The sequence below is a fragment of the Chlamydotis macqueenii genome, chromosome 3 (genome assembly GCF_036417535.1).
Source record: "Chlamydotis macqueenii isolate bChlMac1 chromosome 3, bChlMac1.mat, whole genome shotgun sequence".
Classification (NCBI taxonomy): domain Eukaryota; kingdom Metazoa; phylum Chordata; class Aves; order Otidiformes; family Otididae; genus Chlamydotis; species Chlamydotis macqueenii.
Window position 1 is genome coordinate 85200628 of NC_141558.1, and position 60948 is coordinate 85261575.

At 40.4% G+C, this 60948-nt stretch overlaps 1 protein-coding gene across 3 annotated transcripts; it reads left to right on the top strand.

The window, feature by feature from the left end:
• The first annotated feature begins 28546 nt into the window (after positions 1–28546).
• Positions 28547–60705, top strand: MOCS1 (molybdenum cofactor synthesis 1). Of its 3 annotated transcripts, none has more exons than XM_086743792.1 (11): positions 28547–28669; positions 36380–36512; positions 37212–37379; positions 43668–43832; positions 48827–48888; positions 50217–50328; positions 50662–50774; positions 51451–51561; positions 52387–52507; positions 54007–54054; positions 57340–60705. In XM_086743792.1, exons 1-11 carry the CDS (start codon positions 28547–28549, stop codon positions 58206–58208), a joined length of 2025 nt encoding a protein of 674 aa, XP_086599918.1. In that variant the 3' UTR covers positions 58209–60705. The 3 variants fall into 3 exon arrangements, with proteins under 3 accessions (XP_086599918.1, XP_086599921.1, XP_086599920.1); XM_086743795.1 differs by having other exon boundaries at positions 28551–28669; positions 54007–54069; positions 57340–57479; XM_086743794.1 differs by lacking the exon at positions 28547–28669 and having other exon boundaries at positions 36390–36512; positions 54007–54069; positions 57340–57479.
• Positions 60706–60948: the final 243 nt, after the last annotated feature.

Sequence of the window (60948 nt, forward strand, 5' to 3'; positions counted from 1 at the left end):
TGCATCCAAAGCAACTTCTAAATTAGCTAATCACTCACTGTCAAGTCCAATTTCAATATAACACTTCTCAAAGGGACAGTACATTTAGACTCATGCTGAAAAAAAGAGTCTTCAGGTCACTAAGCTGCCTTCACCCCTCACACTCAGAAAGGTCAGAGTTTGAGAAGACTCCAGGTGGGTAGATGCATAATGTATAAATTCACAAGTGTAGGCCTGATTACAGTGATTATACAACAACATTGTGCCTGGCTGAGTTTTGTTTCTGTGTTAGCAAATTCTGAGAACCACTTGCCTGGTAATTTATTGCTGGAGTTCCCTAGAAAAGTCTTACAAACCCTTGAAGCTGCATTCTAGAGGAAATGCATTCTAATATCAGGAAAAAAAAAAACAGAGAGGAGAAGAGGTGGTGCCTTAAATCTTAGCAGAGGAAAGCCTATATCAACATCCTTTTTTTTTGCAGCAGGAGACAAAGCTACTTTTTACAATATGATGATTGCTTTTGAGAAATGAGGAACAACTGTTCAGTTGAGGGCAGTTTTACCTATTTTATATGAAGAGTTTTCATTTGTAATGGAGACCCCCCCAAGATGTTTCACAGAGCTCTTCAGAGAACCCAGAGGATAAAGCAAGGTGATCTTTTGAAGGCATACTAATGTTGCAGGGTCATGTAGCAGTCAAAGCAAAAACATAGGAGCCCAGATAGCTTTGCTATTTTTCTATCCCTAGTATTAATTTTATGGGTACCTTTGAGCAACAGAATTGATCACTGCAAGCCCCAGTTTTTTAAAACAGGCCTCCCAGTGTTTTCTTACTACGTGAAAATGCTGAAATGCTTGGGCAGAAGCACCTATGTTATGAAAGATGAATGCTCCCTCATTAAGCAGAGTGCCCAGATCATGAAAAAAGCCAAGGGAAGTCAAGTAAGCTCTGTCCGCTTACACTAGTTCAGACAGAACCCTCTAACCTGAGATGAAGGTGCCTGTAACAAATATTTATCTACAGTCTTTAAATGTCTTGAGAAATAGCTGGTGTCTGATCTTTACCTCACTAAAATCTACCCCAAGGTGCTCATTGAGTAGATTGAGGATGAATTCGTGCTTTAAAAAAGCAGATATATGACTCAGTTATGTCTCAGCTGCAGGACAAGCATGCTGCGTGGTAGCTACTGATCATCTAAATTTGGCCATTTGGCAAGGCAGAGCCTGCTCCCTCAATCACAGCCCTTTCACAATTTGTGCTGCTGTGTGCTGAACGGCCTGGTCATGCCAGAGCAAAGCTCACACATGCTTAAGTAGAAGAGTACTCCTGCCGTGGTCAGCAAGGGCCTCCTTGCAAGAAACTAAAGGCTAGTGTGTACTTAAGAGCTTTGTCATATCTGGGTAAAGGTGCCTTATGTCTTGAGGGCTTGAGTACAAGTCTACTACTGGAGGAGTTGTATTCTGTTTCCATTTAACATTGATATAAACTAGAATAACTCCACTGAGATTAGTGGCATTACTTTAGCTTGTACCACTGTGCAATAATTCCAGGGCCTACAAGAAAGATGGGGAGAGGCTGTTCAGTAGGGCCTGTTGTGATAGGACGAGAGGTAATGGTTTTAAAATAGAAGGAGGTAGATTTAGATTAGATATTAGGAAAAAAAAATTTTACACTGAGGGTTGTAGAACACTGGAACAGGTTGTCCAGAGAGGTGGTGGATGCCCCATCCCTGGAGACATTCAAGGCAAGGTTGGATGGGGCTCTGAGCAACCTGATCTGGTTGGAGATGTCCCTGCTCCTTGCAGGGGGGTTGGACTAGATGACCTTTGAAGGTCCTTTCCAACCCAAACCATTCTATGATTCTATGACTTTACTGTATTAACTGTCTCTTATTGTGCTTTGCACTGAGGAGGATACCTTTGCCAGAAATGCTAAATTTCTGCAGAACTGTCTATTATCTGGGGCAATTGAGAGATTTTCATCTCTGTAATATTAATTTCTTGGCTTCTATCAGCATGGCCCTGAGGAACCATCTTTCAACCTCTTTCAACAGAGATATTGATAAAGTCCCTAATACATATATTGCTTTCCTTTTCAGTGCTTGAACTGAATACATTTATAAAGCAGATATTACTTTAATCTGGCAAATATTCTCCACTAGCGAACATACTATTGTTCTCATGTCTTAGCTGAAATGGTGTTCCTTTCTTCTCCCTAGCAACAGTTTTGGTTGTTGACAGAAATGTTGAAACAAAGACATCTCAGGGCATCTAGTGGTTCACAGGGAAAACTGCATCTTCGTGCCAGTGGTTTGGGGATGTACTGTCAGCATTAATAAGTAAGGAGGCAATAAGGATTGCTAGAGGGGAAGAGTGTCACCTATTCAGCAGTGAGCCTTTGGCCTCAGTCACAAAAGTTTAGTCTCTTAAAACCCCTGCATGTGTCACTGCCCAGCCTTCGTTGTCACCATCAAATGACAGTGACAGGTACCAGGTAGTTTGGAGGAGTGCAGGAATGTTATTGTTCGCTCTCTGCATCTGTTGACAGACTGCAATAGAATAGACCCATCCTAACAGGCCAGTAAAAGTGGAGGAATAGCCTTGTGATTAGTGGGATACAAAGCCAAATGTGGATTCTGGCCTCAGTTTTCCTTGCGTAATTAATGGCACATATTAAAAATTGAGTGATTACAACGTGGAAATGTTGCTTACTCCAACAAGAACTATCTCTCTGAGTATGGAAGCATAGGAGATGGCATGTAGCTGCCATAGCCACACGTGTATCATTCAAATCCCTATTCTTGTCCATATAAGTGCAAATAGCTTGGGTAACGGTTATAATTTTGCAGACTATTAAGCACTTTTCTAAAGGTATTGTTTGTATGGCCTAAAGCTGGACTGCAAGGAGCTTCTTTCTAAACTCTGCATCTTGCAGGCAAAAGTTAAAATTTAAGTTTCCAAAAGGCCCAGCTGAGAGCAGAGCTTCACTGTGCCAAGCACTGTGTAAATAAATACGCACAAGAAAGCTTCAGGTCCAAATTAAAATTCTGAAAGAAACTGAGGTGAAAGGCAATTCATGTGTAGAAACAGACATTTTAGTACAAGGAAATAACACAGGACAGAGATGAGCAGGGAGAACAAACAAATAAATGGAAACCAATTTTCCACTTGTATGTTCATCACCTCCCCCAAAGGTCTCTCCAGAGCTCCCCATGCTTGAACTGTTGCCCTGTGTTCAGGCTCTTTGATTTAAACGCCATAGCTGGGAAAGCAACAGGTACACTTCTGTCTTGATTGTAAATTAGATCTACACACTATAAGAAGTGAAAAGCATTTTATTAAGGTTGCAACTTTGTAGTGCAAAGTTAGAAATTGGCAGAATGATGGTAGTACCCAGAATTATAGTTCAGTCCTCTTGTGTCTCTATTGTAGCACACTTCAATTCCCTGACTGTACGCTATTTTTCTCAGCAGCCCCCTGACATGTATTGCAGATCTGGGCTGAACTGATCATCAAAATTATGTGTGGCAACCAGCAGGAAAGCTGTCACCTACTGGAAAGATCTACAATGAATTTAGCAACAACAGCAAAAAATGAGATGCCTGTAATTCACCTGACCAAGGTTAGACTACGATCAGTGTATATGCACAATTTTCCAGAACTGCATTTGTGTGTCAGAAGTCCTCTAAAGCTAACAGGGAAGGCCTATGGCAAATACATGATCAATGTATGCTTATCAGATGGTGGATAGTCTAATATGTAAACATGTTTGGAACCCCTTAGCAAATGTATCATGCAGTGACAGAACATATGTTTTCATGTAAAGGAAGCCATGGCTAGCATACACTGGATTCTAGTTACTGGATGAAATGCTGTTTGTCACTCTTTGCTCAAGAACATACAAATAGTGGAGAAGAAACAGTTGTTTGCATACATCATGGATCTACATTTCCATAAGATTATGAAAACAAATATCAGAGAAAAGGAACCCTACAATAGCTCTATTAGAAAAGGATAACCAAAACCTATTTCTTCATCAAATTTTTGTCTTTTTTTCTAGTTAAAGCATAAAAATAATTACATGTCACTTTCTGATACTTGTTGCCTCCTGTGGAATATCTTAAACTACTGATAATAGCATGTAGAGAGTGGGATTGTAAGAGTGGGATCATAATGTTATTCTACAGCTGCATCAAAAAAAAAAAGATTGCTTAAGAAGATCCCCACAGCAGAATCTAAAGGGATGCCAGTGTTTCTTGATGGCAGGCTTCATGTCAGGTGAATGTCAGGCTCCTAACATACATGCTGCTTGCTTCAGATGAAGAAGTGAGGCCCACTCCTCCACTACCCTTTAGGGAAATCAGGTAGATACTACCTTTTTTCCCCTTCTGTGTTTTGTTTTTTTTTTTTTCTGCAGGCATAATGACATTCAGGGTATCAGTCTGACTATAGATCCATCAGGCAAAGATTGTCCACTTCTCATGCCAAACTCTAGCCAGTTCATCCCCTTACTAAAATTGCTCTCCTTGCCCTCTCCTTTTTTAAAGCACTAAAATTATCAAAGGCACTGAAAGGGAGAGAGCTTTGCAGCAGAGCTGAATGTCTGAACTCTTTGGTTCTCTCCCTGATTGTGCTCTGATTTGCTGTGTTACCTTACAAATAAGATGGTTAGATCTCCTTGTTCTTTGCTTGCTTCTGCTTTGTAAAATGGAGGTAATTAAAAATACCTGCCTCCTGGGAATGCCTTACACCGATGCTTAATGGATTAACATTTGTAAAGCACTTTGAAAGCCTTAGATGCAGGTCTGTATCGAAATCCAAAGCATTGTTACATTGCAGGATAAACAGGCATTTCTCAAGGCCAATCCTGCTTTATTCATGATATGCAAAAGATGATAAAATGTGGGGATAGATGTATCAGTATAATACAGATAAAGCAAAGCCTGCTGGCTTGCTTGTGATTCTAATAATACCGTCGTGTCTTCAACATCTTCTGCTTATAGCTTAGCCTGAAAGCAAAAATCCCAGTGCACGTAAGGGTAAGCTAGGACCTAATGACACAAATGCACAGTTTTTTAAGTTCTATATGATAGATGTTGGAGAAAAGGCATATTCTGGTCAGAATCCAGAACAAATATGTGTTTTTCCTTCATGCAGTGGACAAGCTAAGAGAAAACAACTTTAGCAGACTTTCTCCCCATGGCTGTGGAATGATGTCATCTTTCTAACTACAGGTGGTGTCCCCTTCTAGCCCCCAGCACCAAGAAGAATTTTAACTCTGGCCATCAAAGTTACCTCTTAGTTCCAACAGTAAGGGCTTATACACTTTCGAGATAAGTTCTAATCCTAGTTTTCTGTTTGTATGTAGATTACATAGCAGGTTTATCTACTGTACTGAGAATAGGGAGGCCTTCACACAATCTCTCAAGTATGTAACAGAGACCTTCTAACAGGTCAAATATATAAATAGCACAGCCAAAGTCTTCAACACACATCAGATAACACAACTGCAAAAAGAGGTAGATACTGCATTGTCAGACCGTGCACCAGTTTATGCGTTCCCTGTGCTTTGGTGAGGGAAGTGAAAGATACTCAAATTAAAACCTGATTATCCTACACATGTGCCTTCTAGCTCTTGGCAACAGCACAATTTTGGAATACAGCTTTTAAGCATAGGAAAGTTTTTGGTTTTTTTTTTTATCCCTGTTCTGATTCTTCTGCTGCTTTCTTCCTTACTTACAAAAATCAATACATTCTGTTTCTAATCCTGCCTAACACAGGCAGATGAAGTGAGTCAAGTCCTTTGTTGTTGTTTATGGCAAACATGATATTAATCTAAAATGTTATAAGCAATCACAAAACCACTCATAATCTTAAAACGAGTGAAATAGTTGTGGTGAAGATCCTAAAGGAGGCAAAACAGAGCAATCTCAGGCTGAGAAAATAACAACTATGAGAAAATCTTAAAAGATTTGAATTTGTTTTCATCTTTTAAAAAAAATGTATAGAGAGATATGAGCTTTCTACTGAATAAAAGATTCTTTATATATACCAAGGGAAATTGAGAAAAGTTGACTTTGTTTGAAGCAGATACTTAGGTTGAATATAAGGGGTTGCATACTGTGAGGCAAACTAATGAAGTGCTAGACCAGGCAGTCTAGAAATGTGGAATCCGCTTCATCAGTGGCTTAAAGGAGAAGCTAAGCAATCCAAGGCTGGTTGACAGCTCATTGGTCTTATATGAGAGTTGGAGGTTAGAATGTTTTTGCTTTGGTTCTGCCCTCAAAAAATCCCACGAGTTCTTTTCAACAACAATGAGTACTACAACCTAATGCAGGACGTGTGATATTTGATAAAGCAAATGAATCTGAAGATATGAGTAAAGATGCAAGATATGTCAAGGTATACTTAAATTTCTCTCAACATCATTTCAGTCATTTCAATAACATACAAATAAGGGAAGGTTGTCTTTGCAATTACCTTCAGTCTTACTTTGGAATACATTAATACTCCCAATAGTGGAATTGGGTTGGGTTTTTTTGAATGATGTGCCATGAAACATTTAGCTCTGATCTTGACTTCATTATAGAATGGAAAATGTACATGCATTCAAGTATTTTACTTAATGTGTGGCTTTTGTTAACTTATCATATACAAGCAGATGCAAGAGTACAATGCAAATATATATTGTGGGTAAAATAGATCTAATTAGGGAATATCTAATCAATATGTTTGTAGTTTTAAGTATTATGGCAAGCCCATCAGCTTCAGTGAGGCAACTTAAATCCTTAACATTCATTAAATGTCTTCCTGAATCAGTGCCTGTAATGGGAAGGCCGGGGGGGGGGGGGGGGGGGGGTGCTTTCTTTCCTTTTTGGAAAAGGAGTACTGTGAATTCTCCTGATTCAAATGTATGTGCCCATTGAAGCCTTTGCAAGCTATCTTTTGAACTTTGCGTAATGGTCTCTAACTCAGTTTTGCAAATTGCTGTGTATTATTCAGTAAGTGCGCATTCCTACCATTACAACTTGTGCTAAATCCTACTGACACTACTGGACTTACCCTGAAGAGGAATCTGGACCAAGAGGTCAGCAGATAGAAGTGCAGTGTACTCTGGGAGTTTGATTTGATGAATAATCATCATTAGTACTCTGGGGTCCTGTTCTGGTTGCATGCTGATTTTGCACAGGAGTAATTCCATTGACTTCATCGAATTTGCACCAGAATCAAGCTTGTTCCCTCTCCTATTGCATATTTGGATACATTAGTAAGTGTTTATTTTAGGGGAAGAACGTTGTTGAATTTCAGTCACTTCTAAACTGTGGGATTCTATGACTAACACAAGCCAGATCCTGGTCACACAGAGCATTAAGCAGCACGAGTTTAACAGCACAGTCTTTAAAGTGAGTCACTTAATTAACAAAGGCATAGAGTGATTATTATAGAACAGAATAAATGGTACCCAGCTAAAAATATTTTCTCTGCTGCATTCTTTCATTTTTTTTTTCTACTTCAAATTACATGGATTAGGGACATCAGTTTGATATATTTCATCGTACAATCCCAGCTTGAATACCGTGGTGACAGGTAACAGTATAAGTTAAATATGCAACAAGTGACTCTACAGATACTCATTTAGTGTTTTGTTAGGCAAGAGTGTGCCTTGGCAGGGGAAATTTAAGTCAGCTGGTAATAACTCCTAGAATACTCAAAAGTAAAATATATGCTCTGCTGTTTATCTTTCTGAGTGTCAGCCATTTATCTGGAGACAATACGGAAAATAGAAATAAGGAAATATTCCAAACTTACACATCTTTATAACAAACTAGCACATATTCCTTTTCTGACCATTAAAGCTGAGTATTTTCTCTTCCTTGTAATTATTAACTTACAGATTGCCTTTATATATTCAAACTACTGTGCTCTATATTGTACTTGTTTTCTGTTTAAATCTGGATTACCCCCATCCCATTCTGTCATATCAGCTAGTAATTTCTTGTGCTATTCTTCTATTAAGCCAAAAAGCCTGGCTATTAGTAGGTTTTTCCTTTCCCTTATCTGCAGTTTTCATTTCCACTGCTTCTTTTGCTGATTGTCTCATTACTGACGGCAGCTCACTGAAAATATTTTCTTTTAAATGTCAGCAAATTCTGGGTTTATAGGGACTAACCTCTGCAGTCCACTCTGCCTCAGTTCTCCACCTCTAAAAAATAAACGATAATTGTAATCTGCAAGAGAGAATGGTTAAAACAGCCTATGGATACTTTCAGTCAGATGACAGGAGTTAAGTACCACATATGGAATAGAAAAATACAAATCACAACTGAGATATGGTAGACAACCATAACAGAAATTCCTGGACTTAACAAAGATGGAAGATGCAGTATAGGGTAACTTGCAAATTTCCCCATGCTATACCCAAAGTTCCCCAAAGCTGAAGCCACAATGACCAGTCCTCTTTTATAAAAGTAAAATGCTGCCAGTAGATGAATTATAATAGGAACACAAACAACTGCTTCTGATAAGCTTATTATGGACTCCTATGCACCCACAGGAGAATTACAGCAGAAGAGAATGTGATTAGAGGCAGCTGCTAAAATTGGAGGGTAGATAGAAACAAAACTTCAGAGTTACATAGGAAATGAGGTGAAATTAAAGGAACTAGCCCAGCTGAGATAATATAATGGTATATGCATTTGCCACACTTATAAATAAAACATGTACTTACTGCACTTCCAGGGTGTACAGATCCCAGGGACTTTAACATAAAATGATTCACATGTGGGGGCAGAAGGGAAGATCATACACAAAAATGCAATGCTGGAAATGGCTTTCATGTAGTCTGTAGAGGGGGAAGGAAAGAGGAAAAAAAAAGAAGCAAAGCGTATTCAAACCCTGACTATTGTTTTTCTCCTTAAAACAAAATTATAATCAGGATTTGGGCATAGAAAACATGTTAGACTTCTAGCAGAGTTATTCAAATGATAGGCGATAAAAGTATCACTTCATTTTTTACTGTCTTTGAAAGATTTCTCTATCTCTTTCAATTTTTGTCACCATTTCAATCCATTGGAGCTTGATGTTGTTTTTATTTCCAGTTGACACAAACCTTCTTGATAAACAGGAGAAACCATCCAAATAATGTGAAGTATTTTGTTGAAAACACACAAACATTGGGTTTTAAAGAGCAGGTTCCCTTGCTTTAACTCCTGACATTTTGAAAGGAAGGAGAAACTCAATAGTGTATGTTCCAAATGGAGTGGGCGACTATTTGATGAATAACAGAATACAAACACAATACAGAGGTATCCTGTGGAGTGTCTTTGATGTAAATGTGATCTCAAAGTGCTTGATGAATTTAAATTGAGTAGAAGGATGAAGAAATTAAAAGCCAGACAGCCAAGGAAATTAGGACATTTTTTTCAGGTAATGAGATTGGAAGATGCAGACAAGTTTTCAGCTCTGACTTGATGGCAGAGAAAGGTCTTGCACTGAGGTAGTAGAGAGAGAGTTGAAATTTGTAAAATATATATGGAGGGAACTTCTGAATGCATTTACAAAATGTGTGTATAAAATTCCCTGCAGGTTTTGCACAGTTCATTGGAAACCCAGGGTTCTAGTAGGAGGGAAAATACAAAAGATTTATTTAAGAGAAATAACTTCATAGCCTCTCAAAAAGTTTGCCAGAAAAGCAGAAAAACATTTGCTGCTGCTCCAGAAAGATTTTAGAGAAGGTAGAAAAACTGGCTGTCTGTAAAAACTAAACAGTTATCACTTTTTATGAATCCTATCATGCAAGAAACTTTTAGATTTTTTTTCCATATCTGTTTATTTGAGGTAGGTTTTTTTTGTTTGGGATTGTGTGTTTGCACACTCTCCTTCAAGCATGAACTGCCTTTTGCAGAGTTTTGTTGATCTTTTGAAGGACTATTGACACATAATTGATTCACCTGTGTCTACCTGCCTAGCAGTCATCCTCTGAAGTCTTTCAGTGACTGTTATTTCTGACTTCAGGTATTTGTCCTTGTAGGCAAAGGAGGACATGACATGCTACACCTGGATGCTGCCTATTCTTACTGTATTCCTGCAGCCTAGAAATACAGCCTGTGCGGTTTTGCCTTCAGTTGGTTTAGCTTTTTCTAAGCTCCTTGGTCATCTTGACAGCTGCCCCTGTGTGGCGGCCGACAAGATGTGACGCAAAGAAACTCTCGAGTCTGAATTCTGCTGATGCTGCACAGTATGCAGTACTCCCAAATACTGGATGGAGCAAGGTGAGTTACATCTGTCATGCCTTGAAGCTCTTATGCTGGGGAAAACAAACATCTGGTATTATATGGACTGCTCTTGTTTTATTTAAGGATCTACTTTCCAATTAGTGTTCGCATTATTACATACAGCAACAGCATATCCCATGTTAGGCATCTGCATGTTAGCTCTGAAGGATTCCTAATATTTACAGATATCCCAACCATCTGCACTGCAGCAGGGAAATGGGTATTGCCTACTCTTATGCCAAAACGGCTCAATGCATTTGGCCAGCTCCACTAAAACTGAGTTAAAATTAAACTCATACCACACTAAGAGCAACAAGGAAGGTCATTGACAGGGCACATTGCCAGCAGACTTCCTTGATCTTTTTTCCTTTTTTTTTTTCTTTTTTCATTTTTTTTAATAACATCATAGTTCATTTGTTCTTGAGCACCTTGAACAGACTTACTCTGTATTGACAGACGTGCATGTACAATTAACTCTTTCAAACCAGCTGGCAAAAGCCTTTGCAAAGCACTGCATTATGAAAGACCACATATAACCAAAGACCCAGCCGTCTGACCAACACCTGGCTGTATGATGATAGCGGAAAAACAGTTCTGCTGAAAACCAGAACACTATCCACTGACAAGTAACTGGCTACACAATGACAAAGAGGCTCCAAGAAGGGCTCAGTACATCAGCCTGCCACCTCAAAGATGGATGCTTGCATAAGTGCGCCAAACAGGACACTAGCACACTGCTTAAGTGTGTATTCTGGCTGTGGGTGAGGCCATCCTTGCATAGCTACTTCAGAAAAGAGGCAGGGCAGCCTGTCACAGCCCATAGAATCATACCCCATCCTACTGCAACACATGAAGGACTGCATTCATGGGTTTGTATACACAACGTCTCCAGAGGCTGAGTAAAAACCACTGGATTTGGCCTTCACTGAGTAAGGCACCAAGGTACCTGATTGTCATACGTTAGCTTGCAAGTGTGATCAGGAGAAGCACTAATAGAAACCTTCCTCATTCCTATTGCTAGCCTGTCTGCCTCAGATTCCCTGTGATGATAATAATAGAATTTCCAACGACATTAGTCATTCCTTTACATTCAGGGAGTTTTGACTGGTAAAGGCATAAAAATAAACAAGACACAGTACAGATATGCAGTAGGTAACAATTTTCCATACAATTCCTCTGTACGCATTTTCACTGCAAATGTCACTATAAGAAAGAACTGTATAATCAAGGCACAAATAAGTAAAGAGGACAGAATAAACACAACAGTGCTCTTACTGCAAGATATACAACTTGTACTTACTGAAGTGTAAAGAATGTACTGAACAGTAAGGAATGGATCACCTGCAGTAAGATAAATTGTTTTTCTTCTGATGATACAGTTCCACACGGTGTGTTGACTCAAGAGGAGGGAGGGAGGAAGGTAGAAGAAGTAGAAAGAGGATGAAAGAACACAGCTCTCCATCACAAGAGGAAAATGAAATTCATAAACTAGTGGAAAGGCACCCTAGTTACAAAATGCAGTTGTGAGACACTTCTTGTGCAGGGGGAGGTCCCAGATTTTAATCCACTTACTGTTTTCAAGGTTAGACACTAAGGGTGCTTCTTGTGGCCCAAATCAGGGGCGTAATTTTTACATCGTACTTGAAGACGGATGGTCTCAATAGCTCATTGAACCATTTGGCACCTAAATTTCAGACAAGTCTCAATTCAGATGGTATCTCATTCCTAGTCTGTTAATGCACAATTTCCAAAGGGACTGTGACCACACAAACTGCGGTAAGCTCCAGAGCAACAGACAAAATGAACCTGCCTTCTAGAGAGATGCAGGTGTTATGCGGAAACAGATTCAAGAAAACTACATTGTCTAGTTCAACTGAACTCCGCCTTCTAATAATTGTCTTGGTTCTCTTCCGATTTTTCTGTTGGGTTCAAGATGGTGAGCCACACAGTTCGAATGCTCTGTCAAATGCATTCATGTAGTGATAATGCATTTGTACTTAGTGTTATTTATACTGTGCGACATAGTAATCTAAAAATTAGAAGTTGACTTCAAAATCTAAATTGTTAGGAAGCACAGAAAATATTCAAATAAAATAGTTCTGTGAACCTCAAGAGTGGTATTGAAAGTACACAGTCTGGAAAATAAACCTTATAAAGGTACTTAGCTTGCTGTTTCCCCCAGCTACATCAGATTTCTGTGGGAGTTTCTTAACAAAATACTTCTATTTTTGAGGAGTTAGGTGAGTCAAGGAAAAGTAACTGAAAGAACTGGAAAACTATTAAGGTTAAAGAATAAAATTTGCATATAGTATTCAGGAGGAGATCACTAAAGCACGTACTTCCATGTGCACAACTAGCTAGAGACCCCAAGAGTCAAAGCAAATCATCGGTGTCTGTAATGTCTCCTAGGGTTTAATATTGTCCAACTCCAGTTCAAGCAAGACAATCTGCCACATGATTTTTGGCAGATCTTACTTCATGTCTAGCACTTGTATGCATGAATTTGATTAAAAGCTCATACAGAGTTTCAGTATTTGTCAGGAAATGCATCTCTTCCTCCATCACTGAAGTTCCTTGTTATTACCTCTGCTCCACAGAGGGGTCTTATTGTAATTTCTATTTCATTTGGGCACTGTCACGGAACAGGAAATATTCTGAAGTGACTACTATTCCTGTAATACTAGAGACAGCAAGACAGACTCTTTGAAGAAGTTTCTGAGTACTAGATCACAGCCTGCTTTCACACAATATCATGTGTAGAATGGAAGTCATCTTACAAAGCATCAATAATTTTGTTGGGATTGCATAAGCCTATGGCACCATCTAGCTGCAAACACTTGGTTTTTTATTTTTTCACTTCAAAAAACACTTTTAAAATTCAGCTCTCAGCTTTAATTCAGCTTGCACTGAATTAAGAAGTGGACTAAGTGTTACTACAAATCTACTTATTGTCTGATCTATGGTTCCCCAGACCTGTTCCAAGTCGTCTGCATATGCTGGCTTATCTCACTGATTTGTTATAGGTGCATTAGTACTTAGTTATGTGCACTGATTTGGTGGAAAGACCTCAGCTCTTTAGGTCTCACTTCTAGGTACAAGACTGCTCATCTGAGCCAAGGTCCTAGCTCATATTTCTTCCTTCTGAAACAGAACACATGCTGAAGTTATTTGTCTGTTAAATCACAAAATTGGGTAGTCACCCTGCACAAAAAAAAAAGAATTAGGAATCTAAAACCAACAGAAAAAAAAAAAAAAAGATACTTATTTTACAGTAGGAATTACAGCTGGACTTTAAAAAAAAAATGTAGACAAATAAGTGTGCCAAATGGCACTGTTTTGTGGAAACTAGAAGCATTTGTTTCTTTGAATCAAATTTGGCAGTTTCAACCTCCCAGAAAGGGATAAGAAACATCAAGCTTCCCAATTGGTCTCTTCTTTTCTGCAACTCCTCAAAAATATGACAAATACATTTTTGTTTAAAAACAAACACCCATATTTTCAAGTTTAAATTAAAAAATAAACAGAGAAATGGAAAAGTTCAATTAACAGGGAGGCCAAAAGAAACATTCTTACTCTATACAAAATGGTATTTTGTATCTTTTCTTTAAATAGATATTAATTTCTATGTTAAACTAAAACAATATGCCTTCCTTTTCTTTTCTGGGACATTTCTTACAGCTACTGAACAAAATCAAATGCTCTGTTATTTACCCAACTCCACAGAGCAGACCAAGACACATCAAGATGTATTAATATCTTCATTGCTCTTGAAGTTTCCCAGAAACCTTGGCATAAAAGAAGTAGAATTTGATATTTACAAAATGGGTCTTCTATGAACTTGGAGGCCTTGGATACACTTACAGTTAGAAAAGATGCTTGAGTTGTAATGGAAAAGTCTTCATGACTGAGTGATCTTTATACCATTAATCATTACATTTGGGGAAAGAACAGAAAGCTGATGTTTTTCTTTGTCAATGTTCATCTCAGGCAGAGTTCAGAAAAATGCCTTTGAGGAAGATGCAGTACATGCTTTAGAGAATAGAATAGTTTGGGGGTTTTCTTTCTCTTAGACATTTTAGACATGTCAGCTTCCTTGTCTCTTTGCAATGTGGATGCAAGATTCACTTATGCCATTGCACAAAATTACTTGGAGAGACTTACAAACTGTACACTTTCCTTTCTGTATTGTCATCAAAGGTTCTGCAGAAAAGTCAAAATGACAGCTGTAGCACAGTTGGACCTGTGCTTTCTCTGCATGCAGCTAGCTCCTTCACACATGTCCTCTTATTGGTGCTTCAGAAGATTTATTTTGGAAGCTGAAGGAAGAAAAAGTAGGTACCAGCACCTTAAATCTCATGCTAAGGCCTCAAAGAGTGCTACCACAGACATAACGAAAGATGCAAACTTTCTCCCCAAGCAAGTTTTCTATTAGCAATTAACAAGAGACTTATAAGATTTTTATTAAGCACACTGAAAGGCTGTTTCTGCAGGATGGCAAGGTGAGCTGTTCGAACCAGAGAGGTAACACTCCTCTGCATTTCATTTCCACTGACTTGGAAAATTAAATGCTGATTTCTGAGTTCCCTTAACTGCACTATACACAAATGCTTTTCCAAATCTTAGTGAAGTTATTGCATCCTTCTGAATGGAAGATTACATCCTGGCAGCTCCAGTCCCCCAAGCCCTGCTGTTGAAGTTTCCCAGAAATGAAGAGAAAATGTTAAAATAGGTCATGAATTCTTCAGGACAGTTTTGGATGAATTTCAGGGCAAAGGCTTGGGACTGAATTTACTGTTCTTAGTGGCTCACGCTTCCAGCCTAAACATGTGAGAGTAACTGCTGATAAGCAAACAAGCTATTGGAAAACCTTCACGCTTATAGAGAAATAAGAAATTACTCCCTGAGTTGTTATTCATCATCTATAGCTTTTCTGCCCTATGCTCCTTTCTGATGCATATCAAAGAATCTGCATATAGTGCTTTTGCTGCCTTTTACTGCCCATTACTCCATACAACTGAGCAGAGCACAGACACTTAGAGAGCACCAGGAAATTTTCTTGTTAGCATTGTATTCGTTCATTCTGAAATGAGCCTTCTGGTTGTGCCAGCAGGGTTCTTTGTGGACAACATGATGAGATTAGCTGGAGAACAGATCTATGTTAAAAACAACCTTGTATAAAAGTAATAAAAGTCCTTGGAACCCTGGGTTTAATGGACCTTATATTGATATTTCTCACATAAGTTTGAGTAAAATTTTGGATACTGAACAAAGAACTACAGCTGAGCAAATCTGAAAGGGGAAAGCATCTCAAGGGGAATTTAAACACTTAAAAATTTTGTGAAGGTGCCAAAAAAGGTAGTTAGGCATTTCTGGCATTCAGACCTCCATTTCCACACACACTCCTCTTCCCTATACAGAATATACCTGGTTGCCTCTGCTACATGGCTGGAGGTTGCTGCATTATTCTGACATGTTTTGTCATCACACACTAGAGAAACAGAATTCACAAAACAGTAATTTACTTCCAAGGTCTGATTCAGTAAGCCTAATACAATGATGTCTATCTCTTCCAAAAGGAAAACTGGGGCACAGAGAAAATCTGGTAAATGTACACAGCTCACATCCAACCCCATCCAGTGGATAGGTCTTAATATAATTCTACATAAAATAAAACGTTTTATGTGTGTTTCATGCATTGAGTATCTGCTTAGGACTCAGGTGTCACTGCCTACTGGACATAATAATTTTAAATATTGAATGTTCATTAGAATAGTGAATGGCTACCATGTTCCTCTTCTTACCGAAGGGAATGACTTAGCTGTAAGACGAAAGAGTCTTTTTTTTTCCCCCTGGCTCAAAAGCTAATTCTTGCATGCAAAGCCCAGCATCTTCAACACAGATAAACTGATGGTCTTTCACTCAGTATTCTATCTACAGCATGAGGTGGACTCCTCCATCCTCAGGCAGGAGAAACAATGTGCCAGAGCATCCTAAAACCCAGTACGCTGTTGAAGAAAAGGGTAAGGGGTAATGTATCATGTCCCTTCATCCTTTTCCTTGCAATCTGTCAGAAAGATAATTTTTTCTTCAGAAGTCCCTAAACAAATAACCATTGCTGCTGTTTAGACTTGGTTTTGGTATGACAGAGGTTATCATGAAAGAATCCAATAACTCTATATACTGATCATTAGTGGATTAATTTAAAATAAAAGTCCTTAGTTATTTAAATTAATAGGACAAACTTTGAGACATAAAAGAAATTTTCTGCAGCACAGGCATATAAAATACTGAAAAGGAATAGAATGTATTCCTATTCTAAAAAAAAAAAAAAGGAAGAAGAGATTTACTCAGGGAATTAAGATAGCTATTATCTCCCTTTTGTACCTACTCCTGCAGTATCTCACATGACACGATTGCTTCTGATGAGCCTATCTGTTATTTATATCCCAGTCAAGTGGAAAAATCTATAAAGATGAGCTTCGAAGATAAGAATCACTTTGACAAGAATATTGGAAATGAGAATGAGGTAAGGAGGAAAGCCTTGACTAGAAAAGACACTTATGCTTTAGAGATCCAAAAGTGGAAGTACAAAACCAGTTGGAAAATATTAATGTGTGTCAGAGCTTGTAGTGTTTACAAACGTAAATGGTAAAATGTTGCTTATTTGTAGAAATAAAAACTAATAATTGAAAGAAATGGTGCTGCTATGTATGGAGATGGTATGAACTAAAAATAACTGACACATGAGCAAACAGTAAATAATATCTTGTTCCCTGTTGTACATACACATTCTTATTGAAAGTCTGGTAAGGACACTGAATGAGTGCATAGATATGGAAAGTACACATTCAACAGGGAAATAACTGACCTAAGGCTGGTGTCAAGGTTTAAAAAGCTATCACTTCCAGTCTTAAAAGGTTCCATGATATTTGCGGATAGGATATTATATTTTCTATTTAAGAAAGGAGTAGTGGTGTGATTCAGAAAACAACTACTCTATTAGTTTCACCTCAGCTGGTTAAGCACTCTCTAAAAGTGACAAAAACATTTTGTTGAAAAAGAAAGCCTAGAATGGAGCTCTTCAGGATCTATCTTCAGACTTCTCTTATCAAATATTTCCACTAACGATGTTGGCTCAGGAATCTGGTGCTCTGATGAAATTTGTTGCATACACTTTGCAGTGATTAGCAAATCAGAGGAGGTATTGAATATCAGACAGGAAAAACTGGATTACCATGGGGCCCTGAGTAATAGAATTGATAGGAAATTAATTAAATCACACAAACCAGAAGGTCATGCATTTACATCATACATTATTGCCACTTCCTTAGTGAAGAAATAACAGAAGATCCTATGTTTATTAGTTAGTCATAGCTTGTCGATTACCACCAACATGATACGGTCTTCAAAAACACAAATACATCTTGGGATCATATTAGGAAAGAGATTTCCAGTGGTCAATGTATTGAGAAAGGATTAATTTTAATATACAAGACAGAGTTCAGACTTAAGCTGCTGGAAGGACATATCTTAGAATGTATCTCTAGCCAGCCGTCCAGCTAAAGAAAAGGATTTTATTCTTTCTTAATGTTGGAAAGGTGCAAGGAGAATGTTGGGTCGTGTAGAAAGATCATCAACATATGTGCCATGTCTAATGGCACTGGGAGTTTATAGCACTGTTCTGTAGCTGAGGGTCTCCAAGAATGACTTTGTCAAAAAGTAGCAACACTTACCTGTCTCAGGGCACCTAAAGAACAGTAAGAACAGATTTAATTGCCCAAGAGCAAGATGAATTATAGCAGAACAAGTACAGAGAAAGGCTTTCCACTTCCCTGTTTACTCAAACTATATATCTAGTAAGAGAAACCTAAAAGAGGTGTGCTGCCTCTGCTCTGAGAAGGGGTACACATGAATGGAAAGCTGGGAAAAGAGGTATATAAGGCAGAGACCAACTCACGCATAAATTACTGACAATTTTTTCCAGGTTGAAACTTAGAAGAAGTTTATAGCCATCAGAGCTCCTTGGCTCTAAACTGGCTTCTCAGGAATGGTAAAGGTGCAAGTTTGTGATGTAGCCATCTACAACAGCAATAGATTCATCCCAATGATCATCCAAGTCCCTTCCTGTCCTACTAAATTTCTTAGGGAAAATTTCCAGCCAGCTTTCCCCCTCCTGACTGTTTTTTTCCCTCTGATAAGTACCTCTGATTGCTGGAGGTCAAAGCAATCTGAAAAGGAGACAAAGAGGTGCTAGCAGGCAGTGAAACACAATTATAAAACACTGGTAATCAAAATAACTTGGAGTCCCTTGGGAAGATAAGCAGAAAGAGTCTGAAATGCTGGTGGCTTTTGTTTTGGTCTTACCTCTGTTGCAACATATCTGTTCTTAGAATTAAAGTATGCACAGTTTCATCCTCCAGACTCTCAGTCTGCATGTGAATTGAATAAAGTCTTTGTAAACTTCCTCAAGACTGAGTTAATAACCTAATCCGAATAAATTAGGAGGACTAGGGCCACATCCTTCCTATTAGTCCAAGGATAAACTTTTTTCTTCATTTGAGCTGGAGCAAAATTGTGTCAAAGGTCTCAGTACTCCGTAAGCTAGTTCACTCATGCAGTCATTTACTTGTGCAAGATGATTGCAAATTATTGTACACAGCAGAAATCAATGATGAAACAACTGCTTGGATTATATTTTCTGTTTAAAGAAAGACTCTCTGTTCTCCCTCAAACATCAATTGTATTAACAGATAATGTGAGTCGTTAAATGGTTTAGTTCTGAAACAGCAGATGAACTGACTACTGAGTTGCCTTTTTCCAGGAGGAGCATATTCCATTTAAAATTGTTCTGAAGTCTAAAATTTTATGTGAAATTTCTGATAAAAAGCTTGAAATAATTTTGTTATATATTGCATATTTTTGGATATTTTTGCAAATACACAAAAAAATAAGAGGAAATATAAGGCTGGAAAAATCTGCAAACACTCACAACATTTAAAGTGTCAATATAGAAATGAACCAACCAAATACTCTCCCAAGGCACTCAGGTTTACAGACTGAAGATGCCAGATTCGAATAAGCCAGAGATCAGAATGTTTCATTCAATCCTACTACTACATTTTGTCCTGATAAAATAAAATAGCTTTAATTTGGTTTTGATTTTCCTTGCATATTAATCACCTCAAAGGGAGTGCTTTATTATGAGGAGGTTCTGGATTATCATTTTCTATGTCAGTCAAATGTTTTGACCGCACAAACAAACTACATCATAGAACTTTCCAGAACATGTCTTTGTCATGACTCACTATTAGTTAATGATTTACAGGAAATGAAGCCACCCCAGTTGGGTGAAAATCCAGGATTATCACCAGGTCCCGCAGGTTTGGGCGTCATTCCTTTTTTTCGTTTACATTCCTTCCCCAACTCCTTTGCCCTCCTCCCACCACAAATCTTACCAAGTCAGTACTAAATTCTTCAGGATGGCTAATCTCCTCTGATACGGGTATAGAGCCCGCATCCCTATGGGCATAGAGTACTGTAGCACGAGGACTTTAGTACAACTTTCCCTGTGGCAGGATTTTAGTAGGACTTACTGAGCTCTTGCTTATATCCTTCTGCTCATGTGGGAGTTCTACGTGCTGCTTTCTATTTTCCCAGAATATGTCCAAATACCCACTTGATGGCAAATACAAACCCACAGTCAAAGGACTTGTAGGCAGATATGCCATGGCAGGTCTAGACTGCAAGGTGCTTACATCATTTTCCTAATGCAGGAAATGAAGGGTTCAGACATCTGCATTCTGTTCCCTACCCTGGGCTCATGCATATCTAGCTGTTGGAGCAGTGAAGCATTAGGATACACTTTGGCTCTGCAACAGTGCTGTCGCAGTTTCTCTTCAACATTTCTTCTTCATCACCACTAGGAGCTAGAGAAATGGAACACTGGAACAGTTAACAAGTGGGCAGATGGTGCAGCTGCACTGTGGGCCAGGGGCTGGAGGATCCCATCTACCAGATAACAATGATGAGAGAAGGCACAAACAAGCACAGGCAGTAAAATTAAACAAGTATTCCTATTTCACAACCTTAATGAGGACTATTTGGTCTATATTACAGCTATCTTGTCACTCCTTCCAAAACTACATCAGCAGCACACAACAAGCATAGTGCAAAGACTCCTGCGCTAGCAGGAATCAAGTGGTAGCTCCAGAAGCAGAACAATTTAATCAGTGTTTTGCAGCATGCACACAAATTATCTTTGTTAAGATGCAAGTGCTCTTGATCTCAGCTGGTACCTCTGCAGATCCAAGCAGATTGTATCTGCTCCATCAGCTTCAGCTTAGCAGGGTCCTGGCCCTGCTGCATTGTGCAGTATAGGTAGCGTGTCCAACTTGAAAAGAGTAGAGTTACCCCTTGGAAGCCTTGCTGACACCACAAGCTGCTTTTTAAGCCACTTATGCTTCTTAAGATGTATAAACTGAAAAAAAAAAAAAAGGAGTTTCTCTGGACTGCTGAGAAATGAGGCATAAAGTTGCTTTTATATTTGTCCCAAAGTCACCTCTTGTTCAAAATTCAGTACTGGAGAAGGAATCTGAAGTATGTAGGTTTCCTATTTTCCATAACTTTGCCAAAGACCAAAGAAAAAGTGTTTAATGAACTCATACAAATTATTGAAGTTAAAATAAATTATGTTACTATAATGAAATAAATGTGAGGATTTGATCAGATTGGTTAAATCAATATTCCTTAGAAAACTGAGGAGGAAGAAGGGAATTGGGTAGGAAGTTATTTTGTTTAGTTACCACTTCTTGTTCCTTCCTAGAGTTATTAAATGTTGTTGGGACTGGTGTTCATATTCTAGCCAAAGAAAGGTACAGGAACAGTCAAATAATACCCAGATTTAGCTTTAATTGCCAAGCTTAAAAAAAAAAAAAAAAAAAAAAAAAGTAAAGGCATTCCACTGGCTAAGATGGAAAGACTTTCCAGCAAACAAGAGCTCATTCAGGTCAGCATCAAATCATCCTGTCTCACATTTCTATTTTATTCTATAATTAATTTTCTCTAGATCCACAGCATTTGAAGTTGAAATAACTGTGTCAGGAAATCAGATTTCCAAGGCTGGGGTCCTAATGAACACATCACTATCCATGAGGAAATACAAGGTAAATAGAGTGTACTACATGCTTTTTTCCCCATGAAATAAATAACTCATTCTCATTTCCCCACAACAGAGTATTTCAGAGGCCCAGTGGTTAGCCAGTCACAAGGCCTGAGTAATTACCACTTCAGTGAGTGAAAAGTGTTAGAAGAGCAGCTACTACAGAAAATAAAGCCTATAATCTCACAAATGTAGTGGGCATAGTCGTCACAGCCCCTGAAACCTCCAACCTGATGGCTTCTCTGAGATTAGATTGAGTGCCGTTGTTCAGATAGCTGCCTCTCAAGGGCTTGATTTTCTCTTACCTTGCAGACTATTTGTAATCATTGATGTGAAGGTGAGTGGCAGGAACCAGGAAAGCAGAATTCTCTTTCTCCTCTAAAGATAGCATCCCAGGCCCACTTTTCTATCACCTAAGTGACTAGACAATGCACAACAAAGTAATGATCCTCTGTCCAAAATCTCAAAGAAAGTTCTTCCAAGGCATTGCCACATTTTCCCCTTTTTTGGAAATGCAGCTTAGAAATTGGCAATATGGGAAACAGTGGGAAAAGGACATGAGAGAATAGAGTGAATCTGCAAATAGCTCCCTTTTGTCTTTCTTTTACAAGATGATAGCCAAAAATGTGAAAGATAGAAATGTTCAGTGAAATTTGGTTTGCCTAATCACAACACTTTATTGTGATTTGCAAGAACTGAACAGAACTGAAGTGCCTAGGGGATCTGAAATGACAGAGAACTATCAGTGGGATGCTAAATCTGGAAGTGACTTATCAGTGTCTGAAAAAAAAATATAATCTTTGATATAAGCATCTACAAAAAAAAAAAAAAAGGCCAGCAGCAGCCCACAAAGATGCCCTGATGTTTTATTATTTTGTTTTATTTTGTTTGTTTCATTTTCTGCCTTGTAACTTTCTAACTTGATAAAGCTCTTTGGATACAAATTAACTTTCTCAGAGTGCTGTTTGCTACAGTTTCACTTACCTTGAGGGGATGCTTAACAGACTGGAAGTTGGCTTGTTTCAGCGAAATAAACCAAGAAGTAAGCAGAAAATAAATTCTCTCCTATGTAGGCTAAGAACTCAGCTATAAACACTACCGCCTAGTTTTGAAAGGGACGAGACAGGTATACTTCAGAGCCTTGACTGAACTTAATCAGTTTCCAAGTCACATCAAACTCTTCCAGCACAAAAAAAAAGTCTTGAAGGTCTGTGTTCTTGCTTACTGGTTGGGATGTAGAGATTTGTTGTTGTTATTGATGAAATTTCTTGCTTCAAAGCAAACTAAATGGGAAATACTCATCATATTTCAAAAGATTATAAGTCCAGCTGATCATATGTCCAATATATTTATCTTGGAACAGGGAAAGCATAATTCCTATAATTCCTTCTGCTAGAGTAGACTAAGACCAAGAACTGTATCTGCACTTTGATTTAAAAAAAAAAAAAAAGAAAGAAAAAGGGAGATCATGATCGGTTTTGTTCAAAATACAACTGAATTCTCAGGCCTGAGAATCATCCCACTGACCCAGCACCTTATGCCAGGAGTGTCAGTGGTGCTGATATATAAAGTAACATCACATACCACCAAGTTAACCTCACTTCATAAAGTCAACCAGGATTTCTTTAACATGAAAAGGAGGAATAGGAGTTACTTATGAGAGGAGAGAGGAGGGCATCTGGAGCCCAGGTAATCTGTGGGAAAGGAAAAAGAAATCTCCTGGTGTTTTCTAATACTTGGGTACCTCCTTTTACCATGTTCTTGAATTCAGTTAAATATGAAAAATGTAGGCATGCTAACAGATTAACCCCAAACTTACAACTGGAGTTGCCTGAGCAGAATAAGCCCACAGAGAGTTAAGCTGAGACAACACACATCTCTGTCTAAACTTTTCTTTGTTTTTGTCCACCTCAACCTTATTAGATGTGATTGTGTCACTGTATTCATTCTTCTCACATTTCTCAGGAATGAAACATTATAAGCACCCAGTTAGACCAGCAAAGTTGTTGTGGTCAGTCCATAAACTACCTGTTTACTGGGGTCGTTATGTAAAGGGTGGAACTGTGCAATCCTGCTTCAGATAAACAAAAGCTTGGCAGCTGTCCTGCACAGATCTCTTAGGTTCAAAACAGGAGGGCACAAAGTGATACTGTTCCTCAATTGTGTAATGCTGAAAGCATGATGATGATATTTCATGTAAAAAAAAAAAAAAAGGAAGCCAAGAGAGAAGGCTATGGTCATACATAAATTACTAGGTCAAGCTCACAGTAAAACTCCTTCCCCTTATTTCCTCCTTCCCTCCCTCCCTCCCTCCCTCCTTTTCTCCCTTCCTCCCCTTCCTTCCCTTTCTTTCCTTCTTCCTTTTTTCCCCTTTTCTACTTGTATCAACCTCTGGTTTTTATGCATTTCTTAATTCCCTTTCTGTAGTGTGGCTGTGCAAATGTATGGAACAGTAAATGTAGACTTAGCTTTAATGTACAGAACCAATTTGATTCCTTGGTGTTTTACAGCCCATACTGCTAGGTACTGCTCACACAGAGAATGCAAAAAAAAAAAAAAAAAAACTTCATCACTATGAGTTTAGTAACATCAAAGCAAACATTTTTTCTTTTCTAATTGTTGTGAGTGGAAAAACTGGATGACATTAAAGAAAATACAGTGAAGGAGGAGGGTAATACAACGAAGAAGGAGAGGGTTTCTCCAGGGCACAGAAGGTAAGGAGGGACAGGAGAAGACAGCACTGACACCCATTTTCTAACCAGCCTGGCTCATTTCATGTCAATGATTTTCAGACCAATTTAATTAGAATGGCTGGTCTTGTTCTGATTTCTTCTGCATCTGTGAGAGGCTGTTGGTTTTGTGGCAGCCTTGGAATGGATGTTTACAAAACCCCTATTTGTAACTCTGTGTGATTTTTGACACATGCTTTTTAATTCCATGGGAGCAGTGTGTCCCAGAGAACTCTGGATGTTACTTTGTGCCAGCTATCAGGAAGAAACACCAGGAAGGCTCTCATGCCTCTTTCTAATGAGGAAAGCAAACTAAAACAGAAGCATCTGCTGTATCAGCTCCTAGAATTTCTCAAGTGTAAATAATAATTATGCAGCGGTGTGCTTCGAACTGAAAAAAATGCTATGACACTCACAAGCAACTGTGAGATGTCCTAAGCTAGTCATTCATACTTCACATATGCCCTGAAGTTTATCTATCCTCGTGGTAGTTTCTTTAAAGGAGTGCCTATGTAGCTCACTAGTAACAAATGCAGAGAGAGACAATGTTCTGCTCTTGCAAGAAGTATACAAAACAATTACCCTGTCTTTGCAAAGTCCAACAGTTATTTCATGCTCAATTTGCAGGAAGCTGCACACGGCGGATTTCCCTTGCTTGCCCTGGACTAGGCACTCCTGCAGTCTCTTCTAACTGCAGTCCCAACACAAGCCCTGGCTGTGTTCCAGCCCCATGTGAGGATAGGATCATGAGTTCTTTCCCCTGGTTTTCATTCAGGTATGTAGCCCAAAGTTTCAGAAAGATGTTGAGCAACTATTAACAGCTGCCTAGATTGGATGATGATGCAATCGCGATTCAGTGTGGCAGATCCGTACAGCTCATATGGTGTGCTCTCTCTTGAGACTTTTCAATTATTATTATTATTATTTCATTATTAACATGTTTTTAAAACTTTGTTCAGTGCTTATCTGAAGCATGAATAGCACTGGAAGTAGTCCAGCACTTTCTATTGTCGTTTTGTTCTGGGATGGGCTCACAGAGGTTGCTGGTACACGGACTGGACTCTGCCCTTCAATTGCCCGTGGGTGTAATGCTCCTTGGTCAGCACACAGGCTTTTACGAATGGCACAGCACAGGGTCTCTTGAGGAAAGCTAGTTAATCTCTGAATGTGCAAGAGTGCTGAATGAGACGTGTAAGGCGTTACACGTGAATTTTGCAAAATCTTGAAACAAATAAACAGCTAAATAAAACATGGGTAGTCTAGGCTGTCTGTAAGTCAGAAAGGAAGGGAGCAGCAGGAAAAGCAGGAAATTTCTTTCTTTGGAATTTGAACTACAGAATTACTCTGTGCCAAACACAAGTGAATCTCTGCATAATGTCTGGAAGACAACTGAAAGACAAGTAACAAGAGTTTCTGTGGATCCTAAAATTGCCTGGAGTAGCTGTCTCGAGCTTCACTAGAGTGACAGTGGTCTGTGCAGCTAGATGTAGATAGGTATTATTTTGACATGGTGGAACATCACACACAACTTTGGTTACAATGTAAGGGCATGACGCTGCACAGCATCTTGGCCTAAATATACAAACCTCAGACCTTTAATTCTTTACTGAGTACTAGTTCTTCAGATAGCTGCTGAGAAAAGCAGATGTGCAAAAAGCCTTACTCTTCATGATCTATGATATGACATGATGTGACATGACATGACATGACTGCATCCCAGTAAAGTTAAAACAGAACCAATTTTTATGCAGAAGCTTTTATTCCATTACATTTATTTTAAGGTTTCGTTTAATTCTGAGAAAGCACTTCTGTCAACCACCAGTACTTACTTCTGAGAGTAAGAGATTGCCTTTGGAGGTGTAAAAGCTGATTTTATGCTGGTTTAGTGAGATATGCCTATATTTGTACAGTCTGATAAAACTGGAAAAATACAAGGCTTCAAGAATGCAAAGACATTTAGTTTCTCAACATTCCTGATATGCTCAGCCTCGCCAGATTCAATTGGATTACAGATGTAAGTTAAGCTTAACATAGTCTTTAAGTAAAATAAAATAACTATAGAACTATAGAACCAGACTCTTCATTGTAGGTAAGAACATTTACTGGAGAAAGATATTAGAGATCCTGTGGATCTCTAAGAGGAGAGTACCTCTCCTATGAAGACAGGCTGAGAGAGTTGGGGCTGTTCAGCCTGGAGAAGAGAAGGCTCCGGGGACACCTTATAGTGATCTTCCAGTACCTAAAGGGGGCTTACGGCAAGTAACTCTTCAGTAGGGCCTGTTGCAATAGAACAAGGGGCAATGGTCTTAAAATAGAGTGAAGTAGATTTAGATTAGATATTAGGAAAAAAGCTTTTACAATGAGGGTGGTAGAACACTGGAACAGGTTGCCCAGAGAGGTGGTGGATGCCCCATCCCTGGAAACATTCAAGGCCAGGTTGGATGGGGCTCTGAGCAACCTGATCTAGTTGGAGATGTTCCTGTTTCTTGCAGGGGGGTTGGACTAGATGACCTTTGAAGGTCCCTTCCAACTGAAAGTATTCTATGATTCTATAATTTTTATTAATGCTGATTAAGCAAATTATATTTTTTTCTGTTTCTAAGGTTGTTACAAATTTTGATCTTTATTCACATTACATCTAATCAAACTTTTTTTTTTGCAACTGAAAGCTTTGCTTAATTGAACACTTACTACATTTAATATGGAGCTAAAATGCTTTCTGTATTTCAGCCTTCATTATCAGTTGCTGTTCAATTACATTCAGAAAATCCTTTAACTACTGTTATTCCCATTCTACAAGGAGAAGTGACATTTCATAAAGCTACTGTAAATGTAAACATCAATCTTGCTTCTGTATCCTTTAAAAACTCTACTTAAAAGCAGTATTTTGCCTTGTTATCTTCTCTATTGTTTTGATGTCTGTATATGTTACCTTGACATCATACTGATAAGTATCCTTTCAGAATAGATATCGGGCCACATCACAGGTCATTCAAGTCTGTATTTCTTTTCAAACGGCTCCAGCTTTGGGAGAAAAAAATAAAAAAGCAATGTTGCATTAAGTTTTCCTGTTAGTTTCTAGCCAGTCTAAAGACTGAATAAAGTCTAAAGTCTAAACGCTTAAGGCTGAATTGGACAGAAGATGTTTTGCAACAGAACAAAGATTTAAGTACAATTTAACTAAACATCTGAATCTGTACCAGCACTTATAACCGTGTCTTGAAATGACAGCTGACACAAGCAATTTTAATGCCCAGTTACTCACATATCAACAAGTACTGTGCAGGTCAAACACTAAAGGATTAAGACTGTGCAAAGAATTGTTAATGTTTTTGCAACCATTAGTTGCAAATGCAACCATCCCAGACACAGCAATTTGGTAAAGGAGTATAAACTTATTTAAACATGAAGAGTTACCAGCATGGTGTATAAAGGTGTGAGTTTTACTCTTAACAGCTACAGCAATACAACAGCTGCACAGTTCTAAGGCTAAGAGCAATAAAGGTCATTGAGGGAAACACGTGTATTTTGTAAGAGCAGCTGACATGATTCGGGGAAAAAGGTCTGGGGAAATTTTGGGCACTAGAGCCCTCCTTTCATGTGTGAAACAAGTTTAGAAAACATGCCTCAAGTTCAGCTCAGCAATGGATGACCATGACCTGCAGACCCATGGCACAGTGGAGCTGGACAGTGGGCCACGGGGCTTTGTGCTGTAAGGCCCCTTGTCTGTGAAACACTGGGAGTACGGAGGAAAGTATGTCAGGCTGGAACACTGAAATATTGTTTCCTTGTGCCCTGTAAGAACCGTTATGTCCCATTTAGTTCCTGTGCCCACCTTCTGAGTGTTTTACATATTTTACCGAAGACTTGGGCAGGACTGGGGTGGAAGTCGTCATTTCCACCAGAAGTGTATCCCCAATGTACCAGCTGGTATCCCCAGCTGAGGACAGCCGTTTCCTGGTCTTCTCCCTGTCCCTGCTGGGACACGTACCCCGTGTGCCAGTGCTTAACGCCTGCACTTCCCAGGCAGGTAGCTGGCAGGCACGGCTGGCCTGCAGGCCTCAGGCCCTACTCCTGGCTTTTGGAGGGGCCGAGGTGAGGTGGGGGGAAGGCAGACAATAAAGGCTGTCAGTGCAGCTTTTGCTGCTGAGGGACGGTGTGGCTCGCAGGAGCTGCCCGCGGCCCCCGCCCCAGGAGGGCAGGGCGAGGGATCTGCGGGCCGCTGGTGGCAGCGGGGCTGCCGGTGGCGGCTGTCGCCCGAAGGGTGTGGACTACAACTCCCTGTGTGCAGCGCGGCAGCGGCGACACCTCTGATTGGCTGCTACCCTCCCCGGCCCTCTCCCGCGTGACGGTCGGGGGCTGCTGGCGCCGCCGGAGTCCTCCGCGTGCTGGGGGCTCGCGAGCCGCATGTCGGCGGCGGCGTGGGGGCGGCGCGGCGGCCTCGCGCTCCTGCGGGGGGCGCTGGGGGCCGCCGCGCGCCGCGCCTGCAGCTCCGGGGCGCCCGTGCGGGCCCCCTCCGCCGCGGCTCAGGTGAGGCGGGGCGCCGAGGGGTCCGCTGGCGGGGGGAGTGGAGGGTTTGGGGTCGAAAGTGGTGGCGGGGGCCGGCGGCCGGTAACAGTCGGGTGCAGCGGGGGAGGCGTGCGGGCGGGCGGCTGGGATTTTGAGTGCCGGGCCGGTGCCTTGCGCTTAAAATTAAGGCGACGTCGTTTGTGAAGGGGTACTTGTGATAACCCGTAAGTGATTTGTGAGGAAAAGGTGACTTCGTTACGTGAGGAGCAAGGGAGCCAGCAAAACGTATGGTGATCTACGATTCTGTGCCCTCGCTTTGGTGAAATCTCACCCTGGCTTTGAAAGTCAGTGGGGCGTTCAGTCCTTTGGGCCGAGCCAGTTCTGTGTCCCTTCCCCGTCAAAGGAGAGGTTACACAACGGCCTTTGATCCGCCTCGGTCAAAACCGGGTGGTTTGGCAGCTTTTGGGTGGTTGTGCCCCTGGCGCTCACGGGAGCTTTGGGGTGAAGCTCTTCATTCCCTCGCTGGCGAGAAGCCCACGCGGGTGTTTCCCAGGTCTGCCTCCTCCTAGGTTCACTTTCAGACCCCCAGATGGATTTGGTCTCTTGGTGCACAAATGCAGGAGAAACAGCCGCACAGGAAGGCACAGGTTCTGTAACTGTCTGGCAGAAGTAGGGCATGACACGCAGAGTAATCCCAGCTGGGACGTTATTTATTGATTTACTTGCGACTGCATGGCTGGCTTTAACAAACAGAAAATATACTCAAGCTACTGGTAACAGTCTTTGTGTCACCAGAACTGAATGCATTTACTGCCACTTTCTTATTTACAGAAAGTCAAGAGGATTTCTGCATTGCTTTCTTGAATACCTACTTGGCTTAGGAATCTAGAAAGGTTATTGAGTTGCTCTTATTTTTTCTAAACCACGTACTTCTTTTATAAATTCTGATCAGAATTGCTTCTAACTACTTCCTATAAATTAAGTCATTCTAACATACCTTCAGGAATACTTTTTAAAGAGCTTGATTACAACATTCATCTTTGAAAGCCCTACTCCCTTAGGGGATGAAAGCCAGAGCGCTTGGAGGAACGGGAGGGATGAGTTGTGTGTGTGGCACAGTAAGTGTGACAAGTGTGCTGGGGCACCAGCTGATACCCTGCAGGGCCTGAGAAGCAAGCTAATGCAAAAGCAAAGACTGTGCAAACTTAGCAACTATACAGTGATAATATATACTTACTGCTTCTTTCTGTTCTCAGTCTCTCCTGGGATTCTTTTGTAGAGAGGAGCAATTAGGGTTGTAGCCATAAGGGGCACTGGAACGTGCTTTCAGAGGAAAGGATGATCAAGCATTCAAAACAATTGTGAAATACTACTTGACTATCTTCTGGGTTAGATCTGAAAATGTTTACAGGTTCTGTTTAGTTTTGTGAGATTTCCATTGAGTGTTAAGGGTGCAAAGGGGAGAAGAGAGCACTAGACTCTGCATTTTATCCCCTTTTAAAATGGTCCTTCCAGCTGTGGAAGGAAGAACTCTGTAACGCAGGAGCTTTCGGAGACAACTGAAAGGCTGTGTCCAAGGCCATCCATTTTAAGTCTTTAGGTTAGGTTAAAAAAAGTGGGGTCATACAGCTGCTGTGTTGCTATTGTGTGGTGACCTTCTGTTTAACATATGGCCCTTTTAGCCTATTCCTCCATGCTGGTTTTTGAGACAGTGGGATAATGTCTGTGTGCATGCTATCCATTCTGTATCCCGCCCTTACTATCTATAATAACATTTCCTATGAATGCTTGGTAAGTGTCTCCCTCCAGCAGAAACACTTAATAGTTTTCATTCGTGTTTTGAATGCCCGTTATAATGTTCTCTATATGAAATATGTAGTGAAAATCAATGTATGTGTAGAAGTGAAGTTATATTGACCAGAAAACCTGAGTGGACACATGTGAGGCTGTGAAAATTTATGTCAGTTTTGAAGGGGAAATCACATATACCTGGGAAGCTGATCCTAAATTGTGTACAAGTAAAACCCGGAACTTGATCAGATTATTATTAGACTGGTTAGTCCACATGTTTGAGCCTGTTTGTATCTTTATATTTAAGATACAGTTGTCAGTCTCGGAAATGTGTGCAGAGTGGAGTCCTTCTTTCTAAGACTAAATAAGGACAGGTAGCAACAGGCATGCTGAAAGCAGTGTTGTCATGGTTGTTTGGTTGTGTACAAGAATTTCTTAACTAATTCACAGTTAACAAAGGAAAGTCTGATGCCATCCTGTCATCTTGTACACATGATGATATATGTCCAAAATATATATTGAATAAGAAAAATTTTATAGAGGATTCCATATTTCTACTGCAAAACAGTGTATTTTCCAGTACAATAGAAAAAAGTAATTCATACTCCTTTTTTTTTTCTTTTTTTTTTTTTAATTGTAAGCTGCAAGTTTACATACAAAAAATCCAGCTTTTTGAAACAAATGAGGAAGATAAACGCTTAAGATAGTGAGGTTTGAGAGCAATAACATTAAGGAAATTAGCTTTTTTTTTTTAATCCTACTCTAGATGTATCTTTTCCAGTAAAGATCTTCAGCATCCTGATACAAAGTTTCATTTGAACTTCCTCCATCTGATCAGGTAGATCCTGTAATTCAAACATAACTACATGAAATTTTTTGTGGCCTCAATTAAGTCTTCACCAGTGGGATAAAGGAGAGACTCTAGCTTGTCTAGGAGGACCTCATATGGCCTTTATTCTTGGCCAGTCATGTCTGAAACTCTGTGTCCTGGAGTTCCATTTTGTGGGTAGCTAGTTAAAGTCCCTGAGCAGTGCTCGCTGTGCCAGTAACCAGAACTGTAGCATGCTGTTTGGGGTCAACTCTTGGGCAGCAGCTGCTGAGCCCTCAGAAAAACATTTGTCTTGGACTTCTCAGCTCAGACCTCATTCTGGCACTTGGCCTACTTAGACCTATTTCGGCCTCTGTGGTTGTCTAATTTCCAGGTTGAACAAGAACACTGTCACCGCTTCCCTACAGACTAAGATATTAAGGGTGAGGCATGAAACAGAAGAGCTTTTGCTGAGTTGTGTCCATGATGCTGGCGCAGCAGTATTAGGTACTACCGTGAGGCAGCAGAGCTGATGCGCAAACCCAACAGGATTGCAGGAGCCAAAAGAGACAGTGGGTGCAGGAGCAGTGCCAACAGCGTCGTAAGTACACAGGTTGTGGTAGTCCCTGGGGCCTGTGCAGAAGTGTTTCCAAGCATTACTGTTTCACAGTGTACAGATATCACTGGGGATAAGGTGAAGGTGGAAGAGTAGAGCAAGTCTAGTACTTGATCTTCAGCTTGACAAATAGATAAGAGCTCTGTTCTCTTCCCCCTTGTGTTTAACTGAGCCTTTCCAGGATCTGTCAGTTTGTGGTGCTCCTGGTGGTTATTAATACCTCTGGTGACAGCTTCCAATTTTGCTGTGTTGTTAGAAGAGTTCCTCTGGAAATCACAGGTGAATTGGCAGGTCTGAAGGGTTGACAGCTTGTCAAAATATAGGTGCTAGGTGCAGTCATCTAAGCTCTCATTCTTTCAGTACTGGTATAGAACATGGGATTGACAGCTCGGAGAGTGAAACTGGTTTTTTTCATGGATCAGATAAAGCACACTGTGTGACAGAGCATACTCCTCCAATGTGCAGAAGTGTCTCCTGTCAACTATGGAAAGAGAGGAGTGAGGACTTGAGGATTATAGCCATCCCTTTTCAGTGAAAAAGTTAGATGGCTAGGCATTGATATGTTAAAATGCCAACACCCATCCTTCTTTTCCAGCTGCAGGGAACTGAATAACCCTGGGAATTGTAGCAGGCAGCTTTTACTTTCTCCCTGCTCAGAGAGCTCTCACACAGGCTGCAGGTAACCAGGTCCAACCTCACCCTATTCTTTCCCTTCGGAAAATCCTACTTAGACAACTACCTGAGAGAGTGCTTTATCCTTGCCCTGAGTTAGCAGGAAGGCAGCTGAGTTTTCATTTCTAGTATTTGGCCTTCCCTGTGGAATTGATAAAAATATGAGTCAGTGCTGGGTGCAGTGGCAGTTTTGGTAATACAGGATCCACTCCCAACTGGAGCTAAGGCTGATGCTACTGCACTCCTCCTGGGTGTCTCCTAATTCCTCCTTGCTGACATCAAACTGGACAGAAACTGAACTAACGGCTTAAAAATTCCATCTCCAGTCATTCTTCCCTCCCAGACAAATGCATCTCTGTACACAAGAAGCTGATGGAAAGAAGCTCTAGTAGCTCTGGAAAACATTTTCCTCTTCCCTATCCCAGCACCCAGTGTTTTGCAGCAAGAGAGCAAAAGGTAGTTATTTCCAACAGGAACTTTAAAGTATATTGACACCAACTGCCTGCTGAGTGCTTGTTCTTTTCGAACTGCTTCTTGGCAGTTCACTTTAGAGTAATTAATGAAGGGCAGTATTATTCCAGGGCAGTAAATGCTCTTATTTTAGTTTTCTTGCCTGTAACAGTCACACAAGTGGATGGCAGACCAGGAACAGAACTGTTGTCTTCTATGTCCCACTCCGGTAGTGGCTCCTTCCTGAAAATAGGAAATTACCTCAAGCATATTATTCTCCTTGAAAATAAAGTATACCGTTTTGGCATCCATTATATACAATCATTAAAGACTCCCTCTCTTGCCTCTCTTCTGTCAGGGAGGACAGCTTTTCACTTTTTTCCCTGCTTATAATGCACACTCTGAAGTGGGGAGACAGGAGGTTCGTGCTGTTCTGTCTTCGAGTGGAGTGGGTAAGGAAGCTTGGTCCTGCAGAAGATGCAAAAATGAGTTATTGAGAAAGAAACAGGAGAGGAGTGCTCCTGCAAGGACTAAAATAATTTTAATAAGCATGCAAGTGCTTTCCCTCTCAAATGTGAACACCTTTCCAAAATAACAGGAAGGAGAACATCAGAAATCCAACCAGGCCAGAAAGCAGTTTTCAAGACAAAATTCTTTTGTGCTGTGATTTTTGTGGAGGTTGTCAGTATTTAAAATATTTTCAGATTTAGTCTGTTCAGGGATGAGTTTTCTAACTGGGGAAGAAGCAGAAATGAAGTCCGGATATTTAACTGGACTCTTCAACTTAATACTGCTTGTATTCTGAGAAACTCTCACAAGTGCAAAAGAGCCAGCATTTCTAACAGAGCAAGCTCCCAAATTGGGATTTCCTGGGGAAACTAAAGCTGTGCGGCGCTCATAAGCAACCCTCAGGTGCCCAGGCTGGAGCATTTCCCTGGGGGATTAAAAACCAGACGACTTGTTCTGCCTGTGCACGTTGAAGAAGAGGGGGGTGTAAGAATACGTGTAAGTGCGAGCAGCGTGCATGGCTGCGGAGAGGTTGCCGCTGACACCCTTGGTGCTGCAGGGAGGGAAAGCCAGGCCTGGAGAGGGCTGGCCTTGTGCCCCTTATGCCTCTGCTGCTGTGGCCAGTGCTATGAAACTGAAACTGAAAGAGGTTGCTTTCTTCTGGCAGAAAAGCAACGACGTTTAAACTAGTACTGCTGTTTTATCACAGGTAAACAAACAGATGCTTTCTGGGCTTTGAAGGAGCAACTTCATGTCTCTCTCTTCTCTAACCCTCCACTGCCAGAGATATTCTTAGAGATCTTCTTATCTATCCGCAAAGCTGTTTGTATCAAGAAGTGTAGTGTATTGTTTACAGGCTAGTGGAAAGATAGTGCTGCCCGGAAAGACTGCTCCTGCTTATAAGTTTAGCAGCAGCCACGGTGTTAGCACAGCTGGTTACTGCAGCTGCTGACAGCTGAAGTTGGGCCTCTCCCCATATAACCTTTGCTCTCTGGCTTCTCTGGTCACTGAGGGTGTCCTCTCTGTCTTCCACCCAGCCCCAATAAAATGTTTTGAGGAAGCATGTCCAGATTGTTCAACATTTTAGCTGACCATTTCCAGAGTTCTTGCAAGGGCTGTTTCGACATACTGGGCAGGATTAACTCCTGTGGTTACTCGTGATGGCCAGGGCCAGGGAGATGATGACCACAGCTATGTGGGTTTCTGCCCAGTCCCTTGGCATTGTCCCGTACATGCCAGTTTTACCATGTCTGGAGATTTCACAGGTCTGTTTTTCACTAGATGGAAATAATGACTTTTGCTCAGTTAAGCAGTTTGAATACTAGCTGATGTGTCATTTTGTCCGGTTCCTCATTCTACTTCTTAAACTTCTGTCAAAACTTTATTTAATCCTTTGCCCGCTGCAGCCTATCAAGACTAGCCAGCATGATTTTGACTTGAGGCACAATTTTACAGCTGATTCTTTTCCCACCTCACTTTTTTAACTTTGTGAACATCATGTATCCAGAAATGGTTTTGTATGTGCTCTTTCACTGGAGATGAAGTTCACTGTATATCCAGGAGTCCTTTAGCTTTCTTCCCATTTTCTTAGCTGGCTCTTTAGTGTCTGTATGTGGTTAACTATCAAGGACACAGTGAAGGTAGTTCTTTTAATTATTTTGATCTTATTTTTTCTGTTTTATTTTGTGATGCTATGCAGCTGGACTTTGTCAGAGGCCTCCTATAAAATGTTAATTTGACTGTGATATAATAGAGGAAAAGATGCCAGACTTGGCAGGGTTTGGATGATGTTGTTTGTGTGTAGTGCCTGAACCAAGTATCCACCAACTGATTAATGCTGGTAAAGTTTTGCTTTCTGCAGTACTGTGATAAGAGTTGGCTTATGTTTCACTTACTGAAATATTTTCCAAAATATCAGAGTGGTTTCAGCTATGCTTTACAGGTGTACAAAAATAGAGATATAACATAGACTAAAGGCAGTAGGACTCCCTATGTTTAGACCTTGCTATAATGTACAGTGTTCTGGTGTTGACAGTAGTGATGTTTTGAAGATGCTTGCTATAAACTATTCATTTCCAGTAGCAGCTACTAATTTGAGATATTTAATTTGATACCTGAAGTAATCAGCCCTTGTTCTGCAGGGCAAATACCCAGTACTTCCTGAAAACTGTGTTACTCTAGAATATGCTACACTGTGCTTTAAAAAAAAACCAAAATTGTAAATAGAAATCACTTTTAATATTCACTTCATGACAGTTAATAAAGACATTAGTAAAATTCTGAGTCTTTTTATGCTGCCTTGAATAGGTGGAGTGTTCATGATCATCCATTTCTCTTCTAGTCCCACGGTGCCCTGTTTTATTTATCATATATTCTCTGATTTTGCTATTAATAGGATCTTATGTCTTGCACATGAAAGCTGGTAGGCACACAAGCCGACATGTATTGTCATGCATGTCATCAACTTTCAGTTCTCTTACCCTGAAGTGCAGGGACCCTTCTATAAGATTTCATTTATCTGAAGGCTGTAGTGCAATTGAGTGGTCCTGGATCATTGATTCTGGAAGATGAAGAGGCATGCAATTGAAAAAAGCTGCCTCCTAGTCAGCCCAAAAAGCCTGAAGCACCTTTGGCAAAGTGGCTATTTCTTAAAATGCACAGAGAAAATTGTAGTACAGTTCCATGGAATTAACTAGGGTGTGAAAATTAATCACTGAAAGTCCAATTTTAAGCATAAAGACAAGTCAATTGTTTTTTTTTGTGCTGCTGTCCCTGTGAGGAAAATGGGATAATAATTATCAATTGAGTTCAAAGTTAATATTTATATAACAAGTTGGTAGTGAGGATAACTACTCAAATATTTAGCCCTTGCTTGTTTTCCTTGCAGGAACTGCAAAGCTCAGGAAGAGGACGCTTTCTACTGGAACATGCTGCACCCTTCTCTGCTTTTTTGACGGACAGCTTTGGGCGTCAGCACAACTACTTGCGAATTTCTTTGACTGAGAAGTGCAACCTCAGGTGTAAGTGTCAGCTTGCTTTCTTGCAGAAAGCTCTTCTGCATCAGTAGGTTGAAACACGTTTTGCAAAGGCCAAGAATTGTGCTAGGGTATTTATTGGTGTGTTGTCCCTGTGCTGTTTGTTGTCTTCCCAAAGGCAAAGGCTGATTAGAGACTGAGGCTGAGCTGCTGGTGGGATAGGGAAGCAGGAGCAAGCCTAGGGATCTGCCAGAGACAGGAGGGAGTAACGAGTCTTTCATCAGACTTGGTGTGATTTTAATGTTACCAATATACTGTACCCGAAGTGTGTGATCAGCATGACAGCTCATGCCTAAGCATTCCCACAATTAATCTGAAAAGTCTGTGGCAATGTCCCAATGCTTGCCAGTTCAGTTTGGTGCCTCTGAATGCAGATTAGATAGAAATGAGATCAGCTTTTCCTTCGAAGTGGGTCCATTGTAATTTTGAGATCCCTCAAATGAGTCTTGGGTTTTCTTTTGGAAAAAAACCCCAGGAAATTGTTAGGAGATGGCTTGTGAGATTTAGTGTATCATCTTATCTGTATTTCAGAAAAGCACAGTCATTTGACATCCATTAAAGACAGTTGTACTTGATGCATTTTTGCTATCAAGATTAGGTTAAATGCTGCTATGGTTTTTTTTGTTGGTTTTTTTTTTTTTTTTTTTGTTTCCCCCCCATGTATTTCTGTATTCTTTGTTTCAGGTCAATATTGTATGCCAGAGGAAGGTGTTCAGCTGACCCCTAAATCAGAGCTACTTACTGCTCAGGAGATAATCAGTCTGGCCAGACTGTTTGTGAAAGAAGGTGTAGAGAAGATCCGACTGACAGGAGGAGAGCCGCTTATCCGACCAGATGTGGTTGATATTGTGGGTGAGTTTCTTTGAAACACAGTATATTTATAGGAGACTTGCTAATGTTGATCTAAGAGCTACCCTTATAACTAGTAATACAGTCCAATAACCTGAAGAATAATTATACAGGAAACAACAGTGTTTTTTTGCAACATTGTCAAATGCAGGACAGTTCCTTTTGGAAAACTTCCAGTCCTGCTCTCCTGCTTGGATGGAACTTCATATTATAACAGCTGAACTTAGCATTGTCTTCATATTCAACGTCTACCAGAATAGCTTACAATAATGTAGCCTTGGGGTGAAAAATCAAGAACTAATGTGACAAAGTCCTCACTGTGGAGGAACAGCTGATACGTGCTTAGAAACAAAACAGGTTTTCTTTTGGATTTTGGAGGGGTTTTGGTTTTGTGTTTTTGCTTTGTTTCCTTGATAACAGATGTCACTTGCTTGTCTGTGTTTAATAAGGAATGGTGGAAATGCCTATGTTTTTACAGTTATTGTTGAAGGCTGTTACTTCAATGGAAGACAGACTTCTAAGATTATCCAGTAATTTGTCTCCTTCAATTGGTATTGTGTTGACTGACGGTGCTTGTTTTTTTTTTCTCGAGCCAGGTGCTTTTTTCCCCCTGCCCAAAGCCTCGTATGTTATGGATATTACAATAGCTTTGTATAGTGACAATGTATTAGATTAAGGCTATGAAGATGGGTGCACTTTGGTGTATTGTAGGCAGCTGAACGTGTCTGTTTCTGCATGTATACTCTTATAAATACTGAAGATAAGAAAGGGTTAATATGGAAGTTGAAGATCTTGAAAGCAGAGTAGCTACTTACTGATACACTGAGCTTAGGTGCAGAAAACAGTTGCTCTCTAGTCCTGCTCTGACTTGTTTAGGATTTGGAAGACCTTTACGGTCTTTTCCAAAGGAAGCAGAAGAGCAGTGCAGTATGTAGAGCTGACCAGTTTATAGCTGGGAAAGGTATGGCCAGAGTGAGCTGGCTGGGGCCTTCTTGTACCTCGATTGTGTGGAGCCCTGAGACTGCATTAACTTCATCTTTTTGGAATCTGGAATACCGTTCTCTAGAGAATTTTGCCCGTGCATGATAGGTTATTTAGGATTGAGAGAGCTAATGTGCCTTTCAAGAGACCTGTTTCTTTCAGGAAGGCATTCCCCATTTCCAGTAATAATTGGCATAATTATTTTAGCCGACTTTCATCAGCCAAAAAGGGGACAGATTTATAAAATCGGTTCTGTTTTAAAATACAATAAACCTTTACAGCTCAGCATATAGTATTGGCATGAAAATGAGTTGAAATCAACAACATGATCAGTTCAGTGCAGAACTTTTTTTCCTAGTGTATGCACCTTCTTAATTCATCAGTGGTAGCTAATGGCTTTTTATACTCAACACAGCTACTCTGATGTTGAGAGTATAAGCTGAGTAGCCAGGTCACTGCAAAATAATTATTGCATTGCTGCAATTCTGAAGTATTGATTTTGGAAGGATAGAAAGCTTGTTTGTTTGTTTTACTGCAGTGATAGAATTCTCAAAGGTTTATTTCTGTGTCTGAAAGAGGGAAATGGATCTTTTTGAACCACTGGGCTTTCATTATTCTTCCTGTCTTCTTGTTCACAGCTGAACTTTTACAGATTCATAGTGATCATTTTAATGGATGACAAGAGAGTAGTGATCTTGGGTTAAAGGTAATAGATATTAAGATGATTGTCCTGTTACATCAATTCATTCTGTCATGAATTTGTATTAACCTGGCTGGTTTTTTTTTTTTTTCTAAGGCATATTACAAGTTGGCAAATTAAGCCTGTGACAACTTCTTATCTTCAGACTTTGGTGTTACTCTGTGGTGCACAAGTTTGTGATCAAGATAAAAGTCTCAAACCTAAATAGATCACATGTAACAACTATGGGAAAACTCACTGAAGGGAAAACAAGCCCAAAAATGTCTCCCGCAGAATTTGGAGCCATCTTAGCACAATGTACAGGTTTGGGCTGGCATAGAGTTAATCTGGATTTCTAGATGGTTTATAGAAGCTAGCTACAGTATCTCAGGTGCTGAATAGTGTTAAGATTTAAGTTAGATTTGTTTTTAGCAGATTTTTCTCTTAACTATAAATGGTCTGTGAAATCATAGAATCATAGAATGGTTAGGGTTGGAAGGGACCTTCAAAGGTCATCTAGTCCAACCCCCCTGCAAGGAGCAGGGACATCCCTGACTAGGTCAGGTTGCTCAGAGCCTCATCCAGCCTGGCCTTGAACGTTTCCAGGGATGGGGCCTCCACCACCTTTCTGGGCAACCTGTTCCAGTGTTCTATAACCCGCATCGTAAAAAATTTTTTCCTAATTTCTAATCTAAATCTACCCCCCTCTATTTTAAAACCATTACCTTTCGTCCTATCGCAACAGGCCCTACTAAATGAAGCCCCAAAATATTAATGCTGGATTACTATTACCATATTTTTCTAATAGTTAAGTTCAAACTTTTTTTGTTGTTTCAATGAACAAATGTGATTTGAAGCTATTGTAGGAAACCATGTTATTCAGAGCCCCACTACAGTTATTTCAAATCTTCTTTTAATACATGTGCATACATAAGCAGTGACTCAGCAACTAACACTTGCTGAAAGTTAAATCATGTCCTGGGGACTGCTGAAAACATATGTTTGAGACTGTTCTGAAGCAGCTGATAGTGGAATATAGAATCCATCTACTTTGGGATACTCAAAGTTTAAATTAGCACCGGCTATAAACTGTGTGATAGGTCCTTATTATTAATAGTCTGAGAAGTACACATCTCCACTGACAAAATCATTTTCCATGGGTGGTGGACAGACAGTTGGATGACTTCTTATCGCTACATACACATTTCCAGACTGTAGGGGTGCAGGGTAGTCTTGTTAATTCATATGTTAGGAGATACACATACTTTTTCTGGACTCAATCAGGAAAAGTGCAATCAAGGAAATGATTGGAAGAAGCAACTTCTTTATTTAAGAAGTTGCTCCTGATCCTTAAAGGAAAAAGTAAATGTAAAAGGGTTTACTTGATGGCTTGAGCCTGACATAAGCTTTTAGCTTCATGCAATTCAATTGTAGCATCTGTTCTGTTTCCTTTTTGTCGTAGTTCAGCCCCGATCGGACCAGACTACGCAGTCTCTCTCTCACTCCCCCCACACTCCAAGAGAACAGGGAGAGAAAATATAAGGAAAAACGGCTCGAGGTTTGAGATAAGGACAGGGAGAAATCCTTAAAGTTACCGTCACGGGCAAAACAGACTCGACTTGGAGAAAACTATTAATTTATTACTACAAACAGCAGGATAATGAGACAGAGAACAAGATAACCTCCCCCCACCCCTCCCTCTTCCCAAGCTTAACATTATCTCTACTACCTTCCCTCCCCGAGCGGCACGGGGGAAAGAGGGAATGGGGGTTGCAGTCAGTTCATCATATGTTGTTTTAAGCCGCTGCTTCATGGTTGGGGGAAGAACTCCTCACATTCCTCCCCTGCTCCATTGTGGGGTCCCTCCCACGGGCCACAGTCCTTTGTGGAACTGCTCCGGCGTGGGTCATCTCTTCCACGGGTGCAGTCTCTCCAGAACAGCTGTCCCAGCGGGCCCTCCACGGGCCACAGCTGCCTTCAGGCATCCACCTCCCCCGGTGCGGGGTCCTTCACGGGCTCCAAGTGGATCTCTGCTCCTCCGTGGACCTCCATGGGCTGCAGGGGGACAACCTGCTCCACCATGGTCGTCACCACAGGCTGCAGGGGAATCTTGGCCAGGAGCCGCATTACTCCTCCCCCTCCTTCTTCACTGACCTTGGCGTCTGCAGCCGTTCCTCACAACAGGCTGGTAGGTGTCTCTCAGGATCTTTTTTACATCTTATTCACTTCTCATCTCCTCTCCACTTCTTGCAGCCGGGCTGGACCGAGTCGGGCCCAGTCGGCTGCCTGGCGAGAGGCCAGAGGGTGAGGCCTGCAAGGCCCATGAGGCCTGCGCCTCCCCCTCTGCGCCTCTGCCCCCGCTCAGCTTCTTCACATCTTCTCTTCTCTCTCTCTTTTTTTTTTCTGTTTTCCCCTTCTTAAATACGTTATCGCAGAGGCGTCATCACGAGACATTCTGCTACCAATCGGCTCAGCCTTGGCCAGCAGTGGGTCCGCCCTAGGCCTGGCCAAGTCCCCTGAACAAAGGGGAGCGACTTCTAGCAGTTTCCTACAGAAGCTACCACCTTAGGCCCCCCCTACTAAACAAAACCACAACACTTTTCTACTCGATAGTTTTATCAGTTGCCTTTGTGCTGATTGTTGCTAAAGCAGTGACCCAAGGTCAGCAAACAGACTTAATACGGGTACAAGGTGAGTTACAAAGTTATGAAATTTCTTTAATCCCTTTTGAATTTAGAGGTCAACAAGCCAAGAAACCAAGCAACTGCAGATGTTCCACTACTTAGCTTGCACAAATAAGGCAGAGTGTACTAACTGGTCCTTTTTAACTTGTCGGTCTTAGTGTTAAGTTTCCTTCTCTAATTTCTCACAGTTGGCTGCTATCCAATTTATTATTGCAGGTGGTTCCACATAGTAGTGTATTTCTGGTGCCTCATCCTGTATCTTGTCCTGTCTGATGAGGAGGAAGACACATTGATAACAGCTGCTGCCAGCACTAACTGACCTCATCAGCTGGTGCTACTTTTCTAAATTTTTCCATGCAGCCGCAGCATGGCTTTGGTTTTATTCAATGCCTTCTTTATACACTTTACATTTCTAGCAATGAAACCTGTATGACAGCTGGTCTTTTTTTTTTCTCTGTTGTTAGGAGGTTGAGCATTTTGTGTGTTCTGAGGCTGTAAATAAAAGTAGCGGTGTTCCTATGCTAGCCTCTAGGTGCAGTGTGTATCCTGTGCTCTCACAAAGGCTGCTAGTGGTAGCTAGTGTTAAGTAATTTTTGGCAAACTTGAGTCAATAACCTTTTTCTAAGAAAAGGTTATTCCTTGTCAGGAATTTTGAGAGGAATGCCAGGAAAATCTAGTTCTTAGTAAAGATTGTTCTTTCCTTACAGCCACAGGTTCCAAATGTCCTTACAGGGCTCCTAATAATGTTGTAAAATGCTGCTGCTGTAAGCTTCAGCATCTTTGGTGTATCCTAGCTTGTCCCATTCCATAGTTTTGGGCCTAGCTTAGGGTGAATATTTTGAGAATAGCTGGAAAATGAGATAAAGCAGAAGTAAAACCCTTATCAACATGAACAAATAGAGGTAAATAGGGAGGGAAGAAGGAACTAGGAAATATTTGTTCTGTAATTAAAGCTGTCTCAAGAGTAAGGGTTCTTCAAATATTTCTCAACTAATTAGGGTGGAGGCTATGAAAGAAGAGAAGAGGGAAAATAAGAAAATAAAATTACTTTGCCATGGTTCTGCTTCTGTAAGTGGTTTATGAGGGTTTTTTCCTATTTGTTGTTATACTGATAACTGGAGGTTTGAAAGCCTGCCCTCTGGAGATCTGGTATGCTAAGAATTTCTACATTTGGTTTATGAGGAGGCAACTATTTTCTAAATCTTAATCTCATTATATTAACTGTTTCTTATGTGGTTTTCTATCTTAGACATTTTTAGTGTCTTGCGTAAGCCCTTCTCAATTGGCTGGGCTACCACTGTGGGTAATGGAAATAATTCAGTTGTCAAGTGCGAGTGTTTTGGCTCTTGAATGTTGTTGCTTTGGATTTTCTGTAATGGTCTAATATGTTGACCTTTTTCTGTTTAGTTAGGAGTTTATGTGGTATTTCTTTCAGCAGTTTAAAGCCACTACTGCTGGCAGTTACCTCTGGGTTAGAACTGTTTTTTCGGTAAAGCATAGCAGGATAAATGTAGCTAGATAAACACAGCTAGTTCAGGTGTCAGATGTGAAAGGGATGACTTTCTACTTATTATTATTGCAGAACACAGAATTCAGTTTGCAAAGCTAGATTGAGGAAAAGAAGGTAAACAAAATCTTCTTCCAACAATAAAGCAGCTATTTAATTTTGTTCTCCATTCCTTAGAATACTGTGCATTTTCAGTGTTCTTCATAGCCAATTTTGCTTGCAATAAACTACTGTCTTTCATATCTTTTGAAATGGATCTGTGCTAAAATGGGTCTCTCAAATCAATATAGCGGGAAGAAGTCTGAACCACTGAAAAGTCCATGTTTTCCTCACACACTCAGTGATATTTTGTTTGTTTGTTTGACAAATCTTCTTTTGGGTTTTCTGTGTAACTTACAGTTGAATTAATCATTTTTAAAGTGTTCTTTTTATTTTCCTAGGTCAACTGTACAAGCTAGAAGGGCTAAAAACCATTGCTGTCACAACCAACGGGATCAACTTAGCCAGACTGCTGCCTCGACTGAAGGAGGCAGGACTGACTGCCATTAACATTAGCCTGGATACTTTGGTCCCAGCTAAATTTGAGTTTATTGTCCGGAGGAAAGGTACAGGCTTGACTTCTAAGCCAACTGTGTTAATACTTGCAGTAATGTTATGAGTTGTTTAGTATGTCTTTCAGACTCAGATATTTTGGGAGAGGAGTGAATTTCTATCCTTCTGAGGCTAGGAAAAGTAGTCTATACTAGTTCATTTGATAGTGGCTGTTTTTACTTCTTTCTACAACCCTTAGGCAGGTAGAGCCACTTCTGTTGGAGCTGGTGGAGTAGAGGATGCTCAATGCACCACAGTCAGTGGGGCTGTGACTAGAGCTCCCAGTAACTGGCTGAGTACTGGTTAGTCAAGGATATCAAGAGGATTCTCCAAATCTTCTGTTGGTCTTGTGTGCTGCCATTCTTTAATACTGTTCATAAAACAAATGTTCTCGCTATAGCAGACGGGGACTAAGATGCAACAAGAACTGAACTCCTTGTCACGAATAGCAGTGGTTTCTGGAAGTTATATTTGGGGCATGCTAGCAGTGGTCTCACTTGTGATTAGTCATGTTCCTTACCTCCAATACTTTTTAATAGGAATAAACAGAAACGGTGCTTGAGGTCATTTGAGGAGGAGTGCTAGCTTTGTAACTTCTCTCTCAGCTAGTAATTCCAAACGAAGTTTCAAAAATGCTTGTATGTGCCCAGTGTTACAGATTCTTGTTTAAGTGAATCCTAAAACTCATCATGAAGTTCAGCTTCATGGTTGGGCTTCCTTCCAATCTGAAACTGATTTGATCTTGTATCATTCTATTTCTGTCCAGTAATATAACTCTGGCGGTCTGTGAACTTCTAGTTCAGGCGAAACCTCCATGTAGCCACTAGATGGTGCAACAATGTAAGATAAATGTAGGGAAGGGGCTGTAGAAATTTGGGCTGCTGTGAGATGTAATTTCAATGTTTGAATCACTCTGCTACCAAATAGAAGTTCTGCTGACAGGTGCAGAAAGGCGTCCTTGTCTACAGTCTCTCTGGGAGCACTTCTACATGTTTCTACATCATAGTGCAGAAATATGTTCCTGTCATAAATCTGACTGGAGCATTATCCTTCCAGCGTAGGCTAGTGCATCAATCTGGTTGTGTCATGGTACAGTTGGCTCCCAGAGAAGTATGTGGGAGAATCTAATCACAAGCAGGTGTTGACTGTGCTCTTTCCTCTGCTCTCTGTATTTGAATATTACCTGGTTTGTGACATTCACTGGAAATAAGCCCTTTCTTTGCTACTGAAGGGGCAACTTGATCCTCCAGCTTCCTGAATCATGTGTTCACAGCTCTTCATATCCAACTGGAAGCTGTTAGGAATGTGCTCTTTATAAAGTAAACTAAAAGTTATTGAGGGATGAGGGTAATTTTTATTTATATAAATGTTCCCTCCTCTCTTCCCCCTTTAAAGAAAAAAAAGAGTCTTTAACAACAAAGAGAGAAATTGCTCAGCTGAATAGCATAGAAAATGAACAGAGAAGTTTCTATGACTCAGTGTTTTTAAGGAGAATAAAGTCTTCAAATCACAGATACCTGAACTCCACTTGAAGAAAAAAAAAAAGTAAAAATAATAATGCTGAGTTGGATTTTTTCTTTTGTTAAGGGCTGAAATTATGTAAAAATACTTTTTTATTGTTTTTGAGGGTTTTTTATTTACTAGGAGATTTCCAAGTATGGAATGAGCAGAGAATAAAGTGCCTGCCCTACTGTGGTACCCTGTTTCCCATGGCAGTTCCAGAGGCAACAAGATATAGCTCTATTAAGGTGAGAGGGATTCCTGGTCTTAGACTCCTACAGGCTGGTAACTTCTGTGGAAAGTAAAGGTGGCATCTGATTATGGAGCTAACCAGGAACTCAAGAAATTTGGAATCAATTTTTCTGCTCCTCTGGAAACTCATTCTAGGGTTTGAGAAAAGGCTGGGATTTTGTATCTTTGGTGCAGGTGACCTGCATTACACCTACGTTTTATTCCCAAATGATTGGGATAGAGGGAATGATTCTGAGATGATCAGATTTCACTGATGTATGAAAGCACATTAGAGGACTATAGTATTTCTACTTCTCCCCATCTACCACATTCAAAGAAACAAACAAATGAAAAGCACTTTCTTACAGGTAGCCAGTCTAACCTGTTTCACAGCCTATCATTTATTTTTTGTTCAGTACAAGGAAAATGAGATAATATTGTACTGTAATTGAATCATTAAACATTGGCTTGAAGCCTTTCTTCTTGTAAGGATTAAATGTTAGGAAGTGCTGTTCCACAGAGGATTGTTCTGGATGTGTCTGGGATTCTCTGTACTTTAAAATTGGCTAAAGTTATGATTTCAGAAGAAATCTAAAATGATGAAAATACTGAAATTTTTCATTCAGTGGAAGAGGAGAACGATTGTTGTTTTGAAATGTCAAACAAAAACTTAGATAACTTCTCTGCCTTGACAATATTTCCTGACACAATGTTATCTAGTATTTACTTCTGTTCTAATATTTTTAAATGATTTGGTTTTATTCTTTTTGTTGTTCCATTACCACACAAAGACTTTTATCTAGAAGGAATGTTTCACTATGTATGGCAATACAAATGAACTAACAGCTTTCTTTAAAGAAAAAACAGAAAACAGTTAACATCAAAATATGAAATGCAGTTACAGATTTTTTTTTTTGTTACTGTAAAAAATTTTTATTTTAAATAATCACCCTGCCCCCAAAATCTTTTAGTGGAAACAAGCTTTTAGTTGTTAATCAGAATAGCTTATTTTTTGTTTGTAGATATTTTTGATAGCTCTTTTAAACCATATCCTTGGGCTAGCATGGCAGGAGGTAAGAGGCAGAACTGGGAAGGACATTTAGGTAGGTGCATTGCAAGCTGTAATCCTGTTCTGTACCTCTACAGAGAGCTGAGCCCGAGCATGCGAGTGTTCAAACGTGCAAAGTTTTTGATCTGCTGCTTGCCAGTGATTGCTTCCTGGCCTGTTTAGTTAGGTTCAGTTTCACCTTTCTGCAATCCTGAAGTCGCATGTAAGGTTTTTTTGAGCTGTTGCAGAGCTTTTTGATCCTATTTGTGGCTCTGGGATGTGCTTACAACAGTGTGTCATCATCTCTGTTGCCACATTCATCTTGTGAACTTGTTTAATTGGAATGAAAGCTGCCAGTGCTGCAAACTTCATGAGCGCATGCAAAAGAAGTAGGTGGTGAAGGAGAAGAGTGACAAATTGTAACTTCAAACAGTTGCTTGCAAGAGTTAGTTTACTGTCTTCTCCTTGCTCTTCACCTCTCTTTTTGCAGCCAGGACTAGCATTAGAACCTGTTTATAAAACAGTTAGCATGTTCTGCTTTCCTGTGTTCATGCTTTATAATGCCTTTACCAACCAGAAAGCAGTTAAGTGAAAGCTTGGTGTCTCTCATCCCCTCCCCTCGCACCCCCCCCCACCTCCTTGATTTTGAATGCATTCAATATTAAGTATGCACTGAATATTATTGAGTTATTGCTTATTTCTGGTAAACCACCTATGGATTAATGAAGGTATGATCTCTTCACTAGAGAATCTGAGTTTCCAGGAGATAAGAGCTAGGGAAAGGAGGGTGATGGACCTACAGAGGAAAACATACGACTAAGAACAGCACAGGGATTGTCAGCACAAATTTCTGGAAGATATTGCCCTTTTGCCAGCATGTGTAAAGTATTTGCTGTTGAAGACTGGATCTTTGGAAGAAGGAGCTCAATCTCATACAGCCTTTGGTCAACCTGAGTTTAGAGTGCAGAACAGGAAGGGAACTTTAGTCTAGTACCTCAGAGGACAGGAGAGATTCACAAACATGGTGCTAGCAGCTGAGCACACCCACTCACCAGAAATGCGTACCCAGAGCTCGGTAGCTTGCTGTCTCATTCTTGCTACTGTCACCTTGTTACTCCACCAGCTGGACAGCCAGTCTATGAGTATGGCAGGGAATGAATAATATGTCAAATATAAAATTGATATAATGATGAAAGGTCTTAACTTTGTTTAAAGTTGATAGAAGGTGTGGTTTGAATTACATGATTAAGAGGCTTTCCTAAAGGCCTTTGGAATTCCAAAATTGCATTGTTGCTTTATTTTTCTTCCAAATTTAGGACATACGTGTAAGGGTGAAGATACTTGCCCTAAATTAACTATATCTGTGTGTCTGGTAGTAGCTGATAAGTGTAGGCCACACCAAATGGTAGGGTGAGGCTGGGCACTTCATTCCTTGAAGTCATTGCAGTTTCTGACATCTTTCACTTGTTTTCAAGAGTCAAAGGCCAAGTTAATTCCTTTCCTAAATGCTCTAATCCCCCCTGCATTGTGCTCACCAATTTTACACATTTAAAGTAGTAATAAAAATGACAATCCTGCAAAATGCTGCAGTAGCAGCAGTGCTGCAGTAGCTTTGGAAGCCAGTTATATCTGTAGCCAGGGATGAACAAGGAATCAAGGAGCTTTTGTTTGTTCCTAAACCCACTCGCCCTCCATACACACTTTAGAAAGATCCTTTTAAAATTAACTTAGCAATGTTGCTGTCTGACTCAGAACAGTGAGATTCTGCCATTTTAGCAAAGACACATCTGCCATTATTATCAAATAAACATTAATTTAGTGTTCTTTCTTCATTGCATCTGGAGGCAGTTCACAAATGCTTGCCACTTCCTTTAAGAAGAACATAACACAAGGCAAGCTGAAGTATGGGGAAGTGGAGGATCATATGCTAATGACACATGGCTGTCCAAAGATGCAGAAAAGCATACCAGTATTTTTGACTATCCATATACCACTTAATTTTTTTTTTTCCTCAGTGACTTGACCACAGTAACACTGGCAGCCTCTGGAGAGAGTGTAGGGGGGGGTGTGTGTAGCACTGAAGTCTTTTTACTTGCAGCTCTTCTTACTTGCAGCCCTGTCTACCAGATTGATTTTTATTTGTTATCTCTTTGTCTTGCACTTAATAACCTCCTTTTGCATTCTGTTTTTAAACAACAAAAATAAATTTTTATTCTTTTTATATCTTAGGTTTTCACAAGGTAATGGAAGGAATCCACAAGGCCACTGAACTTGGCTACCGTCCTGTTAAGGTAAAGCCAGTGTTTATTTACTCTGGAGCTGTTGTGTTTTACTGTGAACGATGATAAAAGATACAGTTCACCTGATGAGGAATTTATTCCCCCGCACACCTGGTGAATAATTTTTCATAAGACTGAAGAAAAACTTTAGTTGATTGAAGAGCATATCAAGAGGTGATGGGGGAAATTGATATTATCCCCTCAAGCAGCTGAAGGTACTGGTTCACCCTGCCACAAAGCCTATTGATGGCCTAGCTGCAGGCTGCAGAGTGGTCCTGCTCTGTACTTGCCTTTTCCTTTCCCCTCTATTGATTTGGCACTTGTCTGACCCAGCCGTGAACTTGGCCAAGGGAGTTAACAGGCAGAAAACTACTCTGCAGAAATACATTAATTTTCTCCTGGTTTATCTCCTTCAGTGGCTTACAGCAGACTCTGATGAGTGCCAGTGTGAGAGAGAGGGAAAGGGAGTCCTCCTTTGAGGGTGCAGGTAGATCAACTTAGCTGTAACATGAAACTTCAGACTAACTCAGCTGTTTGCAGTTCTGCAGCTGTGGTTTCCTTCAGTTGCACCAGTTGCTTTGGAAGATGTGTAAGTGTTTTAGGCTATAGGGCTATGAAGAACACTTGCCATTAAAGTAGGTTTTAGACTTTCCTGTAAGATCTTGAGAATCATGATACATGGTGCTTAGACATACAAGTCTGCCTTGCTAACAGGGAGTGTTTTAGCAACAGTACAGTTATCTCTTGTTCTCTAGATGAAGCAGAGAGGACCTGAGGCTCCAATGTAAATATTGTTTATGAGGAATGTGTGGAAAACTCACTTTTAACCTTGTTTTGGAGGAAGACAGAGCAGGTCATCCTGCAGCCTATGGTCATGGAGTGTGCTGTGAAAACTTCCTGGTCTGGGGCATTTGTGTGTCATCTGTGAAAAAGAGTGCTGTAGAGGTACCCTACTGGGACTTTTAGAGCAGCCATACAATGTAGGACTGGGGTATGGAGTTATCTTTTTTTGACAGTAAACACTGCCATTCCTTAGATAGGTAAGACAGTGCCTTTGTTACCTATCTTTCATTAATTTTTCCATTTAGCAAGGCAACTTTAACAACTTTAGTTAAGTTGGATGCAAAAATTTACAGGCAAGTTTGGTAGAAATGATCATCTCTACCATTTCAACCCTGCCAACTTCTCATTGACTTTTCTTTTTAAAAAAAAAAAAAAAAAAAAAAAAAGCTCTAGCTCTTTCTTTCTACCTTGCCTTCTGCAAGGACTGTGAACCCTTGTGTAAGAGGGAGGAAAGTCATACTCTGCTCACTAATTTCAGGTGTCTGCTTTTCCTGCAGGTCAACTGTGTGGTGATGCGAGGCTTCAATGAGGATGAACTGCTGGGCTTTGTGGATTTCACAAAGGATCTGCCCCTTGATGTGCGGTTCATAGAATACATGCCCTTTGATGGTAAGCAGCCTTGCTTTGAGATTCTTCATGGCATGGAGTGTGCCTTGGACATAGGTGAATCCAGTTGATGGTTAGTGACTCTGTGGGCTCGTCTCTGGAAGTTTTGGTGAGCTCTTTTTGGAAATTAGGAATTGCCTCAAGTTTTATGTTGTATATCTTTTGCAGCTTATCTGTCTTCCCTGGATAAGCTGGAGAACGATTAGTAGCAGGATTAGTTGGGGCTGGGATACCTACAGGGAAAACTGAGATTTGTGGAGAGCGTAAAGGTGGTTCTCTGCTAATTTAAAAAAAAAAATCCACAGTCTAAAGTAATTTTGCTTTTGTTAATTCTAGGCAATAAATGGAACTTCAAGAAGATGGTGAGCTACAAAGAAATGCTTGATACAATTAAACAGCGATGGCCTGAATTGGAAAAATTGCCCTGTGAAACTTCCAGCACAGCCAAGGTGGGGTTAGACAAAGAACACGTGAAATGTGCCTCCATTCTTTCCCTGCCCAAAATCTCCAAATTCTCTCAAGTTCAGCATTTATATTTGACAAGCAAAGTAAAAGTACTCAATGTAGTTACTCTGGGATTTTGTCAAGCTGCCTGCATGTAGTTTTGACTCTTATAAAACACTGGTCATAATCTTTACCTTTAGAAATACAATGTGTTTACTAGATGGCTCAGTCAGATATAAAGAGTAGCAGGCTTGTACCCTGTATTATACAGCTTTTGAAACTTTCGTCACTCTATGTCTGTCTATGACTGCGCATTAACAAGCCTGATGAAACAGTTGTTCACTGAAATAACAGCATTGCTTTAGTGTGTGCAGTGTCACGTGGGAGATTTCTAGCCTACATCAATCTATGGATTATGGCTGCCTGAGTAATAACATGCCTAACCTGTCAGTTGATAACTACACAAGCAAATATTTAACAAGTTTGTGAATTTCCAGGAGGAGTACAGAATAGACTGGAACCCTCATAATTAAAGATTATTTTGCCTTTTTTTCTCTCATGTGACCTTAGAACTGTGGAAAATCTGTGTTAAAATATATTCTGGTCTTTGGGCAAGTGGAGCTTTAAAAATAAGGAGTATATATTTGACTCTTCATTTTCTTTTCCTCTACATTTCTTTAGAGTTATAAGGTGCCACATTTCCAGGGACAAATCAGCTTTATCACCTCCATGTCAGAGCACTTCTGTGGATCCTGCAATCGGCTGAGAATAACAGCAGATGGGAACCTAAAGGTTGGTAGTGAAACATGATTCTCTTTCCTTTCATGCTGTGAAAGTAGTGTTGAAACTCTTCCCTTAAAAGTAGCTGGGATGTAAAGTAGGATGGAAAGACACATAATTATTACCAGCTAACTCCTCTTTATCTATCCTCTATGTATTCTTGTTCAAGCTTGTTGGGTTGTTAGCGAGATGTTACATCACCTTTTTTTTGGTTTCTCTGTTTTGCTAACATAGTTAAGTTCAGTTGTAAAACATAGTTGCAATGCCTCAAAATATAAATATTTATTTTAATCTTTGATTCAGAATCATCTTAAACATGTGACAAGCAGATGATTTCCCATTAAAAAAAAGTATCCAAGCAGCTGTGAGCGCTTGGCTTTTGTGTTCCACACGGATCCTGTCTTGTTTCACCAAACATCTTCCAACTCCTCTCCTTCAAGAGTAGCCTGTACATATGCTAAACGGCTGTAGAAAGCGGAGGGATAACCATTTCCTGCCACGTTGAAACTGGCAGTTTCTGGGAGAAAATTAAAGTTTTCAATTAAAAATTGGCATTTACATATTGTCACCTGATATTGACAGCAGCTGTGCTGCTGTCTCATGTCAGATGACAGGGGCAGCCTGAAGGCCCTACGAGCTGGGGTTACATAAACGTTCCCAGGCTGTCTGTGTGTACACATGAAGAGAGATAAAGAAAACAATCTCCATAAACGTTCTTTCTTTAATAGAACAGACCTGTTCAAAAGTCTTTACTCTGAGGTTAGCATTAAACACTTGTAAAAGCCATTTATTTAATTCTTTCTCATTTGTCCTCTTGTTTTCTTGGGTTGGCTGCAGGTGTGCCTTTTTGGGAATTCAGAAGTGTCCTTGAGAGATCATCTACGGTCAGGTGCCTCAGAGGAAGAGTTGGTTCAAATAATTGGAGCAGCAGTGGGCAGAAAAAAGAAACAGCATGCTGGTATGTTTGTTGTACCTAAGAAATAACAGCAGTCACTAGGGAAAACAATGTCCTGGTACTGCTGTGGGATGCATTCTGTTTCCAGGAGAAAGAAAGAATGACAATCTTCTTTAATAAAGCTACATTAACTAAGGAAATAATTTTCCCATCTGATAGAGTATTGTCTGGTAGAAAGCTGGTAACATATCAGTCCTCCAGTTACTCCAAAATCTGGATGTCAGTTTTGAGTTGTCTTAACAACATGTAAGCTAGAATCCAGACCATCTAAAAATCTTTCAGACTGACTTCTGTCTTCAAAGAGATGCAAATACCACTGCTCATGATAACAACAGCAAAGCATAAAGCTAAGCAAAAACTGATGGAATTGTACTGAATTGCTTTTTTCTTAAAATTAATTTGCTGTAAAACAAGTACTAAAGCTAAATTAAGCAGTCGTCTAGCTCTACTGCTTTAAGACATTTTTAGAAGTGACGAATCTCTTTCTGAGTGCACAGAAATTTGTAGCCACTTATCTAGTGCTCTGCATAAGGTCATGACACAAAGTCCATGATGATGCAGTCACATCCTCAGGCTGTATTAGTCTTTTCTGAATTTATATCGATATAGACTATATTTCAGTCACATCTGAACATACATAACCATATTTTTGTAATCTGGCTGCAGCTGGGAATGCTGACTTCTTGTACATGAACTGGCTTTATGATTATGGAATAGTCCCCTTTACACTAAAAATATGCTTTGGCCCTTTTTTTCTCTTGCAGATTCTGCCAGATTACTAACAGTTGGTGTTGTCCTTTTTTCATGATGTGTAAAACAAGTTTAAAGGAAGCTTTTTAATCTCAGTATAGGCTAACTTGCAAAGTACATTCACCTGATGCAGATAAAATACTGCCATGTAAACATGAGGGAAGGGGTGGAGGGATTGGTTCCTTTTCTTTTAGACTGTTTCTGAATTTCTGATTTGAGAAAACAGAGCGGGAGGGAGAGAGAAGAGTGGCTTTTTCCCCTCTAGTAAAGGCATTTTGCCATCAGCAGCATTTACCTGATATTTTTTTCTTCCAATTTGTGTTAATCCTAGTATTGTCCCTGGCGCCTTCTGTGATTGAGCTTCTTTGAACTGGAGCACTTTTAACAGCTTATCCATAGAACTAGTGTAGTTAAATGCTATTGTTACGAAACAAGATAGTCCCAACGTGTTTAAATTATGAAGTAGGTACACTGTAGTTCAGATTATGGAAAGCTTTCTGGGAAGGGGTTCTACTGTGTGATAGACCTATAGCAGCTGGATGCTTGGAGACTGTCGCAGCTATGGTTTTAAATAATACCATGCTAGATTTCCCCCTCCTCCTAAAGACCAGCTCCCTTGGTCTTTATTAAGCTTTGGATTTCCTAGCATGCAGGTTGTACTGTGAGGAGCAGAAAACTAAATATATAAACCAGATGCATGACTTAAACCCTAAAAAGCTACGATTTTTATGTGTTCCTTATTTTATTTCTAGGCATGTTTAACATTTCCCAGATGAAAAACCGGCCAATGATCCTGATTGGTGGGTGACAAATCAGTACGTAATAAACATACAATGGTTTTGTTTGGGTTTTGTCTTTGGGAGAGCAGAGTGGATTGGGCTTTTAAGAAGTCTAACTTGTGTTTGGTTCTGGCTTAGGTTTAGGCAAAGAAATGGGTTTCTTAAAATGCAGTTGTGGTTAACATGCTGAAGAGGAAGCGGAAGTAAGGTTTCATGTCCCTACCAAGCCTTGTCCAGTCCTTCTGATTGACAGCACTGTGGGTTTTTTTCTAATTTTGAAAGTTCATTACATTTTTCAAAGGGATCACTAGCTTTCCTATCTTATTTTGTATCTGCTTCCTTTGTACTTAACAAGAATAGTATAGTAACTTATGAGGCAGTTTGGGGTGAGTTTTATGAAATTTGACCAGACTGCCATCTAACATAAAGGATGCAGGATGTCGTTTTATCCTTGGATTGAAAAATTCATCTTCACTTACAATATATATAGAGCCAGTAACCTAAAACAAATGCAAGTCTTCCTGCCTCACTATTTCTTTACTTCAGAATCTGAAATTTGGAGCTTCTTTCTTGTGAAATGTCCTCTTATTGCTGCAAAGACTCAGAACATAACCATGAAAACTGTAGTATCTGGTATCTGACCAGCCCTATGGACCAAGAGCCTTTCTTCTCCTTGTTGTGTCTATGGAAGATATTTGTTAACTCTCCCTTCTGCTTGAAGCTCCTCTGTTCATGAGCTGTGTGGCAGTACTGGGGTTCTCTTCCTGATTTTTCACATCTTCAGTGTGGTTTTTACATTTTCCTGATTTGTAAGACTGCTGTCTTCCTAAATACCTTCTGTCTTCTTTAGGCTTAAGAAATTCTTGTAAGCGGTAGCATTGTGAGATAAATTGGCAGATGTTCTGTAGTTTCTTATCAACAAGGGGCGGGGGTGGGGGGGAATGCAGCAAGAGTGGAAGACACAAACATTATGTTTCAAACCTAAACTCTTATTCTTCCATTCATGCTCTGGAGCAAATTAGCTGTGAGGCAGCTTAAAACAAAGCTTTTAAAACAGGTACCCTTGGGGAGGGAAAGGGTAACATGCATTAATTTGCAGGTCTTTGCTACAGGTGCTATATTAACTGCTCTTATTTTAAATCAAGACTGTAGTGCTTGTACTTCTCTTGCCTTGATTGGGAAATAGGATCTGCAAAGGTCTTTTAACATAGATTTTTTTTTTTTTTTCACTGGGGCTATCTTTCACTTGATGCCTCCCTTTACAGGGCTGTCATTTTCCATGTTGAGTTTTAAAGTGAATGGATTGAGTGGTGCAAGATTGTCTCTCTGTTTGCTTTTGCTCTTTTGTATTTGGCCACTGCTGCATTGTATTTCTGAAAAAAGGGAAAGAGGACCCTTTGTTTAAAGTATGTATTGACTTGCTGCATAAGGAAAAACTTTGGGGTTTTTTATTTTTATTTTTTTTAGATGAAATATACTATATTAAATTCTTGACAGCTCACTGGGACTTACATAATTTTTCAAGATGCCTTTAAAAGAATCCCCACATTCCAAAGTTAGCATTCATAGCAATGTTAGGATTCAGATCTATACAATTTCCTTTTGAAAAGTGCTTTAACTTTGTCTGACATACATATAGTAAAAGAGGCAGCCTGTCCAGGTCCTCTTCCCCAAGCTGTTCTATGTCCTTTCAAGACTAACAGCTGGCAGTCACTGCATCAGTAGAGAGACTGGAGATGAGCAGAGAGTATCCCACTTTTTTTCCTAATTATGTTTTGAATTACTTATAAACTTCAAATAATGCAGTCAGTGGTGGTGTGTAGGTGGATTTAATTTAATTAAACTTAATGAATGCTGTGGAGATTACTAATTGGTTCTGCTAGTCTCCCAGTAAGCCAAACCTGGCTTCTTCCCTGCACTGCTGTTGTCTGATCCTTTGCTATATGGTTTGTGTCTCATTTTCCTTAATCAAACTATTCCTTTTGGCAGGTTGTTCTTCTCATGGGTTCACTTCAGTTACAGGAATTTCCTCCTTAATTTAAGTATCTCCTGCCTCCTTTCCCCTCCCTGAGACTGTGCTACTTGGAAACTAACACAATTCAAGTTCAGGTGCAGTAATAGACTATAAGGAGATGCAGTTTGTCAGATGGATTCAGTTGTGTTATACATAGCACTGCAGAAAACTTTTTTTTTTTTTTTTTGGTAGGTATATTAGCAATTTGGGTAAAGATAGAGATGACTAGGTATAACTTGAAGAAATTGTAGGTTGTTAGGAAAAGCAAGGATGTTTTGCATGCATTACTGTCTGTTGCTGTCTTTTTAATTACCACTCTACTTGAGCAAGAAAAGAGAGAAACATGCTTATCAATGAGGCTATTAGACTAGGGCTTAGCCACTTACCTCCATATTGCTTTCTCTTTACTTACAAAACAAATCACTTGTTTTATGTGAAAAAGACTCCTTCTGTCTTGACACTTGGCATTTAGCCCTGTGCAAATGCCAAAACCAAGGGATTAAATGGTGAAAAGGGGCAGGAGCGCTTACTACCTCTCTGCCAGCTGGGAGCTCTGCCAGCTCAACTTGGAACATACTTCTGAGTAGATTTAAAATCTTTCTGTTGGTGAGGGGAGTGTGGTTTTTCCAGTACTTAAACTTCAGCTGTCATTACTGTGGTAAGAGCTGGCAGTAATAAGAGAAGTTCCCATCACAGAGCCACCCTCTGAGCTTGTAGATAGTGCAGTTGCAGATGCCGTGCTTCTGGTCTATGCTGTCCCCAAGTGCTGGCATGACCTTCCCCTACAGAAGGAGGTGAAGGCAGGAAGTGCAGCTGCCTATGCTGAGAGGATGTTCAGAAAGGCGGAGTTGAGAATCTGAGTGCAAGAATTTCCTATTAAGCCCACCAGGCTTTTGAAATAAGACTGGTGCTGGGACAAACTCAAATGGATGCTGAGGTGCTGTGACTTGCTCTTCTTCAAAATTGATGTTCCTGTAAGCTTTCTTGGCTGCTGTTTCTCAATAAATGTTGATACTTTTTGAAAGCAAGCTCTTTCTTCTTATCAGGGACCTTGAAATAAGTGTTTTGAGTCTTGGGGTTTGTAATAACAAGCCAGTAAATGCAGGGAACTGGTGAGAGAGAAGGGAAGGAGCTTGAGGAGAAAAGTGTGTATTTGCAGACTTACTGGGGTTTTTGCAATACAGACAGTCCCAAGCAGTGCTCTGACAGGGCGCTCAGCTACTGCAGAGTTAGCTTAGCTTTCCAGTTAGTAAGATGAATTCTCATGTAACTTTTTTTTTTTCTTCCCTCAGAGCCTGCATTGATGTCATTTCCACTATGCCAAGATGCCCTACAGAATCCCCCAAATTCAAAACAGTGGGGCCACACATTTAGCCATTGGCTGACTTTGAGAACAAATTTACCCAAGCAAATGGGAAAAGCATTAATGAAAAATAAGCTTACAAGACAGCCTTTCCTGCCAGGATCTCACCCAGAGCAAGAGTGGCACATAACAAAAATTCTGCAAACCCAGCTCAGAGGCTGCTGTGTCTTCCAGAAGGAACCAAGCTCAACACTTGACACAAAGTGCCTTGAGGCTTCTCCTGTTGGCCAAGTTTCTGTGGACTGTCAATCCAAAGAGGCAAGTCCAGGATCTGAATTCTGTACTAGGGATTCAGGATCTTGCACCAAGGTACCTCGTGCCTCTGACAACTTGACTCACACTGATGAGGAAGGACGAGCCTCAATGGTTGATGTTGGAGGGAAGCCAGATTCAAGAAGAAGTGCTGTTGCTGGTGCTGTGGTCCGCCTGGGTGAGAAGGCATTTGGCATGGTGCGGCAGAACCAGGTGAAGAAAGGGGATGTGCTGGCAGTAGCCCAGATAGCAGGAATTCAGGGAGCCAAGCTGACCAGCCAGTTGATCCCGTTGTGTCACAATATCCCTCTCAGCCATGTTGATGTGTCTCTAAACCTGGATGAGGCCAGATATGCAGTGGTGATTCGCAGCTCCTGTCAGACCTGGGGGAGGACAGGTGTAGAGATGGAAGCACTAACAGCTGCCAGCCTGGCTGCCCTGACTGTGTATGACATGTGCAAAGCAGTTACTCATGACATTGTGATCGAAGAGGTAAAGTTGCTTAGTAAGACAGGTGGGCAGAGGGGAGACTTCTCAAGGGCCTAGATAATATCCAGCCCTCTAGGTGATCACTCCTCATGTTCAGCCTCTTACAAACTACTTTTGCTCAGCTGGTAGGCTTGGAGACCTCAGTGGGTGTACCACACAACAACCCTATGACTCCAGTTTTCCTTGCCCTGTCAGCTTACTGCTGGGTGAACAGCGGATCTGTTCCACTTATCCCTGTTGATAACCATGTGTGTTTTTTAGAGGACAGACTTCCTCACTCTGCCAATACCTTCATTTCAGTGTCCTCACCATAAGCTTAGCAAAAATCCCTAGTTATACCACAGAGGCTTCTTTTTGTTTTGTTTTGTTTTTGTTCTTGCTGTGAAACATTCCCAGCTGCTGCCATCACACCATGCAACTGTGAGCTCTGGAAATCAAGTGGTGAAAGTGCTGTTATTTGGCAACTATTTTTTAAGGATTAAGATTTCAGAATTGTATTTGCCCATCTGTCTCCCTGACCTGGTTAGTTGAATTCAGAAGGTGACAGCAAGAACACCACGGTTTGGGAACCTTACCATACAGCAGATATTATAACTGTGGAACAGCCAGGACAGAGGGGCAGCTCCCATCCCTTTGCATTGCTACTGCTTCTCTTCCCTGCAAGTGGGAAATAGCCACATACCACTTTCAAAAGTAAAAAAAGATGGCAGCTGCCCAGCACTTTTGCCTTCAGTACTCTGTAAAACATGATATAGAAACAGGATTTCTGGGTTTGGAATAATTATTTTGCCAATCTGAAAACTACCTTCTACAGTGTTAGAAGCACTTTCCAGCATTTTGACTTTAGCACTCAAATACACTGAGGCCCTGTGTCTGCATGCTTAAGGGCTTAATTGTGCCATGCACAGAAGTAGGTGTCAGCTCTCCCTGACTTTAGAAACAGAAGTCACATTGAGCCCCAGAAGACTCCATGGCTTTTAATCCTACAGTGCAACCCTCCTAGTAACCAGCAACCTGCATAGTCCTGACAGATAAGACAAACTTCAAGACTAGTAGCCACTGTTGCCTTGGCCAGAATGTTTTCCTGCATGTTTCTCTAATTTGCTTTCATGAAGTCTTCTGGCCTCAGGGCACTTAGGTGTCCCCATAATCATACCAGAGGCCACTGTCATGTAGCATTAAATAGCTTTGATAATTGACTATCCTAAATAAGAAATCACTCAACATTGTTTCATTAATACTGGTGGATCTTTTTCAAATGTTGATTTAAGTGTTCTAAACAGGGTATTTTCAGCTTTGGTTTACTTGTTTTCTAGTGCTTACGGCTAATGTGAAGGTGCAGATGATTCAGGGTGCTCCCTCTCCATACGCACAGAGAGTTGAGGACAGCTCTAATAGCATTAAAGAGGCTACTGAAAAAGCATCTTAAACTTTGCAAGTAGCTGCTTCTCATGAAATCAGGTTAAATTACTGTGAATATCAGTAAAGCACACACCACACTGTCACGCACATCCTGCTCAATTAAAGTAAGCACAGGTCTAGGAAGAGAAGGGAATAGGTTTACTACAAATGTCTTTGCTTATCCTTTACAAATCTCATACGCTAGTTACCACAGAAGGCACTTTTTCCATTGAAAGTGAATTAATTTCATCCTTCATTCATTGTCACTGTGAGATAAGGCACATACAATGACCCAGATAGCAGCTGCAGCTGAAAGGGAAAGGAGTCTGGAAAGCTTGGTGCCCAAATCCATAAACATTTGCACACCTACATTCAGCGTCAGTCCCGATTCCCTTGGTATCACTGATCTGTCTGTAAGTTAATAGTAGGGCACTCCCACTCTTTCCCAGGAGGATACCTAGCACAGCTGTACTGAGCAGCAATCCCAGCTGGCCTTACAACTATGAGACACTTTTTCATCTGTGGAGCTGCTGCAAACATTTCACTAGGTCAGCATGGAAACAGATTGCCAGGAAGACGAAGCAGGTGTGTAACCTGCTACATTTCCTGATGTACACAAGCACATAATTCCCCCCACCACACACAACACGCCTTGCCCTCCCTGCCTTCACCCACTCTCTAGATATTTGAAAACTAAAAGGAAACTAGACATAGTAGTAGTAAAATTATGCTTTGGGCATATGATTCTTTGGCTTCTGAGAAGTTTGCTGTCATGCTGTAAAGCTCACACAAAGGATTCAAGACCGTCCAAGGGACTACAGAGCACATGCATGACTGCCACGCACATCTTACTACTTACGCACATTTCACTACTTTCTTGGGTTGAGAGTGGCTGGAAGCTGTGGTCAAACAGACTTTGGTGCCATTTTATGCTCTTGTTACATTATCAAGTCTTGAAACTATGCACCTTTATAGATAATGAACCAAGCATGAGTCAACAAAACTTTTTGCAAGAGAAATGAGCTGATAGCACTGTATGTTTCAGTGGCGTAGGGTGGGCAATGATGTAATATATGTTGATGAACTGACTACTTTTTGGACCCTTGCTTTTTTTTTGTCCACAGTATTTTTAATAAATGCTAATTGTAATGGAGTATGTTTTGCATTACTTTGAATACTCTTGTTATTCATTCGAAGGAACACCTTTGTTTTGATCCATGAGCTTCTATGCATAGATAGCTCAGGACAGGCAACAACAGAGACAGAGGTTGCAACGATGAGTCAACAATTAGCAAGGGATCAGTCGCAATAACTTATAAGGAATCTATTTGGGTTTTTTTTGGTTTTGTTTTTTTTTTTTGTCGCATGAAACTAATTTCTATCTGGCTAATTCTCC

Coding starts and splice junctions, on each gene's coding strand:
- MOCS1 (XM_086743792.1), top strand. CDS start 28,547: ATGTCGGCGGCGGCGTGGGGGCGGCGCGGCGGCCTCGCGCTCCTGCGG. Junction 36,513..37,211: donor TGAGAAGTGCAACCTCAGGT/GTAAGTGTCAGC, acceptor TCTTTGTTTCAG/GTCAATATTGTATGCCAGAG. Junction 50,329..50,661: donor AGAATACATGCCCTTTGATG/GTAAGCAGCCTT, acceptor TGTTAATTCTAG/GCAATAAATGGAACTTCAAG.